Source organism: Triticum urartu, chromosome 1A (assembly GCF_056163025.1).
Source record: "Triticum urartu cultivar PI428250 chromosome 1A, HENAU_Tu73, whole genome shotgun sequence".
Taxonomy (NCBI): domain Eukaryota; kingdom Viridiplantae; phylum Streptophyta; class Magnoliopsida; order Poales; family Poaceae; genus Triticum; species Triticum urartu.
This window is the reverse complement of record NC_141873.1, coordinates 496,978,586-497,050,674: the sequence shown is the minus strand read 5'-3', so window position 1 is coordinate 497,050,674 and position 72,089 is coordinate 496,978,586. Positions and strand designations below refer to the sequence as shown.

Below are 72,089 nucleotides of genomic sequence, written 5' to 3'. Positions count from 1 at the left end.
TTTTTTTGGGGGGGGGGGGGGGGGGGGGAGTAAAATTTCAAAAACCATATTGTTGTTGCATTGAAGCATGACCAGAAGATAACAAGAGATCGTCATTTGTCCCTAGCCTAGTCACTGAATGTTCTCACTGAAATCATTTTTGACAACACCCTGAAGGTAAAATAGAACTTGACATGGTTTTCCATTGGGCTAAAGAATAAAATAAACCACATGCCTGGGAAGTAGATTGATATTGTTGAGGCCAAGAAGATCCATTGGAAACAACTGACTCAGTGGCCCAAGCTTTTGTAGTATATGGTGCGGTATTTACTGATGAGTGATGAGTATAGCAGAAATGCTTTCCTCCAATTTAGCCTTTTTATCCAATTCAACAATTTTTTCACTGCATTTCACCACATTCAGTTATATTAAAATTTCAGAAGAATACAAAGTCACAATTTGGCAATGGTGCTAAAAAATAAATTATTTCACTCATAGTGTTAGTTCTAGTGTCCTAACTGAGTAAGCTAAATCAAAGTGTCATAGCTAAGAAAGCATGCTGAAAACACACCTTACATTTTTTGTTAACACCATTACCAGACTTGATTTTGCTGTCACGAGCCAGCAACAGCAGCCAGAAGCATTGGCATTATTGATGATATAACTAAACCTTTATGTAGCAAGAGTTTCAGAGATTTATATTCACAACAACTATTATTCTGTGTGAGAGAACCTGCTGGTTCTAGTTTCAACTTAAATGGAGATGGAGAAATCAAGACTTAAGTCACACAGTCACAACTATGATATGATGAGATTGTAAAAATCAATTTACCCTTTCTCCGATATTTCATATGTCAGTGGAAAGGTACCGCTTGATATTTCACAGTTTCATCATGGTCAAGAGCACGGCCGCGCAACCGGCAGCAGCGATGCTCGTGCCTCGCACAACCATGAGGGCGGGATCCCCTACACAACGCCAATCTGTAGGCGGAGAAGCACTGGTCACGCTGTGTACTGGGGGAGAACTTGGCACACATAAACTGCAACGAGAAGCTTCCTTGTCAGGAGCACCGGAGCCCCTCGTCTATTCCCTAACTTGGAGGCCTGCCCTCCATCTTCCTTGACGTGGAGGTCGGCAACGTGGAGATCCACCCACATTCGACGCTCCTCGGCATGGCACCCTTGTGCTGATGCATGGCTACTTACCGCGGCATCCTCTCTAGGGGCAGCATGAACGGCGCGCGAGTGGGTGAGCGGGGCGCTGGACTGCGACCATCATGACGGCGGCGAGTAGGGGAGATAAAGCCCCACCATTGCGCACCTGCTGCTCCTTGCACCCCACGCCTACCTCTCCACCCCGCGATGTGTGCACTACCTAGAGCTCGGGCCTCGCTGCTTCATCCCTCCGCCGCTAGCCTAATGACCATCCCTACTCCACCCTTGCCGCGAAGACCCTGTCGCCCTGGTCTCCCACGGCGATGACATGCGTCCGATCTGAGCAAGGGGGCGACTAATGAGGAGGTGAGGAGGAAAACAAGAGGTACAAGAGGAGCCGGGATAGGAGGTGGAGATGGACGACGGCGGACGAGGGATGGAGGAGAGACGGATGTGGTGACTGTGATTGGAGGCTAGGGTTCATATGGGGTTTGGATGTAGCAGCGAGACACCCACGACGCGTGGCAATACATCGATTCGTTTGTGTTCACAGAGTTCCGTCGAGTTGTTCCGTCGATATCGTCTCGATCCTGGTGCCGCTAGTGCAAGCCGCCGGCACGTACGTCTACAGTTAGACTACAGGTGCACACGTAGTGCTAGCAAGTTACAGAATCAGTTAAGCTACTAGCTTGCTTGTTTCTTCAGCTAGCTTTACGCACGCAAGTGTTCGGTCCTGGTGATTTGATCTAGCGTTCAAAAGCCAACAATTGATATCAGAACCTCGACGATCTACGATCTACGATGACGGACAGCGACGCTGAGTCGGTCAAGTCTGGCAACGGTGGTTCCAAGGGGAACAAGTCTGGCAACGGCGGTTCCAAGGCGAACAAGAACAACGACAAGGTGAAGAAGGGCGGCAAGTCAGCAACTAGTGGTGGCGGAACGGGCGGCGCCAACGTGCAGGCGCATCGCAACATCCCCATCCAGTACCCGATGCTCACCGACGCCAACTACGGCATGTGGGCAGTGAAGATGAAGATCATTCTCCGAACCCTGCGAGTGTGGCAGGTCATTACGAACGACGACGTTGACGAGGAGTGCGACGAAGGTGCCATGGCCGCCATAGCCCAGTCTGTGCCAGATTCCCTGCTGATGACATTGGCGGAGTCCGAGACAGCAAGAGAGGCGTGGAACACACTCAAAGAGATGAGGATTGGAGAAGATCGCGTCACGAAGGCTCGGGCACAAGTGCTGAAGCGCCAATTTCACAAGTTGCAGATGGAGGAAACTGAATCGGTGAACGACTATGCCATGCGTCTGACTACTTTGGTGGGAGAGATCCGCGCTCTTGGTGCAAAGCTCGACGAGACCGAGATTGTGGAGAAGTTTTTCAGTTCGGTGACTGATAAATTCACGTACATCATCGGCACGCTCGAGCAGCTTTACGACATCGACGACATGACCATAACGGAGGCGATCGGGCGCTTGCGGACGTGGGAAGAGAATGCTCGTGGCTATCAGAAGGGCAAAGGAGGAGGTGGTGACCAACTCATGTACTCGCGCGCAGATTGGGAGTCCCCAAGTAACAAAGGAAGGCGTGACGGTGGTGAAGGCTCAAGCAACGCGAAGCGCGGCGGACAAACCGGAAAAGGCAAAGGAAAAGGCAAGCCACAAGGTCGTGGTAAGGCGGACCGATCTAAAGAGCGGAAGCCACGAAACTTGGATATGTCTGAGGTCAAGTGCTATAACTGCAACGAGATGGGTCACTTTGCGAAGGATTGTCCGGAGCCTAACAAGCGGGAGATCAAGGCAAATTTGGCGAAGCAGGAAGACAAACGTCCAGGTCTTCTGATGGTCGAAGTTTGTGATCTCGTCCAAACAGCGGTTGTGAAACCAAACCGGAAGGTGCTACTTCATGAGAAAAAGGTAACACCAAAGTTATCCGGGAGCCAGAACATGTCGTGGTATCTAGACATAGGTGCCAGTAACCACATGACAGGGTGCAAGGAGAAGTTCCTCGAGCTGGAATATGATAATGTTCAAGGCTCGGTCAAGTTCGACGATGGTTCAAATGTGGAGATTTGCGGGCAAGGTTCTGTCCTCTTCGAGGGTCTCACAGGAGAACATCGCATACTCACCGGAGTGTACTACATCCCACGGCTTCGCAACAACATCATCTCTGTCGGAAAACTTGACGAGAATGGATGCAAGGTGGATATTGAGAACGGAGTGATGACGATCTTCGACAACCTCCGAAACGTGCTAGCGCGTGTGAATCGCACGCGGAACAGGCTCTATATCCTCAACATTGATCAATCTCAACCGGAGTGTTGGGTCGCCAAGAGTGATGATGATTCGTGGTTATGGCATGCTAGATTTGGACACGTTAACTTCTACGCCTTGAAGAAGATGTCGAAGATGGAGATGGTATCTGGGATGCTATTTATCGACCATGTTGATCGAGTATGTGACGGGTGCTTGGTTGGAAAACAGCACCGCAAGCCGTTCCCTGCTCAGTCTACCTATCGTGCAAGTGATGCACTCGAGCTGCTCCATGGTGACCTATGTGGCCCTATCACCCCAGCAACTCACAGAAGAAAGAAGTACTTCTTCCTTGTGGTAGATGACTACTCCAGATACATGTGGGTCGTTCTCCTACGATCTAAAGATGAGGCGTTTGAAGCGTTCAAGAAGCTAAAGGCTGCAACGGAGATGGAACACAAGCTGAAGGTTCGCGCTCTACGGACAGATCGCGGCGGAGAGTTTACGTCAAACGAGTTCAACGACTACTGCGAGAAGATTGGCATAAAGAGGTTCCTCACGGCACCTTATACGCCGCAGCAGAACATGGTTGTTGAAAGGCGCAATCGAACCGTCGTTGACATGGCGAGAAGTTTACTCAAGAGCAAGAACTTGCCGGGGATTTTTTGGGGAGAAGCTGTCTCGACGGCGGTCTATCTTCTCAATCGAGCTCCAACGAAGGCGGTGATCGGCAAGACTCCGTATGAAGCAATTTACGGACGGAAGCCGAATGTGTCTCATCTACGGACATTTGGGTGCGTGGCGCGTGTGAAGACGACGGAGCCGCATGTCTCAAAGCTTGCCGATCGCAGCACCAAGATGGTGTTCATCGGATACGAGAGGAGTTCCGGCACCAAGGCATACCGCTTCTACGATCCACGAACCAAGCGTCTACGGATTTCACGTGACGTCGTGTTTGAAGAAAACCAAGCGTGGAATTGGAGCGCAGCAGCCAACGATGCTCCAAACGGTAACATATTCATAGTTGAATTTTCAACTGATGATGATGCAGGGGAGGACGTCCAGGTGGTTGGCAAGACGCCCAATCAAGGTGACCACAATGGTAGTGATCATCATGGGCCGACACCAACGACGACGCGTTCGCGCATGGGTCGCAAGGTGATAGCGACAACGACGCGCAAGACACAGGTAGATATCTCGGCAATGACATCGACAAGGAGGCGCATAGTGAAGATGACAATCAAGATGATGGTCATGATCACGATGACTACGCCGACGACGCAGATGCCAACGACCCGGCATCTACCACGCCCGAGACTCAACCGTCTTCCTCAAGTGCATCGACGCCAACACAATTTGTGTCGCCTCCTTGGCAAGCCACAACGGATTCTTCCGGGCCTCGTCGCTACAAGACCCTCAAGAAAGTCTACAAGTACGCAAAGCCAGTTACGATTGAGTACTCCGATTTGTGTTTACTCGGAGTTGAGGAGTCAGCGAACTTCGTAGAGGCGAGCAAAAGTTCAAGTTGGATGCACGCCATGGATGAGGAGATGAAGGCGATCGAGAGCAATGGCACGTGGACTTTGGTAACCCTTCCTCCGAACCAAAAGGCAATAGGTTTGAAGTGGGTTTACAAGTTAAAGAAGGACACAGAGGGTGCCATTGTGAAGTACAAGGCAAGACTCGTCGCAAAGGGCTACGTACAACGTCAAGGAGTTGACTATGAGGAGGTGTTTGCGCCGGTTGCTCGAATCGAGACGGTGAGAGTGCTCCTAGCTTTGGCAGCACAAGAGGATTGGAAGGTTCATCATATGGATGTGAAATCCACTTTCCTCAACGGCGACCTCAAAGAAGAAGTGTACGTGGAACAACCCCTCGGCTACGAGAAGAAAGGCAAAGAAGGGAAAGTTTACAAGCTCAAGAAGGCACTTTATGGGTTGAAGCAAGCGCCGAGAGCTTGGAACGCAAAGTTAGACTGAAGTTTGATCTCGCTCGGGTTCAAGAGATGTCCCCTCGAGCACGCGGTCTATACAAAGAACTCCAAAGGATCAAACCTGCTAGTTGGAGTTTATGTCGACGATCTGATTATCACCGGAGATAGCGCGCAAGAAATTGAACGTTTCAAGGCGCAGATGAAGAAAAAGTTTAGCATGAGCGATCTGGGATTACTCAGCTATTACTTGGGCATCGAAGTGAAGCAAAGCTCCGCGGAGATTTCCCTATGTCAATCGGCTTATGCGGTCAAGTTATCGGACAAGTGTGGCATGACAGATTGCTACGAGACACAAGCTCCAATGGACCAACGCCACAAGTTGAGCAAGCGTAGCTCAAATCCGCCAGTGGACGCCACAATGTATCGAAGTGTTGTGGGCAGCCCAAGATATTTGGTGCATACCCGACCTGACTTGGCTTATTCAGTCGGGATCGTGAGTCGTTTCATGGAGAATCCGACAACCGAACACATGAGCGCGGTCAAGCAAATCTTGCGCTATGTGAAAGGCACTATTAATCTTGGATGCACGTACAGAAAGGGAAATGAAGGATTTGATCCTTCGTGGATACTCAGATAGTGACATGGCAGGTGATGTGGATGACCGAAAAAGCACAACGGGCATGATATTCTACCTTGGCCCAAATCCTATCAGCTGGAATTCTCAGAAGCAAAAGGTGGTTGCGCTGTCTTCATGTGAGGCAGAATATATAGCGGCAAGCACGACGGCTTGTCAAGCAGTGTGGCTGAGAAAACTCCTAGCTGATCTTGCAAAGCGAGAGGTGCAGAAGGTGTCGTTAAAGATCGACAACCAAGCTGCAATCTCACTGTGCAAAAATCCGGTTCATCACGAGAGGAGCAAGCACATAGATACTCGGTTCCACCATATCCGGGAGTGCACTGAGAAAGGAATGATCGAAGTCCAGCACGTGAACACGAAGGAGCAACTTGCTGACATTCTCACGAAGTCCCTCGGCCGGCAGAAGTTCATCGAGATGAGGAACAAAGTCGGAGTACATGAGATGCAATTAAGCAACAAGGTTAAGGAGGTGAATGTAGAAGTTAACCATGTTGCCTCAGTACACGTAGGATTAGGAAAAAAAGTAAGTATGAGTTTTAGTAGTATTAGGATTCCTAGTCCTAATATATTTCCATAGTCTCTTATGGACGTGTATAAAAAGCACCCCAGGGGGCTCCTTGTAACCAAGACAACGAAAAGCAATACAACGCAAGACCAAGGCACAACAGGAGCCTTTGGCAATACATCGACTCGTTTGTGTTCACAGAGTTCCGCCGAGTTGTTCTGTCGATATCGTCTCGATCCTGGTGCCGCTAGTGCAAGCCGCCGGCACGTACGTCTACAGTTAGACTACAGGTGCACGTAGTGCTAGCAAGTTACAGAATCAGTTAAGCTACTAGCTTGCTTGTTTCTTCAGCTAGCTTTACGCACGCAAGTGTTCGGTCCTGGTGATTTGATCTAGCGTTCAAAAGCCAACATTATTGCGGGCTAGCCTCACATGCCATCGCATCTTCCTCGCAACTTTTCTGTTATCCCTCAACGGCACATCCACTATATGTCTCTTCACCATAATTGCCCAAGAAACTGAAAGAATTGCAGCGGTCTAGGATATTGATAGCCGAGCAGTCGTCTTCACTATAAAGGACTGCCTCGACTCTGTCTTCTCAACACCTGTGCGTAGTGCGCTACTGCCTGAATCAACATTGTTTGCCAGCATCATGTTTCATATTATGTTCCCACACGTTCCAGGCGCTCTTGCAGTAACCACACTATAGGCTTCTGGCATCTAGCCTTGCCGTTGTTGCAAGTTCTGTTGCTACTTGGCGGCCATCAAAAAGTTTTGGCGGTGAATCCGCTGCTTGGATCTCACGCAACAGACCACGCTGAAGGGTAACCATCAGACTGGTGCCTGATGCTCTCCTCTTTTTGGGTGTATGTGTATGTATATGTGTGTCAAGTATTTATTAGTTCGCCACATCCACATATATGATCTGACACTATGAATGAAAGATTCTGGGCTGCTTCCAGGATTATTGGCCTGTCATCGTTGCCAATAATTTTGTTTCCAGTCGATTTTTTTGCAGGATTTTTCAGCTGATATTTGAGAAAGAGCAGCTAGCTTCCAGTTATGTATATTTTTCTGAAACACCTACATGGGTAGGCACTAGAAAATTTCATTTGTTTTTTCTAGAAATATGTAACTATCAATTTGTATTTTTGTTTCATGCAGTGCAGTGAACAAACAAGTTCTACTGTCATTACTCCTATGTAGATTATACAGTACAGTTTTGTCAACTTTGATGGTCATGGTCTTGCTGCTTTTCTTTTTCAGGTTTTAAGGGTTTTTTTAGGGTTTTTTTTATTTCAGGTCAGGGGTACATCCTCCTTTTCTAAAAAAAATTGATTTCAGGTTACATGTACTATATAACAGGCAGACATCATTGCATGTATATAAAGATGATGTACACTCGAAAAATAGTTAAATAGATATAAACATGCTGTAAGATCAAATTGTCCTACATCAAACAATCTGCCATGTTTACAATGAGATGGCACTTCCCTCCCCCTACGGTGTCTGAAAAATGTCCAGATCTAATGATTTGTTGGTGAATTCGAAAATCTGTGTAACAAGAACCTCAACAATACATTCCCGTGCTTAAATTTGAATTTAGATTGTCCAATTTTTACACTAAAAAGTTGAAATCAACACCAAATCTTTATGTACATTTTAGGATCTAATATATTTGAGCATCCAACGATCCTATTATTAATTGCATTATGTGCCCTTGATACATGTATTAGTGTCACACATATATAGCTAACCATTTCCCGCCGCAACGCGCGGGGTATTATCTAGTTTCTACAGTATGAAACATGTTACTTGAGCGATCCGACGTGCCCGCACTAATTAGCGAGATGAGCTCAGCACAGTCGGACTCTACCATGAGCGGCTTGTCGGACCAATGAAGGGTCAGTCTTAGGGCCTGTTCTGATCTCCTCCAACTTCACAAAACTTCACAAATCCAGCTTCCCTAGCCAGCTTCACGCTTCAACTGGCGATTCTTGGAGCGTTCTGCATCGTGTGCAGCTTCTCCCATCGCTGCAGCCCAGCTGGGAGGTTGTGGGCCTATTTGGTGCTATTGGGCCGGCTGGAGGCAGCCCAGTATGGGCTAGTCATCGAGGGAAGCCGCCACTGTACCGATTCGATGGAGAGCGAGAGGAGCGTTATGTTTCAAGCGAGCGTACCGGTTCGCTGGCTTGGACTTGGCGGTGGCACTTTGGTTGTAATACTGGCCAACTCCAGCTTTTCCCATCGGTGGAGCTAGGCCGATGCTGCTCCAGGATTTTGCACTGCCATCGGACAAAACTTCGAGAAGCCAGCTTCTCGTAGCAAAACTATTCAGGACAAATTCATATGTGAAGTTTGTGAAATGTGGAGCTGGAGGACTTCAGAACAGGCCCTTAGCCCCTCCTCACAAGTAGCAAGCGCAGCCTCCAGTGGCCCTGGACAGTTGAAGATCCACCTGCATGTTGCCAAAATTACCTCGCCATTGTGGTCGCGAAGCATCATTCCCGTCCCCCTAGACCCATCTGCTACAACATACGACCCATCAAAGTTCAGTTTGACGTGGCCATCAGGCGAGGGTTCCCAGGAAGATTCCACGGATGGCCGGATCATCTCGCTGGAATTCTGAAGAATGCATCGATCTAACAGGGCCGGATGTTTTCCTTTGGTGGGGTCTAAACATGGGTAAATTTTAATTCATAATTGGCGACTCAGCATATCCACACAAGAAGCGTTTGGAAATTTCAACTGGAATCAATAGTTTATTACTAGTAGAACGCCCGTGCGTTGCCACGAGCTTTAAAAAATAATTAAGATACTATTTACGGAGCTAAAATAATCAAGAACAATGCCATCTCAGCTAATACACATCTTTTCTTTTGACAACCAGCTAAAAAAAATGTGTTTTTTACCTCGCATTGGTTGTGTTTTATTCATTCATCTTGGCACGACCCGAGTGCAAAAATACAACCCGGCGAACGCTTGGTTGTCTATGCCGCGAGTATGTGGTGACCGTTGTCCATGTTGGCCGGCCATGTCGCTGAGAGCCTGCTCGCAGTCGCCAATGTCGGCAACAGTCTGCTGGTCGTCCTCGCCTGCGAGCGCTTTTAAATTGATTCGGCGTGATTAACTGTCTGTCTAATTAATTAATTATTACATGCCTAATTATTTGTAGGCCTAATTACTAACCGGAAAAAATACAAATACGCCGATCAAACAGTTCTTTAAATTAAAAAATGTGTGTGAACCAATATGTAATATGATTTCTATTTATGTAGCTAACAACGAATTTCTCTTCCGCTTCGTCCTTGGCAGTTATCATCTATATCATGTTCCTGCAAGAACATCCGTCTCTTTCTCTAAAATCATCACCCGCTCAAAAATCTGTCGTCTCACCTTAACATGACAAATCTATGAAATAATTCTGAACATACTGCAAGAGATGATGGTGTAGTGGCAAACCAATCTGTGGTTGGATGGTTAGGAGGACAGTGGTATCCTCGGCCCATCAGGATTTAAACTATAAAGGGAATCTTATCAGCACGATCAAAACAATGTATGGATGCCTAAAATCTTGGTTCCCTGTAGGCATTCACAGTGTAATGTTAAAGCATACATCATTGATCCTAGCAGTCCCATGAATGTTCAGAAGGTTAAGCTATCAATGACATCAATGTACGATGAGTGATGATATTTTGCCATCTATATTCATGTAAGTTTCATTATCTAATTGTAGATCAATGGAAAAACCAACAACAAAGAGGAAAAGAACAAAAAATAGCAAATCGTATACGTGCATACTGAACATTGACTTTTGTAAGCTCGATAATAATCTACTCATTAGGGCTCTAAAGATTCAAAGGTTGCTGACTTGTTAATTTCAGTTGCTCTATTAATCAGCTGACAAAGCAAAATTATTTACTGTAATTAAAACTCAATGCACGGAAAATTAGCATATGTACAGAAGATATATACATTCAAGATGGCATCATGGACACCAAGACCAACCTGACCACGCGTCAAGAGGAACAACGATAACTGGCTGTTCTGCCCCTACATGCTCAGTGTATACATATCTTCATTGTTTGGTTGCATCTCTCTTGGTCTTTATGGAGTCATGGTGTTGATTAATTGCCGTGAGCGAATGCTGCAAGAGGCTGTGTACCATGGTATGAGCACCAACCTGGTCAACTTCATGAAGCACCATTCAACTACACAAAAGCCACAGATAGCAATACAACCGACAATGTTCAGCAAAAATGCACGACCTCAAGAATCAACATAAAATTGATTATATCATGATAACAGTAGTGTTGTTATACACATTTACCATAAAAGTGTGCAGCAAGCTGTACAGCTAAGTGCTCCTATCGTCAATCATTCCCACTGTTGATAATAATCTGCAATTGATGGAAGTGTTTGAGAAGCATGGCAATAACAGCCGACATTTCAGAGTATGATATCCTACCAAGGCACAAGCTGTTAAATCTCAAGCATGACAACAATCATCTTCAGACTGAGAGCTACTAAATCTGCAGCAAATAAAGTAATTAGCCAAGGCACAAAAACTAGAAAGCAAGCAAAAAATGGTAATAGCACATCTTCATTTAACAAAGCAATATCAACTGGTGTCTGCTAGTGTCTAAAACCTACCACAAGAAGAAAATTGCTTCTGTTGACATGGAGTATTTAACCAAAAACTACCACAATTCATGGAACCGTGACGAAAAACTACCACTTTACGATTTATGTGAAAAACTACCACTTTTTTCCTAAACCGTGGCAAAAAACTACCAAGTCTGGAAAGAGCCCGATTTGACTCTTTTAAGCGCGTTTCTGACAGGGTTGGCCCACACATAAGTGGGCTAAAAAAGCAATCGGGTCCCTGGGTTTTTTAAAGCAATCCAGTCCTTGCGAGGCCCAGTACGGCGAGCCCATCCATGGCGTGCTCCTCCACGAGGACGAGGACATCGACCCCTCCCTCTATGACATGCTTGGCCGCTGCGCCCCTCGTCGAGCCCCCATGGCGCACTTGGCCGCCGCACCCCTGGCTGGGCGCCCGTAGCCGAGCCCAGTGGCCGCGCGCCCGTGGCCGCATGCCTGGCCTTGCCGCCCTAGCCGCGCGCCCGTCGCCGCGCCCCTGGCCGAGCCCCCCTGGCGTGCCTGGCCGCCGCACCCATGGTCACCCGCCCATGGCCGCGGGCCCGGCCCCGCCGCGCTCGCCCGCGGGCGCCCTGCTACCTCTTGAGCACTGCGTTGGTTTTTCCCAAAGAGGAAGGGATGATGCAACAAATTAGCATAAGTATTTCCCTCAGTTTTTGAGAACCAAGGTATCAATCCAGTAGGAGGCTACGCGCCAGTCCCTCGTACCTGCACAAAACAAATAAATCCTCGCAACCAACGGAGAAGATAAGGGACTAGCCATAACGACAAGCAAACAAACTAACACACAAGCAAACAAAAAGCAAGCGGACAAAAAGAGGCAAATAGAGAAAGAGCGGGAGGATAGAGAGAGAGAGGGCGAATAAAACAGTAAGGGTGAAGTGGGGGAGAGGAAAACGAGAGGCAAATGGCAAATAATGTAATGTGGGAGATAATGGTATGTGATGGGTACTTGGTATATTGACTTTTGTGTAGACCTCCCCGGCAACGGCGCCAGAAATCCTTCTTCCTACCTCTTGAGCACTGTGTTGGTTTTTCCCGAAGAGGAAGGGATGATGCAGCAAAGTAGCGTAAGTATTTCCCTCAGTTTTTGAGAACCAACGTATCAATCCAGTAGGAGGCTACGCGCCAGTCCCTCGTACCTGCATAAAACAAATAAATCCTTGCAACCAACGCGATAAGGGGTTGTCAATCCCTACAAGGCCACTTACGAGAGTGAGATCTGATAGATATGATAAAATAATATTTTTGGTATTTTTGTGATAAAGGTGCAAAGTAAAATAAAAGCAAAGGGAAAGCAAAGGAAATAACTAAGTATTGAGAGATTAATATGATGAAAATGAACCCGAGGGCCATAGGTTTCACTAGTGGCTTCTCTCGAGAGCATAAGTATTCTACGGTGGGTGAACAAATTACTGTTAAGCAATTGACAGAATTGAGCATAGTTATGAGAATATCTAGGTATGATCATGTATATAGGCATCACGTCCGAGACAAGTAGACCGATTCCTGTCTACATCTACTACTATTACTACACTCATCGACTGCTATCCAGCATGCATCTAGAGTATTAAGTTAATGAAAACAGAGTAACGCCTTAATCAAGATGATATGATGTAGAGGGATAAACTCATGCAATATGATTAAAACCCCATCTTGTTATCCTCGATGGCAACAATACAATACGTGCCTTACTGCCCCTACTGTCACTGGGAAAGGACATCGCAAGATTGAACCCAAAGCTAAGCACTTCTCCCATTGCAAGAAAGATCAATCTAGTAGGCCAAACCAAACTGATAATTCGAAGAGACTTGCAAAGATAACCAATCATACATAAAAGAATTCAGAAAAGATTCAAATATTGTTCATAGATAGACTTTATCATAAACCCACAATTCATCGGTCTCAACAAACACACCGCAAAAAGAAGATTACATCGAATAGTTCTCCACAAGAGAGGGGGAGAACATTGTATTGAGATCCAAAAAGAGAGAAGAAGTCATCTAGCTACTAACTATGGACCCGTAGGTCTGAGGTAAACTACTCACACTTTATGGGAGGGGCTATGGTGTTGATGTAGAAGCCCTCCGTGATCGATGCCCCTCCGGCGAAGCTCCAGAACAGGCCTCAAGATGGGATCTCGTGGATACAGAAAGTTACGGTGGTGGAATTAGGGTTTTGACTCCGTATCTGATCGTTTGGGGGTATGTAGGTATATTTAGGTGGAAGGAGTACGTCGGTGGAGCAACAGGGGGCCCACGAGGGTGGAGGGCGCGCCTGGGGGGATAGGCGCGCCCCCTACCTCGTGGCCTCCTCTTTTGTGTCTTGACGTAGGGTCCAACTCTCCTGGGTCTTGTTCGTTGAGAAGATCACGTTCCCGAAGGTTTCGTTCCGTTTGGACTCCGTTTGATATTCCTTTTTTTCGAAACCCTAAAATAGGCAAAAAAACAGCAATTCTGGGCTGGGCCTCCGGTTAAGAGGTTAGTCCTAAAAATAATATAAAAGTGGATAATAAAGCCCAATAATTTCCAAAACAGTAGATAATATAGTATGGAGCAATCAAAAATTATAGATACGTTGGAGACGTATCAAGCATCTCCAAGCTTAATTCCTGCTCGTCCTCGAGTAGGTAAATGATAAAAACAGAATTTTTGTTGCGGAGTGCTACTTGGCATAATTTTAATGTAATTCTTCTTAATTGTGGTATGAATATTCAGATCCGAAAGATTCAAGATAAAAGTTTAATATTGACATAAAAATAATAATACTTCAAGCATACTAACAAAGCAATCATGTCTTCTCAAAATAGCATGGCCAAAGAAAGTTATCCCTACAAAATAACATAGTCTGGCTATGCTCCATCTTCACCATACAAAATATTTAAATAATGCACAACCCCGATGGCAAGCCAAGCAATTGTTTCATACTATTGGTGTTCTCAAACTTTTTTAATCTTCACGCAATACATGAGCGTGAGTCATGGATATAGCACTATAAGTGGAATAGAATGGTGGTTATGGAGAAGACAAAAAGGGAGAAGATAGTCTCACATCAACTAGGCGTATCAACGGGCTATGGATATGCCCATCAATAGATATCAATGTGAGTGAGTAGGGATTGCCATGCAACAGATGCACTAGAGCTATAAATATATGAAAGCTCAACAAAAGAAACTAAGTGGGTGTGCATCCAACTTGCTTGCTCATGAAGACCTAGCGCATTTGAGAAAACCCATCATTGAAATATACAAGCCAAGTTCTATAATGAAAAATTCCCACTAGTATATGAAAGTGATAACATAGGAGACTCTCTATCATGAATATCATGGTGCTACTTTGAAGCACAAGTGTGGTAAAAGGATAGTAACATTGTCCCTTCTCTCTTTTTCTCTTTTTTTATTTGGGCCTTTTCTTCTTTTTTGGCCTCTTTTTTTCGTCCAGAGTCTCATCCCGACTTGTGGGGGAATCATAGTCTCCATCATCCTTTCCTCACTGGGACAATGCTCTAATAATGATGATCATCACACTTTTATTTTCTTACAACTCAACAATTACAGCTCGATACTTAGAATAAATTATGACTCTATATGAATGCCTCCGGCAGTGTACCGGGATATGCAATGAATCAAGAGTGACACGTATGAAAGAATTATGAATGATGACTTTGCCACAAATACGATGTCAACTACATGATCATGCTAAGCAACATGACAATGACGGAGTGTGCCATAATAAACGGAACGGTGGAAAGTTGCATGGCAATATATCTCGGAATGGCTATGGAAATGCCATAATAGATAGGTATGGTGGATGTTTTGAGGAAGGTATATGGTGGGTGTATGATACTGCCAAAAGGTGCACGGTATTAGAGAGGCTAGCAAAGGTGAAAGGGTGAGAAAAGTGCGTATAATCCATGGACTCAACATTATTCATAAAAAAACTCCTATACTTATTGTAAAAATCTACAAGTTATCAAAGCAAAGTATTACGTGTATGCTCCTAGGAGAATAGATTGGTAGGAAAAGACCATCGCTCATCCCCGACCGCCACTCATAAGGAAGACAATCAAAAAATAAATCATGCTCCGACTTCATCACATAACGGTTCACCATACGTGCATGCTACGGGAACCACAAACTTTAACACAAGTATTTTTCAAATTCACAACTACTCAACTAGCATAACTCTAATATCACCATCTTCATATCTCAAAACAATTATCAAGCATCAAACTTCTCATAGCACTCAACACACTCATAAGGAAGTTCTTTTACTATTCTTGAATTCCAAGTATATTAGGATTATTTAAGCAAATTACCATACTATTTAAGACTCTCAAAATAATCTAAGTGAAGCATGAGAGATCAATAGTTTCTATAAAACAAATCCACCACCATGGTCTAAAAGATATAAGTGAAATACTAGAGCAGAACTATATAACTCAAATGATATAAGTGAAGCACATAGAGTATTCTAACAAATTCCAAATCATGTATGGCTCTCTCAAAAGGTGTGTACAGCAAGGATGATTGTGGTAAGCTAAAAAGGAAAGACCCAAATCATACAAGACGCTCCAAGCAAAACACATATCATGTGGCGAAGAAAAATATAGCTCCAAGTAAAGTTACCGGTAGAAGTAGACGAAAGAGGGGATGCCTTCAGGGGCATCCCTAAGCTTTGGCTTTTAGGTGTCCTTAGATTATCTTGGGGGTGCCATGGGCATCCTCAAGCTTAGGCTCTTGCCACTCCTTCTTCCATAATCCATCAAATCTTTACCCAAAACTTGAAAACTTCACAACACAAAACTCAAAGTAGAAAATCTCGTGAGCTCCGTTAGCGAAAGAAAACAAAAGACCACTTCAAGGTACTGTAATGAACTCATTCTTTATTTCTATTGGTATTAAACCTACTGTATTCGAACTTCTCTATGGTTTATAAACTATTTTACTAGCCATAGATTCATCAAAATAAGCAAAGAACACACGTAAAACAGAATCTGTCAAAAACAAAATAGTCTGTAGTAATCTGTAACTAGCGCAAGATCTGGAACCCCAAAAATTCTAAAATAAATTTCTTGACGTGAGGAATTTATCTATTAATCATCTTCAAATAAAATTAACTAAATAGAACTTTTCAAATAAAAATGGAAGCAGTTCTCGTGAGAGCTAAAGTTTCTGTTATTTACAGCAAGTGTAACAAGACTTTCCCCAAGTCTTCCCAACGGTTCTATTTGGCACAAACACTAATTAAACACAAAAAACACAACCAAAACAGATGATAGATAAATTATTTATTACTAAACTGGAGCAAAAAGCAAGGAATAAAAATAAAATTGGGTTGCCTCCCAACAAGCGCTATCGTTTAACGCCCCTAGCTGGGCATAACAATCAAGGATAGATCTAGGTGTTGCCATCTTTGGTAGGCAATTCTTCAATGAGGCATCTACCATCTTTAGGAATTTCTTTATTTTTATTGATTATCAAACTTTTAGGCAGAAGATCGAAAAATTCATTTGTAACAAATGGTTCCTTAATGATAGCAAAGAGATTGGGATGAATACTTATAGATTTGAGATCCGCAGTTTCCTCACTAGAGGATTCACCCTTATTTTTAGGAACATACATAAGCTCGGCAATTTTAGTGGGAGGTCTTGGAGTATTCTTTACGAAAGAAAAAGCGGTTCCCAAGTTGGTAATAATATCCTCAAGTTTATCGATCCTAGTGGAATCGTGATGTAATTTCTCATTAATTATGGGTTCCTTCTCTTTAATATTTTTCAAAGTGACTCCAACTTTAGATCCATATTGAGAGATTTGGTTGTGGATCTTCTTATCCAAATTTTCAATTAACTCTACGGTAGCAACCTTATTTTCAATAATTTCGAGCCTTTGCATTACATGCTCCAAAGTTAATATAGTTCCATTAACCAAAAGAGGGGGTGAGCCAAACAAATCTATCATAAAATTATAAGAATCAAAAGTATGGCTACCCAAGAAGTTCCCTCCAGTAATAGTATCAAGGACATATCTGTGCCAAGGAGTAACGCCTACATAAAAATTGCAAAGAAGAACAGAAGTAGATTGCTTCCTGGTAGATCTATTTTGAGCATTGCAAATTCTATACCAAGCGTCTTTTAGATTTCCCCCTCCCTTTGCTTAAAATTTAGAATTTCATTCTCGGGAGACAACGGAGAAGATAAGGGACTAGCCATAACGACAAGCAAACAAACTAACACACAAGCAAACAAAAAGCAAGCGGACAAAAAGAGGCAAATAGAGAAAGAGCGGGAGGATAGAGAGAGAGAGGGCGAATAAAACAGTAAGGGTGAAGTGGGGGAGAGGAAAACGAGAGGCAAATGGCAAATAATGTAATGTGGGAGATAATGGTATGTGATGGGTACTTGGTATATTGACTTTTGTGTAGACCTCCCCGGCAACGGCGCCAGAAATCCTTCTTCCTACCTCTTGAGCACTGTGTTGGTTTTTCCCGAAGAGGAAGGGATGATGCAGCAAAGTAGCGTAAGTATTTCCCTCAGTTTTTGAGAACCAACGTATCAATCCAGTAGGAGGCTACGCGCCAGTCCCTCGTACCTGCATAAAACAAATAAATCCTTGCAACCAACGCGATAAGGGGTTGTCAATCCCTACAAGGCCACTTACGAGAGTGAGATCTGATAGATATGATAAAATAATATTTTTGGTATTTTTGTGATAAAGGTGCAAAGTAAAATAAAAGCAAAGGGAAAGCAAAGGAAATAACTAAGTATTGAGAGATTAATATGATGAAAATGAACCCGAGGGCCATAGGTTTCACTAGTGGCTTCTCTCGAGAGCATAAGTATTCTACGGTGGGTGAACAAATTACTGTTAAGCAATTGACAGAATTGAGCATAGTTATGAGAATATCTAGGTATGATCATGTATATAGGCATCACGTCCGAGACAAGTAGACCGATTCCTGTCTACATCTACTACTATTACTACACTCATCGACTGCTATCCAGCATGCATCTAGAGTATTAAGTTAATGAAAACAGAGTAACGCCTTAATCAAGATGATATGATGTAGAGGGATAAACTCATGCAATATGATTAAAACCCCATCTTGTTATCCTCGATGGCAACAATACAATACGTGCCTTACTGCCCCTACTGTCACTGGGAAAGGACATCGCAAGATTGAACCCAAAGCTAAGCACTTCTCCCATTGCAAGAAAGATCAATCTAGTAGGCCAAACCAAACTGATAATTCGAAGAGACTTGCAAAGATAACCAATCATACATAAAAGAATTCAGAAAAGATTCAAATATTGTTCATAGATAGACTTTATCATAAACCCACAATTCATCGGTCTCAACAAACACACCGCAAAAAGAAGATTACATCGAATAGTTCTCCACAAGAGAGGGGGAGAACATTGTATTGAGATCCAAAAAGAGAGAAGAAGTCATCTAGCTACTAACTATGGACCCGTAGGTCTGAGGTAAACTACTCACACTTTATGGGAGGGGCTATGGTGTTGATGTAGAAGCCCTCCGTGATCGATGCCCCCTCCGGCGAAGCTCCGGAACAAGCCTCAAGATGGGATCTCGTGGATACAGAAAGTTATGGCGGTGGAATTAAGGTTTTGACTCCGTATCTGATCGTTTGGGGGTATGTAGGCATATATAGGAGGAAGGAGTACGTCGGTGGAGCAACAGGGGCCCATGAGGGTGGAGGGCGCGCCTGGGGGGTAGGCGCGCCCCTATCTCGTGGCCTCCTCTTTTGTGTCTTGACATAGGGTCCAAGTCTCCTGGGTCTTGTTCGTTGAGAAAATCACGTTCCGGAAGGTTTCGTTCCGTTTGGACTCCGTTTGATATTGTTTTTCTTCGAAACCCTAAAATAGATAAAAAAATAGCAATTCTGGGCTAGGCCTCCGGTTAATACGTTAGTCCCAAAAATAATATAAAAATGGATAATAAAGCCCAATAATGTCCAAAACAGTAGATAATATAGCATGGAGCAATAAAAAATTATAGATACGTTGGAGACGTATCACGCCCCGCTCTTTGCCCGCGCCCCGGCCGTGTCCACCCGAGCGACGCCGCCGTGGACCACGAGAAGGACTCCATCGAGCTCCTCCTCGCGCACCGCTGCATCGAGCGAAACAGCCCGTTCCTCGGCATTTGCCGCGGCTTGCAGGTGCTCAACATCGCCTGCGGCGGCTCGCTCTACCAGGACGTCGGGCACGGGCACGCCAGCACGCGGCGGCGGCGCATGCACGCAAGCCAGCCAACTGGGGGCCTCGCAAGGACTAGATTGCTTTTTAAAAAAAACAGGGACCCGATTGCTTTTTTACCCCGCTTATGTGTGGGCCAACTCTGTCAGAAACGCGCTTAAAAGAGTCAAATCAGACTCTTTTCAGATTTGATAGTTTTTTGTCACGGTTTAGGAACAAAGTGGTAGTTTTTCGCACAAAATCGTAAAGTGGTAGTTTTTCGTTACGGTTTCATGAATTATGATAGTTTTTGGTTAAATACGCGTTGACATGACTTCTCCTTGGTACACCACGTCCATTAAGCTCTTCTCCTTGGTACAACACGTTCATTAAAAGTTCAAGGACAACTCAGAGTGAGATGTCGCGTTTATGAGCATGTGACTTCACGAAGCACGCCTTGGTTGATGTACTTGCGAGCTCTTCCGTTGTGATCACACATGCTGTTGACATAAAAATATCTCTACTATGAAAGGTCAGTCCGCAGGCCAACTAAACCAGATTTAAATTGAAGCCTAGGAACATTCTCTTGCATTAGAAAAGAGTGCAAATTAACCTGATGTTCATTCCACATATATCCTGCAACTTAAATTGCCCATGACACATCAGGATGTTATATGGAAGGTCACAATGGCTATAAATTGCATCTCATGCGTACTATTTATGAGGGGCCAGCCATTAAGTACATGTAGATAAATAAATAAAACGAACGCCAGCCTTTATAACACAATAAAAATCATGGGATAATGTGTAACTCAATTATATCCATACCTTGAGGCTGGTCATAGTGGGGAGTAACTTAGACTAGTGTCATATGCATGACACTAGTCTAAGTTACCACCTTCATAATGCAAAGTAACATAATAGTAGTGTCATAGATGGCTTCATTTATTAGCTTGTAGACTCATCTTGTTTTGGGAAGCGCTATGTTATAGTAACATATTATGTTACTACCTCACATTAAATACTTGCTACATAAGCAAAAAAAATTTGGAGTGCGTTATGTTACTAGCTAAGTTACTCCCACTATGACTAACCTGAGTAACAACACAGAAGAGATGTGCATATATCAGGTCTTCCTGGAAAAATATAGGAACAAGCCGTGTATTTATGCACATCATAGATCACTATCCCCATGTGAGGCAAATTAACAGGTGGTTGGCTTAGAATCACCAGCTTTCTCACGTTCCTTGTTAGCATTTGGAATCACAATATGGGAATAGGAGAATAGCTTCATAATTTCTCTAGCTGACTATGCAGCATGCATGGATGGTTGGCAGACTGGACGGAGAGTTTGTCAGAAAAATTATTTTTGGCTTCACCCAGCTTTAGTTTGTTGTGTTTTCTCTATTCTTTCTTCAGTTGGAACTTCACTGCCAACTGGAGCACCTACTTCCATCTACACAAAAGGTAGAAGAATGGTTCAGTGTTGTATCAACTGCATCAAATCTGTAGTGTACATACTGTATCAGTGTTCAGTAGTCAATTTATCCCATGCAGTACACTGAAAAATGCCAAAAAAAGAAGAGGGACCGTATACCTTCCAGAACAGCAAGCCAGCAAACCCATGCTATCATTTTAGCAGGCAAGATCAGTTTCTTCTTCATCTAGAATCATGCACCCAAAACCGACGCTAAATAATTCAGAATGATTGAACATGCTAAGATCTAAACCTGGCTCAAGAATTGTAAGAACTGTCCGTTATTGCTAAACAGGATTCAGGAGCAAAGTTGGACTACGTTAAACTTTAGATATTTACTTTAGTAAACAATTGCAGCAAAGCCCTTGCAGCCAATCTCTTCTCTTCGAAAAATGATGCCTGAGATCTACATGGTTCAAGCCACCTTTCCTGATTTATCCACACTACAATTTTTAGCTGTGCAATGCAGTGGCGGAGCCAAGGGGGGGCGAGCAGGGGCCTGCCCCCCCCCCCCCCCCCCCTAACGATCGACAAATACTCAGAAGCACGAGTAATCAGCGACCGGATTTGGTGGATATACACGTACTTGGCCCCCCCTTAACTCCAACGGAGAGTATAATAAAATCTGAAAAGAAAAAGGCCCATCAGAGAGCCCACGCATGGTCATGGCCTGCCTCCTTCCGCTCTCCAACCCGCTAGCTCCTCTGTCGTTGCTTAAAAAAGGCCTCGACATGATTAACGTGTGACCTGAGGCCATTAACGCTGCCGGCGGCCGCCGCCTCTTGCACTTCTAACTCACGAGGTCGATTAAATCAGTGGAGATCCTCAACAAAAGAAGAAGATTAAATCAGGGGGCACCAGCTGCGCGACAGGCAAATCGTCCTACAGATACAGCCTGTCAATTCTCTAGTGGTTCAGCTCCAAGGTTAGCACTATCAAAGCCCTCTGAATTCTCGTTTAATATGAGTTGAAATTGCACATTCAATTTTAATTATTTTGATGGTGTGATTTACAATGCTAATTCATTTGTAATTTCCTTTGATTGTCTGATCTACGATGTGGTAATGAAGAGTAAAACTAGGTTATCTTCTGATGAAATTATTTATATTTCGATCTTATTGGCAATTGTAAAGGCAAATTTAAATTAATATCAATTTAGCTATGTTTTAGTAGTGTTGACACAAAACAGTACTATAGTACAGGGGAACCTTTTTTTTGCGTTGCACGATTTGTTTTTGCCAACTTGGCTTGCCCCCCCCCCCCCCATACCTAAATCCTGGCTCCGCCCCTGGTGCAATGTCTTCTTTTGTTCCATCTAATAGTTCAGTCACAATATGTTGTTTACATAAAATCATTTGCTGCTCTTGTTCTTTCAGTACACATGTACTGCATGATGAGACAGAATGCTAAATAATTCAGAATGACTGTACATGCTAAAAATCTTAACTGCTCAAGATTCAAGAATTCGTATGAACTGCCCATTCAAAGAGCACACGGCGAACTTTTAGATGGAATAAAAAACGACATTCACTGCTAATAAAAATTATTTTTAATAAACCAGGAACGATGGTTGTGAACCAAGCAAGTTTCAAACATCATATTCTGATGACAGAAAAACTGGGTTCAAGCAATGTCTACTAAAAAAATCAGACAAATCCAAGTGGTCAACTGCATATTTCTCAAGTTTATTAATCTTGTCAACATATGTATACCTCACACTGACACTAAATAATTCTGAACGACTAAGCATGCTAAAATCTAATGGTTGGCTTAATAAGAATTCCTATGAGCTGTCCACATCAATACTACAGCTGAATTGTTAGATGGGACAAAAAAGGGCTTGCAATTCTCAGGCATCTGCTGCTAGCACGTCGAGTTTGAAAAGCGTTCAGGACCCCATTCCTCCAATATATGCTCCGGAAAGCGTGCTTAGTTAAAAGCCGGCCTACCATATCGGATCGGGTACGCACGTACGAGTAGTACACACGGCACGGAGGAGGAGATGCCTTCTAATCCGAGACACGTAAACTCGGACGCGTTAGAGCTGCAGGAATCCGAGAAACGGATAAGGTCGCTACGGCCATGATATGTTCCCTCGTCGATGTGAGTCAAAGGCTACGTCTGGATAGCCTCTGCCGCCGCATGCAGTTGCTTGCATGCAAGGGACGGCCCGAGGATTTTCGTATTGAAGATGTGATCTATCCATGTATAGCATCTATTTTTTTCATGATAATACGTGTCTTATTTATATCATAAAAGTCATAGTACAAAACACGTACAAACCGACAACGGCCAAGAAATAAAATTACAATCAAGGCTGAAAAAACCTCTGAATTTAACATCAACACCTGTCACATGCCTCTGAGACCACCATAGCAGCACCATAGCAGCCATCAAAGAAAAAAATGACGGATCATCTTCACGCCCGAGCTCGAAGCGGCTCCATCGCTGATAAGCAGCTTTACGGACCTCCAAGGTGGCTCACCAAAAGTGAAAACCATTACTGTTGAACGAATCTGATTGGGGCAACACTCCGGGCACGCCATCGAACTCCAGATCTGGCACCCCCACACAACTAAGATGCTGGAGAAGAAAACCACACCTGCCATTCACGAACCACAAACCCAGCACACGATCCACCATCTTTCAGATGCCGCCGATGCAGACCACAATCTGCATCCGCTCCTGGACTACCTCCCAAACTTTGCGCCCGCTGGAGCAAATGCCGTCACAACGGCGGAGCCCGAGAACACATATACACCACGAGGATGCAGCCGCCGCCATGGCATCCTTGCTTGAACAGACTGATTTTCAAATCAATCCCCAACCATAGGACTAATCACCTCGTCGGAGTAGGATCTAAAGAAACTTTATTTAGCGCCGCCGCCGAAGTCAAGACGATGTACAACCAAAAAAAAAATCTAAACTACGAGAGTAAAAAAGACAATCCACACGCATGAATCCGTGATTTTGTAATTTTCACCCTAGCTTTGTAGCTAGCTCTCTTTCTCTCTTGTATCTCATAACTTTGTATGCACAGTTTGGTTTTAATTTATTGGTTCAGGCCGGCGTAAGCCTCTGCTGTAGTACCCTAAAAAAAGATACCAGAGGCCTGAGATGAAATTATAACTCGGAATCTCTTGATATACATTTAACTATTCTCAAAATAAAATAAAATTAGCACTACCTTTGTACAATCAATATACAACGTGATCGGTATATACTGTTTTCTCAAAAGAGAAATCTCAGTGCCGGATGCATACTTTTAATACATTGTTCAATTTAACTTGAATCATATTGATTTCTATTTCAGTCCTTCCTATCCAGCTAGACCTTCTGTTAAGCCTTTGTTCCTTGTGACCTTGTGGAGATAGTTTTTGTGTCAACCTTCTTTTTGTGCTTTTTATTCGGGAAAACCAAGGGCAAGGGAGTATTTCCCAATAACCCAAAAGCCACAAATATTCCTGCCGATATGTGGCTATCCTACTCACTCATCAATAGTTCTGAGTTAGTTCATAGTATATATCTAAAATTTAAATGATTATGCACAAAATGCTTGTTTTGGACTATTTTCTCTAACTTTCAGGCATCTGAAGCATTACTCACCTGGGTTGGATAAATTTGCCGGTAAGTTTAACAACGACCTGATAAACCTCTCCCGCAAAAAAAACTGATAAACCATTTTATTTGTGCAACTTCGACAAGCAGGCGGTCCTCGTGAAAAAAGTGGTGTTGTGCTTTTTTTTAAGGAAGTGGCGTTGTGCTGGGAGGGCCGGAGTGGGGCTGCTGCCATTTTCGCGGCCCAGGTAGGCTAGCTGGTTACTCCTGCCCGGGTTCTAATTTCGAATAGTACCACATCGGTTACCGAACAACAAAAACAGCAGCATAAATACGCACCATTCTGACGCCCAGGCAGCCGGGTGCGGTGGCGCGCGCCTGTAACTCTAGCATTGGGAGGGCAGAGGAGTCAAATCCGAAGTGCCCCGAAAGAGGCCCCAACTCACCACGAAGGTTTGAAGGAGCGCCTCGCGTGTGGGTGGCTCGAGTCGAACTCGGATTTGGCCCAGGTAACACGCCGTTAAAACTTAAATGGCCCAAAAGTCAACCTGTGGTTCTCCACGGAGAGGTGCCCCTACCCGAGGGTGCAAAGGGGCCTAGGCTTCGTGCGCTGTTGCCCTAGGGCCACACGTGTCGCGGAGCCTACTCATGTGGGGTGCTTGTTTTCAGGAACATCAAGAAAAGAAGAGCGGCCATGAAATGGGGTTTCATAATTAGAAATGAACTGGGTGATCTGACCGCTGCAGGAGCGGGAAGACTGGAGCACTCCATGCTGAAGCACTAGCCATGTTGTATGTTGTTAATGTTGCATCTAGAATTGGATGCAACCGAGTCATCTTGGAGACTGATTCTACAGTGATGAAGCAAGCCATTCCAACTGAAAATTACAATTTAGCAGAACTAGGAGAACTAAATGTTTGTTCAAGAACATGTAATGTAGCTGCGCACACCTCAACTTCTGGGTTGGCCATTTCCCTGAATTTGTAACAAACCTTAGCTGGTGACAATGCGGGCATGTTGGTTAATGGAATATTTGATGTTCCTTTCAAAAAAGAACCAAACGTCAGAGGCCGGGAGTTTAACCTCTTTTCCAAAAAAAAGTATTTGATGTGTCATACTGTTTATGCCCGAGCGGGCCGGCCTACCACGTTTGGTAGGCATGTAGGAGGAGGAGGAGGAGATACTGCCCAATCCAGGACGCGTACGTAAAGGCTCACGCGTTGATTAGATCAGTGCATTGATGCTAGCCGTAAGAATTTATGTGAACAGATCGTCATGAAGATGACTAGATGGATTATTACCCCTTCTTTTGAAGACTGGAGTGGGGTGCAACCGAGTCATCTTGGAGACTGATTCTACAGTGATGAAGCAAGCCATTCCAACTGAAAATTACAATTTAGCAGAACTAGGAGCTCTTTTCCAGGAATAAAGCACGAGTTAAGAGTTGACATTGACAATGTAAAACTAAATGTTTGTTCAAGAACATGTAATGTAGCTGCGCACACCTTAGCTGCAATGGGAACTGGGTTAGGGAATGGCAATTTCAACTTCTGGGTTGGCCATTTCCCTGAATTTGTAACAAACCTTAGCTGGTGACAATGCGGGCATGTTGGTTAATTGAATATTTGATGTTCCTTTCAAAAAAGAACCAAACGTCAGAGGCCGGGAGTTTAACCTCTTTTCCAAAAAAAAGTATTTGATGTGTCATACTGTTTATGCCCGAGCGGGCCGGCCTACCACGTTTGGTAGGCATGTAGGAGGAGGAGGAGGAGATACTGCCCAATCCAGGACGCGTACGTAAAGGCTCACGCGTTGATTAGATCAGTGCATTGATGCTAGCCGTAAGAATTTGTGTGAACAGATCGTCATGAAGATGACTAGATGGATTATTACCCCTTCTTTTGAAGACTGGAGTGGGGTGCAACCGAGTCATCTTGGAGACTGATTCTACAGTGATGAAGCAAGCCATTCCAACTGAAAATTACAATTTAGCAGAACTAGGAGCTCTTTTCCAGGAATAAAGCACGAGTTAAGAGTTGACATTGACAATGTAAAACTAAATGTTTGTTCAAGAACATGTAATGTAGCTGCGCACACCTTAGCTGCAATGGGAACTGGGTTAGGGAATGGCAATTTCAACTTCTGGGTTGGCCATTTCCCTGAATTTGTAACAAACCTTAGCTGGTGACAATGCGGGCATGTTGGTTAATTGAATATTTGATGTTCCTTTCAAAAAAGAACCAAACGTCAGAGGCCGGGAGTTTAACCTCTTTTCCAAAAAAAAGTATTTGATGTGTCATACTGTTTATGCCCGAGCGGGCCGGCCTACCACGTTTGGTAGGCATGTAGGAGGAGGAGGAGGAGATACTGCCCAATCCAGGACGCGTACGTAAAGGCTCACGCGTTGATTAGATCAGTGCATTGATGCTAGCCGTAAGAATTTGTGTGAACAGATCGTCATGAAGATGACTAGATGGATTATTACCCCTTCTTTTGAAGACTGGAGTGGGGTGCAACCGAGTCATCTTGGAGACTGATTCTACAGTGATGAAGCAAGCCATTCCAACTGAAAATTACAATTTAGCAGAACTAGGAGCTCTTTTCCAGGAATAAAGCACGAGTTAAGAGTTGACATTGACAATGTAAAACTAAATGTTTGTTCAAGAACATGTAATGTAGCTGCGCACACCTTAGCTGCAATGGGAACTGGGTTAGGGAATGGCAATTTCAACTTCTGGGTTGGCCATTTCCCTGAATTTGTAACAAACCTTAGCTGGTGACAATGCGGGCATGTTGGTTAATGGAATATTTGATGTTCCTTTCAAAAAAGAACCAAACGTCAGAGGCCGGGAGTTTAACCTCTTTTCCAAAAAAAAGTATTTGATGTGTCATACTGTTTATGCCCGAGCGGGCCGGCCTACCACGTTTGGTAGGCATGTAGGAGGAGGAGGAGGAGATACTGCCCAATCCAGGACGCGTACGTAAAGGCTCACGCGTTGATTAGATCAGTGCATTGATGCTAGCCGTAAGAATTTGTGTGAACAGATCGTCATGAAGATGACTAGATGGATTATTACCCCTTCTTTTGAAGACTGGAGTGGGGTGCAACCGAGTCATCTTGGAGACTGATTCTACAGTGATGAAGCAAGCCATTCCAACTGAAAATTACAATTTAGCAGAACTAGGAGCTCTTTTCCAGGAATAAAGCACGAGTTAAGAGTTGACATTGACAATGTAAAACTAAATGTTTGTTCAAGAACATGTAATGTAGCTGCGCACACCTTAGCTGCAATGGGAACTGGGTTAGGGAATGGCAATTTCAACTTCTGGGTTGGCCATTTCCCTGAATTTGTAACAAACCTTAGCTGGTGACAATGCGGGCATGTTGGTTAATTGAATATTTGATGTTCCTTTCAAAAAAGAACCAAACGTCAGAGGCCGGGAGTTTAACCTCTTTTCCAAAAAAAAGTATTTGATGTGTCATACTGTTTATGCCCGAGCGGGCCGGCCTACCACGTTTGGTAGGCATGTAGGAGGAGGAGGAGGAGATACTGCCCAATCCAGGACGCGTACGTAAAGGCTCACGCGTTGATTAGATCAGTGCATTGATGCTAGCCGTAAGAATTTGTGTGAACAGATCGTCATGAAGATGACTAGATGGATTATTACCCCTTCTTTTGAAGACTGGAGTGGGGTGCAACCGAGTCATCTTGGAGACTGATTCTACAGTGATGAAGCAAGCCATTCCAACTGAAAATTACAATTTAGCAGAACTAGGAGCTCTTTTCCAGGAATAAAGCACGAGTTAAGAGTTGACATTGACAATGTAAAACTAAATGTTTGTTCAAGAACATGTAATGTAGCTGCGCACACCTTAGCTGCAATGGGAACTGGGTTAGGGAATGGCAATTTCAACTTCTGGGTTGGCCATTTCCCTGAATTTGTAACAAACCTTAGCTGGTGACAATGCGGGCATGTTGGTTAATGGAATATTTGATGTTCCTTTCAAAAAAGAACCAAACGTCAGAGGCCGGGAGTTTAACCTCTTTTCCAAAAAAAAGTATTTGATGTGTCATACTGTTTATGCCCGAGCGGGCCGGCCTACCACGTTTGGTAGGCATGTAGGAGGAGGAGGAGGAGATACTGCCCAATCCAGGACGCGTACGTAAAGGCTCACGCGTTGATTAGATCAGTGCATTGATGCTAGCCGTAAGAATTTGTGTGAACAGATCGTCATGAAGATGACTAGATGGATTATTACCCCTTCTTTTGAAGACTGGAGTGGGGTGCAACCGAGTCATCTTGGAGACTGATTCTACAGTGATGAAGCAAGCCATTCCAACTGAAAATTACAATTTAGCAGAACTAGGAGCTCTTTTCCAGGAATAAAGCACGAGTTAAGAGTTGACATTGACAATGTAAAACTAAATGTTTGTTCAAGAACATGTAATGTAGCTGCGCACACCTTAGCTGCAATGGGAACTGGGTTAGGGAATGGCAATTTCAACTTCTGGGTTGGCCATTTCCCTGAATTTGTAACAAACCTTAGCTGGTGACAATGCGGGCATGTTGGTTAATTGAATATTTGATGTTCCTTTCAAAAAAGAACCAAACGTCAGAGGCCGGGAGTTTAACCTCTTTTCCAAAAAAAAGTATTTGATGTGTCATACTGTTTATGCCCGAGCGGGCCGGCCTACCACGTTTGGTAGGCATGTAGGAGGAGGAGGAGGAGATACTGCCCAATCCAGGACGCGTACGTAAAGGCTCACGCGTTGATTAGATCAGTGCATTGATGCTAGCCGTAAGAATTTGTGTGAACAGATCGTCATGAAGATGACTAGATGGATTATTACCCCTTCTTTTGAAGACTGGAGTGGGGTGCAACCGAGTCATCTTGGAGACTGATTCTACAGTGATGAAGCAAGCCATTCCAACTGAAAATTACAATTTAGCAGAACTAGGAGCTCTTTTCCAGGAATAAAGCACGAGTTAAGAGTTGACATTGACAATGTAAAACTAAATGTTTGTTCAAGAACATGTAATGTAGCTGCGCACACCTTAGCTGCAATGGGAACTGGGTTAGGGAATGGCAATTTCAACTTCTGGGTTGGCCATTTCCCTGAATTTGTAACAAACCTTAGCTGGTGACAATGCGGGCATGTTGGTTAATGGAATATTTGATGTTCCTTTCAAAAAAGAACCAAACGTCAGAGGCCGGGAGTTTAACCTCTTTTCCAAAAAAAAGTATTTGATGTGTCATACTGTTTATGCCCGAGCGGGCCGGCCTACCACGTTTGGTAGGCATGTAGGAGGAGGAGGAGGAGATACTGCCCAATCCAGGACGCGTACGTAAAGGCTCACGCGTTGATTAGATCAGTGCATTGATGCTAGCCGTAAGAATTTGTGTGAACAGATCGTCATGAAGATGACTAGATGGATTATTACCCCTTCTTTTGAAGACTGGAGTGGGGTGCAACCGAGTCATCTTGGAGACTGATTCTACAGTGATGAAGCAAGCCATTCCAACTGAAAATTACAATTTAGCAGAACTAGGAGCTCTTTTCCAGGAATAAAGCACGAGTTAAGAGTTGACATTGACAATGTAAAACTAAATGTTTGTTCAAGAACATGTAATGTAGCTGCGCACACCTTAGCTGCAATGGGAACTGGGTTAGGGAATGGCAATTTCAACTTCTGGGTTGGCCATTTCCCTGAATTTGTAACAAACCTTAGCTGGTGACAATGCGGGCATGTTGGTTAATTGAATATTTGATGTTCCTTTCAAAAAAGAACCAAACGTCAGAGGCCGGGAGTTTAACCTCTTTTCCAAAAAAAAGTATTTGATGTGTCATACTGTTTATGCCCGAGCGGGCCGGCCTACCACGTTTGGTAGGCATGTAGGAGGAGGAGGAGGAGATACTGCCCAATCCAGGACGCGTACGTAAAGGCTCACGCGTTGATTAGATCAGTGCATTGATGCTAGCCGTAAGAATTTGTGTGAACAGATCGTCATGAAGATGACTAGATGGATTATTACCCCTTCTTTTGAAGACTGGAGTGGGGTGCAACCGAGTCATCTTGGAGACTGATTCTACAGTGATGAAGCAAGCCATTCCAACTGAAAATTACAATTTAGCAGAACTAGGAGCTCTTTTCCAGGAATAAAGCACGAGTTAAGAGTTGACATTGACAATGTAAAACTAAATGTTTGTTCAAGAACATGTAATGTAGCTGCGCACACCTTAGCTGCAATGGGAACTGGGTTAGGGAATGGCAATTTCAACTTCTGGGTTGGCCATTTCCCTGAATTTGTAACAAACCTTAGCTGGTGACAATGCGGGCATGTTGGTTAATTGAATATTTGATGTTCCTTTCAAAAAAGAACCAAACGTCAGAGGCCGGGAGTTTAACCTCTTTTCCAAAAAAAAGTATTTGATGTGTCATACTGTTTATGCCCGAGCGGGCCGGCCTACCACGTTTGGTAGGCATGTAGGAGGAGGAGGAGGAGATACTGCCCAATCCAGGACGCGTACGTAAAGGCTCACGCGTTGATTAGATCAGTGCATTGATGCTAGCCGTAAGAATTTGTGTGAACAGATCGTCATGAAGATGACTAGATGGATTATTACCCCTTCTTTTGAAGGTTGATCTGCATAAAGAAAGAACATTTTATTCAATTGATATATCGAGGTGATACAACCGAATCGAAAGAATGTCCGGCCTATGCATAGCATGATACACACAACTAGCAAGTCCAACAAACCTAAAAATAAATATCGTATTATAGTAAAACTAAATCAGTCCAGCCTAGAGCGGGGTAAATCCTATCCTAAGTTTACACCACCTTCCATGTTGGAAGAAACTCTCCCTGGTTGTATGCTTCAGCCGTGTAGACGCCATCATAAAAAGGTCTTTGTCCTCCGTCCTCTGCAGGATAGACCATGTACGAAGCCATCGCGTAGACACATGAATAACCTGCACATGAGATGAAACACATTTATTGTTAAAAATCACATCATTCCTGGTAAGCCACAATATCCAACATAAAGCAGTCGCCCCCACGAGTAGATGTGCATAAAGTTGTTTATCGATACCCTGCAACCAATTGCGGAACATGTTACGTGCACTACTTGGGGGATATAGATTTGAAACTACTTGAACTATGGCCCAGACTACGCGAGCAAACTTACACTCAGAAAATAAGTGTTTGATGCACTTGTCATGTTGACAAAAGACACATGTCTTGCTATCTTGCCAATTGCGTCGTGACAGGTTATCTCTAGTTAAGATGACCCATCTGTTTAGAAACGAGAGGAATATCTTCACTCTTAATGGAATTTTGAGCTTCCATAATTTCTTATTATCAATCTAAATATCAGTGTGAACCATTGCACCATACAACGATTTGACTAAAAAGCTACCGTTCTGATGCAAATTACATCAAAACTTGTCTGGTTCGTCTAGCAGTTGAATGGCTTCTAGAAACAAGTTGGTCTTCCGTCATGTGCTTGAAGGGCTTCACACAACCATTCGTCGATGTGCGGATGATCTTATGCTTTGGTCCAATCGACGTGTCAACGAGAACCGTAGCATTCTTATTATGGGATGGAGTGCAATGTTGTTTCATCTATCTGAGATTTTGTAGTCCTCTTTCTATATCTAGCAAAGCATGTTTTAAAACTGAGGATCGGTCATCATGTTTGGTTAGGCCACTTCCGTGAACTTTAGTTCGTCCTTCTAAATATTATGACGGTTTAATAAAGCTTCGCATGATTGTCTAAAAAACTCCTTTTAATCTTATTTAATCACACACGGAGGTAGAGTAGTTATCAGCTGCAAAACACCTTTATCTGCCACTTCACAAACACGTACATTAGAGTCCACTCATTTGATGGATGGAGCCAGCCTTGCAGCCATTCGTGCATCGATGGCATCTGCTGCTATGCGGCTAAATTTCGTGTTTTGACCTTTTTGATAAACAATTTCAGGATCTGACCCTGGTTTGAAATATTTTTGGGATTTGACCCTTTTTCTACCGCCAGAGCCTCTGGCGGTATGGTTAGATAGCCTACCGTCAGGGCCCCTGGCGGTAGCGTGTGACGAAGGGGACGGTGGCCGTCACCGCGTGCTGACGTGGATAAGTACCTTACCGCCAGGGTCCTTGGCGGTAGGCTGTCTAACCTTACCGCCAGTGCCTCTGGAGGTAAGGTGTGGCAGGGTTTTGCTGTGCAGACATTCTGTAACGAAAGATGCAAGGGCCCTAGCGGTAGGTTTACCCTACCGCCAGCCCCATGGCGGTAGGTTGTCTGACCCTAACGTCAGGACCCGTGGCGGTAGGGTCTTGTGTTTTGCCATATATAGCTTCTGTAACGAAATATGAAAGGGCCCTGGCGATAGGTTGACCCTACCGCCATAGGGGTTGGCGGTAGGTTGTCTCACCCTACCGCCAGGGTGCCTGGCGGTAGGGTCCTCTGTTTTGTTTTTTCAAGTTCATTTGGTTGATTATTCTCAAATTCAATATGACAGCAATATCACAGCAAGTTTCACAAATATGACAGCAATATCATAGATTTTAAACAATTAAACTTGGGCATCACATAGATACATATTAAGATAACTTGAAGTGCATAGAACATTTCAAACACATAGATCCACAAATAGCAAACACATAGTTCCACGTAATTTCACAACCACTAGACAAGTTCAACCAAATGAAGTTCAACCAAACTAAAAGAGCCAAGTATCGAAGAGCATAATCAGTTGCTCCTTCCCCTCTTGGAGGTACGGTCCTCATTACTCTTTGAACGAGTCTCTTCGGTCTTCTTCTTAGGCCGGCGAGGAACCGGTCTCTGGAAAGGGTCTGGACTCAGCAAATCCTTCTTCTTCGGATTCCTCTTCAGCAGCTGAGATGCTTGAGATGTTTGAGTTGGTGGAGGTCCATAATCTTCATCGTACTCCTCCTCCCCGTTGCTCTCCTCCTCCTCCCCTTCTTCATGTGTGGCCTCCTCCTCCTCCTTCCCAACCAACCTAGACGACGAGGGAGCATGGCTCGATGAGCCGATGAGACCCTGTGTGGCTACAGGCTGATAAGCTTCAACTGACCCAGCTCCAGCACACCCAAGCAGCCCTACCAGCTTGCGACAACGCTTCACGAACTTCTGCACTCATAATGAAACAAGGGCATAATAAGTATCAGATCGACTGATTGCAAGTGAACAAGATGCATCTGTTCAGCTCACCAGACTGCAACGGCATAAGTCAGTCATGATGACGAATAAACTAATTTAAATACAACCGTCGGTTCAAACTTACCACTCTGTTGATGAGGGGTGCAAACTCCCTAAATCCACTGTGCATGTCTCTGATGCCGGTCTGGCAGGCCTCTTCCTCGAGGTCATCCCTCTCCAGCTCCACCATGTCTTCCACCGTCCACCGAGGCCTGAGAAGAAGACGGTGCTTCTGGCCATCATCGTACCACCTCATGTGTCGGCTCAGGTAAGCATCCCAGTCAGTCACTTTCCTCTCCACGTCTTTACGGAACCTCCGTCGGTTCCACTCCGTCACATGAGTTTTATGCTCTTCTCCCCAGTCTGTGATCGACTGATTCTTCTGCCGGCTCATCCTACAAGGCATAAGCAACAAGAATCATCATAAGCGCAATGAGATCATCATAAGCAACAAGAAACATGATAAGCGTAATGAAATCATGGGCACGGAGAACAAAGCGCTCACAGGTGGAGCGTGTGGCCGCCGGTATCGGTGGGCTGGCCCGGTGGGTATGCTGATAAATCCCAAACTGCGTGGCCACGCGGTGTGGCAAGTGCCACTCGACAGCATACACACAGATCATGGGCACGATGCACCGCCAGAGACCATGGTCCGCACCACACATCACGTTCAGATCAAAGCCCCACTGTCGGTCATGATACGGCCACCAGTTTACCTGTTACATATACATTGGTAAGTTCCCACTCTCGGTCAAAAGTGGAATCAAAGAGAAAGGTGTTGAGCGATTTCATATACCTGTGTATGCGTCAAAGCGTACAACTCGTTAGTGTAGGTCTTGTAGGAAGTCTTGTTTAGGCCCGTGTAGAGTTTGACAATGTCCCACTCGTAAGCTATGGTGGGGTGTCGAGTCTCGTTGCCGTCTTCCCTATAGGCACCCCATGGGCGTCTTGGTGCTACCTCTTGAGCACTGCGTTGGTTTTCCCCGAAGAAGAAGGGATGATGCAGCAAAGTAGCGTAAGTATTTCCCTCAGTTTTTGAGAACCAAGGTATCAATCCAGTAGGAGGCTACGCGCGAGTCTCTCGTACCTGCACAAAACAAATAAATCCTCGCAACCAGCGCGATAAGGGGTTGTCAATCCCTACACGGCCACTTACGATAGTGAGATCTGATAGATATGATAAAATAATATTTTTGGTATTTTTATGATAAAGATGCAAAGTAAAATAAAAGCAAAGTAAAAAGCAAAGGAAATTACTAAGTATTGGAAGATTAATATGATGAAGATAGACCCGGGGGCCATAGGTTTCACTAGTGGCTTCTCTCAAGAGCATAAGTATTCTATGGTGGGTGAACGAATTACTGTTGAGCAATTGACAGAATTGAGCATAGTTATGAGAATATCTAGGTATGATCATGTATATAGGCATCACGTCCGAGACAAGTAGACCGACTCCTTCCTGCATCTACTACTATTACTCCACTCATCGACCGCTATCCAGCATGCATCTAGAGTATTAAGTTAATGAAAACAGAGTAATGCCTTAAGCAAGATGACAAGATGTAGAGGGATAAACTCATGCAAGATGACATGACGTGCATGCTACGGGAATCACAAACTTTAACACAAGTATTTCTCAAATTCACAACTACTCAACTAGCATAACTCTAATATCACCATCTTCATATCTCAAAACAATTATCAAGCATCAAACTTCTCATAGCATTCAACACACTCATAAGGAAGTTCTTTTATTATTCTTGAATTCCAAGCATATTAGGATCATTTAAGCAAATTACCATGCTATTTAAGACTCTCAAAATAATCTAAGTGAAGCATGAGAGATCAATAGTTTATATAAAACAAATCCACCACCGTGCTCTAAAAGATATAAGTGAAGTACTAAAGCAAAACTATATAACTCAAATGATTTAAGTGAAGCACATAGAGTATTCTAACAAATTCCAAATCATGTATGGCTATCTCAAAAGGTGTGTACAGCAAGGATGATTGTGGTAAACTAAAAAGCAAAGACTCAAATCATACAAGACGCTCCAAGCAAAACACATATCATGTGGTGAATAAAAATATAGCTCCAAGTAAACTTACCGATAGAAGTAGACGAAAAGAGGGGATGCCTTCCGGGGCATCCCTAAGCTTTGGATTTTAGGTGTCCTTAAATTATCTTGGGGGTGTCATGGGCATCCCCAAGTTTAGGCTCTTGCCACTCCTTGTTCTATAATCCATCAAATCTTTACCCAAAACTTGAAAACTTCACAACACAAAACTTAAAGTAGAAAATCTCGTGAGCTCCGTTAGCGAAAGAAAACAAAAGACCACTTCAAGGTGCTGTAATGAACTCATTATTTATTTATATTGGTGTTAAACCTACTGTATTCCAACTTCTCTATGGTTTATAAACTATTTTACTAGCCATAGATTCATCAAAATAAGCAAACAGCACACGAAAAACAGAATCTGTCAAAAACAGAACAGTCTATAGTAATCTGTAGCTAGCACAAGATCTAGAACCCCAAAAATTCTAACATAAATTGCTGGACGTGAGGAATTTATCTATTAATCATCTGCAAAAAGAATTAACTAAATATCACTTTCCAAATAAAAATGGCAGCAGTTCTCGTGAGCGCTAAAGTTTCTGTTTTTTACAGCAAGATTAACAAGACTTTCCCCAAGTCTTCCCAACAGTTCTACTTGGCAAAAACACTAATTAAACACAAAAAACACAACCTAAACAGAGGCTAGATAAATTATTTATTACTAAACAGGAGCAAAAAGCAAGGAATAAAAATAAAATTGGGTTGCCTCCCAACAAGCGCTATCGTTTAACGCCCCTAGCTAGGCATAACAAGCAAGGATAGATCTAAGTATTGCCATCTTTGGTAGGTAATTCTTCAATGAGGCATCTACCATCCTTAGGAATTTCTTTCTTTTTATTTATTATCAAACTTTTAGGCAGAAGATCGAAAAATTCATTTGTAACAAATGGTTCCTTAATGATAGCAAAAGGATTGGGATGAATACTTATAGATTTGAGATCCGCAGTTTCCTTACTAGAGGATTCACCCTTATTTTTAGGAACATACATGAGCTTGGCAATTTTAGTGGGAGGACTAGGAGTATTCTTTACGGAAGAAAAAATGGTTCCCAAGTTGGTAATAATATCCTCAAGCTTATCGATCCTAGTGGAATCGTGATTTAATTTCTAATTAACTATGGGTTCCTTCTCTTTAATATTTTTCAAAGCGACTCCTACTTTAGATCCATATTGAGAGATTCGGTTGTGGATCTTTTTATCCAAATTTTCAATTAACTCTACGGTAGCAACCTTATTTTTAATAATTTCGAGCCTTTACATTACATGCTCCAAAGTTAATATAGTTCCGTTAACCAAAAGAGGGGGTGAGCCAAACAAATCTATCATAGCATTATAAGAATCAAAAGTATGGCTACCAAGAAGTTTCCTCCGGTAATAGTATCAAGGATATATCTGTGCCAGGGAGTTATGCCTACATAAAAATTGCAAAGAAGAACGGAAGTAGATTGCTTCCTGGTAGATCTATTTTGAGAATTGCAAATTCTATACCAAGCATCTTTTAGATTTTCTCCCTCCCTTTGCTTAAAATTTAGAATTTCATTCTCGGGAGACAATGGAGAAGATAAGGGACTAGCCATAACGACAAGCAAACAAACTAACACACAAGCAAACAAAAAGCAAGCGGGCAAAAAGAGGCAAATAGAGAAAGAGAGGGGGATAGAGAGAGAGAGGGCGAATAAAACGGCAAGGGTGAAGTGGGGGAGAGGAAAACGAGAGGCAAATGGCAAATAATGTAATGCGGGAGATAGGGATTGTGATGAGTACTTGGTATATTGACTTTTGCCTAGACTCCCCGGCAACGGCGCCAGAAATCCTTCTTGCTACCTCTTGAGCACTGCGTTGGTTTTCCCCGAAGAAGAAGGGATGATGCAGCAAAGTAGCGTAAGTATTTCCCTCAGTTTTTGAGAACCAAGGTATCAATCCAGTAGGAGGCTACACGCGAGTCCCTCATACCTGCACAAAACAAATAAATCCTCGCAACCAACGCGATAAGGGGTTGTCAATCCCTACACGGTCACTTACGAGAGTGAGATCTGATAGATATGATAAGATAATATTTTTGGTATTTTTATGATAAAGATGTAAAGTAAAATAAAAGCAAAGTAAAAAGCAAATGAAATTACTAAGTATTGGAAGATTAATATGATGAAGATAGACCCGGGGGTCATAGGTTTCACTAGTGGCTTCTCTCAAGAGCATAAGTATTCTACGGTGGGTGAACGAATTACTGTTGAGCAATTGACATAATTGAGCATAGTTATGAGATTATCTAGGTATGATCATGTATATAGGCATCACGTCCGAGACAAGTAGACCGACTCCTGCCTGCATCTACTACTATTACTCCACTCATCGACCGCTATCCAGCATGCATCTAGAGTATTAAGTTAATGAAAACAGAGTAACGCCTTAAGCAAGATGACATGATGTAGAGGGATAAACTCATGCAATATGATAAAAACCCCATCTTGTTATCCTCAATGGCAACAATACAATACGTGCCTTGCTGCCCCTACTATCACTGGGAAAGGACACCGCAAGATTGAATCCAAAGCTAAGCACTTCTCCCATTGCAAGAAAGATCAATCTATTAGGCCAAACCAAACTGATAATTCGAAGAGATTTGCAAAGATAACCAATCATACATAAAAGAATTAAGAGAAGATTCAAATATTATTCATAGATAGACTTGATCATAACCCCACAATTCATCGGTCTCAACAAACACACCGCAAAAAGAAGATTACATTGAATAGATCTCCACAATAGAGGGGGAGAACATTGTATTGAGATCCAAAAAGAGAGAAGAAGCCATCTAGCTAATAACTATGGACCCGTAGGTCTGAGGTGAACTACTTACACTTCATCGGAGGGGCTATGGTGATGATGTAGAAGCCCTCCGTGATCGATGCCCCCTCCGGCGGAGCTTCGAAACAGGCCCCAAGATGGGATCTCGTGGATACAGAAAGTTGCGGCGGTGGAATTAGGGTTTTGGCTCCGTATATGATCGTTTGGGGGTACGTAGGTATATATAGGAGGAAGGAGTACGTTGGTGGAGCAACAGGGGGCCCACGAGGGTGGAGGGCGCGCCTGTGGGGGTAGGCGCGCCCCCCTACCTCGTGGCCTCCTCTTTTGTGTCTTGACGTAGGGTCCAAGTCTACTGGGTCTTGTTCGTTGAGAAAATCACGTCCCCGAAGGTTTCATTCCGTTTGGACTCCGTTTGATATTCCTTTTCTTCGAAACCCTAAAATAGGCAAAAATAGCAATTCTGGGCTGGGCCTCTGGTTAGTAGGTTAGTCCCAAAAATAATATAAAAGTGGATAATAAAGCCCAATAATGTCCAAAACAGTAGATAATATAGCATGGAGCAATCAAAAATTATAGATACGTTGGAGACGTATCACTTGGCAACTTCTCCGGACGCACCACCGGCAGCCGCTTCCACATCCAAATGGAGAAGGCCCAGACAAAGCCACCCATATTAGACTTGTCTCCCATCCTCTGCGTTGCATCGTCAAGCTGCAAAACATCGAATGAGGATCAGATATATGAAAATGTTATGGACACACTTTCGTAAGTAGGTAGACAATTAGATCCTCTCTTACCGAACGGTATAGGTAGGCGATAGATGCGGTCCCCTAACTGTACCCTGCCTCCCAGTCCGCTAGGAAGAAGAGATACGACCAGTTGGCAGAGTTCCCGGAGCTGTCTGGAAACACGACCTCCGTGAGAAGATACCACAGGTAGGCCCTCGCGTACCACTCCACGGTCATCTCGTCGGCGCCTTCGGGGCATTTCTGACGGTGCTCCGAGAGCCAGGTCAACGGCATAACGGATGTACGGTTACCCTTGACAGCGGGGCAGTCGCCGATGAGGGCTGCAACCCTCTGCTGCCAGTTGGTCCTCTCCACTCGCCCGGTGAGTGCATGACCCTCGATCGGCATGGCAGTAATCATCAACCAATCCTCGAGGGTCACCGTCATCTCCGCGCATGGCAGATGGAAAGAATGGGTCTCCGGTCGCCACCGGTCAATCAACGCCGTCAGAGCTGCGTGGACAAGCGTCGGCGGCTGACGCTTGAACTGCAACACAAAACCCAACAGACGGGCTCTCTTGAAGAACGGCGCGTAGCGCTCGTCGTAGTCCATATGCCCATGAACCCCGTGACCCCTCATGCGCAGTGGCTGGAGCATCTGTCAAAAAGTGAACGCCAAAAGTTAGGAAATTATTTTCATCAATCCGAAAACTTTCATCAAAATTTCATTCACATCACTTACCTCTCCGTTCTCTATGAACCGGGCATGATGACCCTTGTCGAATGCCCAGTCCAGCATGGAGTACCGTGGGCCGATGTTGTCCGCAAGAGGTGGCCGCCTTAATAAAATTTTATAAACAAAACCACCATAAGCATAAAGCATACATAAACAAAAAATGAACTCAAATCATATCAACATGCATCATATCAAAATAAAATTTTAAGCATGTTCCTCCAACAACAACTACTACACATGATGGATCAAATCATATCGACATGCATCATATAAAAAAAATCCTGCAACATACATCATATCATCATATTTTTAAATAAAATTTTCCAAACAACATCTTCATATCATCATATCAACATGCATCATCAAACTAGGGTTCATCTTCACACTAGATCATATCATCATATCAACATGCATCATCAAACTAGGGTTCATCCTCATATCAACATTACATCATAATTTTTTTAACAAAAAAATTATGAACTAGGGTTCATCTTCACACTAACATATGAACTATTGATTAGAGTTCATATCCAATACCACTAGTTACTAAAGAACTAAGAACTACAACTACAATCAATCTTAGGTGGAAAAAATCCAATCTAAGTTCAAAAATATGAGGGATTTCAAGCAAATAATGCGTCGAATCGGAAGCAAGTTTGCAAAAATTAATTGGAGGGATTGGAGGAGCTTACGTTTCTTTCTTCGGGGCCATCTCGATCCGCAAAAACGATCAACAAACGGTGAAGATCCGAGGGGGGGAGTGGAGGAGATGAGAGAGGGAGAGAGGGACGACTTGGGGGAGAAAAATAAGAACTGCCGACAGAGGGGAGGGGGAGGGGTGGGGAGATGGGCAGGGGCGCGAGGGTTTCGGCGGAAATAACTGCCCCGGACCCTACCGCCAGGGTCTCTGGCGGAAGGGCTAGACAGGCTACCGCCAAGTGTCCTGGCGGTAGGGTGCAACGGAGGGGGACGGCGGCCGTTTCCGCATGCTGACGTGGATAAGTACCCTACCGCCAGAGGCCCTGGCGGTAGGCTGTCTAACCCTATCGCCAGAGGCCCCGGCGGTAAGAAAAAGGGTTAAATCCTGAAAAAAAATCAAACCAGGGTTAGATCCTGAAATTGTTTGTCAAAAGGGTCAAAACACGAAATTTTGCCCTGCTATGCTAGGACGTCGAGTTTGAAAAGCGTTCAGGACCTCATTCCTTCAATATATGCTCCAGAACAGAAAGCGTGCTTAGTTAAAAGCCGGCCTACCACAACGGATCGGGTACGCACGGCACGGAGGCGGAGATGCTTTCTAATCCGAGACACGTAAACTGGGACGCGTTAGAGCCGCAGGAATCCGAGAAACGGATGAGGTCGGTACGGCGATGACTAGACGGCCGGATTCCTTCTCCTCGCCATTGATATGTTCCCTCGTCGATGTGAGTCAAAGGCCACGTCTGGATAGCCTCTGCCGGCTGCCGCCGCATGCATTTGCTTGCATGCAAGAGGTGGATAGATTGCTTAAACAAGCCCGATGATCTTCGGATTGAAGATGTGATCTATCCATGCATAGCATCTATCTTTTCTATCCGGCCGCAAAGTCAAAGGCAAGTGAATACGTTACAATACTACAAAACAATACGAATGTGGGGTGCTCTACTTTTCTTGTTAGTCTACTGCTGGTTGTGATGTGAAACCGCAGGGGAATCTTTGCGTCGTGGTCGGGCAGTACCGCTGACTGCTGCCTCGCCGCCCCTCGACAGCGCCGGTTTTGTATGTTTCCGGCTCCGTCTCCCGTGCGCCACGTCAGTACTATAGCACGCAATAATACGCGCCTGTCTCATCACTGATGATCCTAGCTAGGCCCACCGAGGTCTTCACTCATCCATTTCCAACTGAGAAACGCAATGTATTGTCCATCCACTTGTAAGTTGTAGCATCATCGCGCTTAGTTCGTCCGGATATAACGCAGACTGCAACCTCCGGTGACTCCATCAGAGGCCGGATAAGGCGATAGAGAGGTCGTGGAAAAACGCCAGCATTTGTTGATTTGATCCATGCAATGCAGAAATAAGTACCAGCCACGTACGGATGTCCAAGCGCGCTTAGTAACAGCTAGCTAAGGAGCGCGTCTCCAATGGAAGGATCAGAGAAGCGGCAGACAAGAGACAAGTGAGCGATTTCTGAAGGCTTCTCGCCCCCTCCCTCCCCTTCCCCAGCTCCAAACGTCAATGCGTCGTGGTTGCATACGAAGACGTACGTAGTTCAGCTAAGCTCGACACGTACGTTGCGCTCAGAGGGCATCTACAGCCGACCCTCTCGTACCCGTATTAAACGTCCGAATAGGTTGTTTGGTCACTGATCGTTAAAAAAATCCAATCAGACCTTTCTAACCGCAGACAAATGTCCAGTCTGACCGACACCTCTTATATTCAGCATAAATCTAGGTCAGATATGGGCCGCCCCGGGCATGCTCGTGCGCGCCCATCTGACAGGCCCAGCTCATCACGACCCCATGGTTGTCCCACAAAAATCACAATCCAGACGCCTCACTCCGAACCCTAACTCATTCTCTCTCGCTCCGTCCTCTTCTCTCCCTCTTCAATTCCGATCCCATCCACTCCGATGTCTAGCTCCGGCAGCGACTCCGGCTCAAACCTCGACTACGAGGAGGAGATGACCCTTCGCATTGCGTTGGAGCGGTCCAAGGTGGACATCAACGACAGCTCCGGATCTGGAGCGTCGCTGCAACTCCCACGTCGGCGCAACGCGGAGGTCATCGCCGCAACATGGCTATTGAGCAGTCGAAACGCGAGGCGGAGGCAACGACGGAGGCGGCTCGAGTCGCCAATTTAAAGCGGGAGCAAGACATGGTGGTCCGTCGGACGACCAAGACCCTTCACCAGCCGCGGACGCCTACAGCTGCACTGGTGACTGGAAGGGCAAAGGCCCGGCGAGAAAGTGATGATCCCTTCCCTCCTCATATGTTTATATCGTTTTTAGTTGTAGAAATTTGAACTTGTCCGGTGACAAAAATTAAGATGATCTTTTGGATGTTGCAAAATTTGTTAATGTCCATTTGCGATCGATTTTGTATTCATTTGCAGCCGATTTTTGTTATCCGCTGTTCGCTCACGTAGAGTAGCTCAACGTTGCATGTGTGGTGTGGATATAAGACACCGGATATGAGATACGCGGATACAAAGTAACAAATATGAGGCGTGCTCAATCAATGCCCTACGCGGGTATTTGAAAAACCGAATTTGTCAATCGCAGCTGTAGATGCTCTAAGCCGCTGTTAACTCTAGCTCAAGAATCTGATGCGTCGTACTGTCTATGCCGGCCGGCCTACCACTACCACGCCTGGGTAGGCATGGACGAGGAAGGAGGAGACACGGCCCAATCCAGGACGCGTAAAGGCTCACACGTTGATTAGATCAGTGCCGAGATGCTAGCCGTAGGAATTTGTGTGAACAGATCGTCACGAAGATGACTAGATGCATCATTATTCCTTCTTCTCAGTTCTCACGATTGATCTGTTCGATCCCTTCTCGACGTGATCGATCATCAGCTAGCTAGAGACGAATCTAACCAACCGACCGAAACCAGCTTTATCGACGGTGGACGCGGAGCCCCGTACGTAGGCCTGAATGACTGTGGATAGCATCGCATTTTCTTGCATGGAAGGCGTAGATAATTAATGGATGAAGATCTCGTGTGATCTATGCATCGTATCCTGGAGTACTAGTTGGCAATACAAAATGGATGATGGCGTGGATACACAATGGCAATGCGAACGTGGGAATCTACTGGTTGTGATGTGATGTGATGTGATGTGAAGCCGCGGGAGGAATCTTTGCGTGGAGGTCGATCGGGCGGGCAGCGCTGTTCGCCGGCCATAGACGGACAGCGCCGGTTTTGTATGTTTCCAGCTCGGCCGTCCGTGCACCACGTAGTTAATCCTACAACACACGCCTCTAATGATCGATGTAGGGTTCCATGGAAATCCATTCTTCTTTCCGGGATGGATAACACGCGGTGAATAATTCCGTACGTAGCGTTCATCCGGTTGACAGCGTCGATCGCCTGCATGCATGTTGTGAATGGTTCTTCATTCAGGATAAAGTTAGTTTGACCACATGCAAGTATGAATCGGGTGGATCTCAAATCTCCAAGGAAAGGAAAGGATCAGAGACGCGCGAGAGGGAGGAGCCCACTGATCCACAGCGAGTGACGGAGTGAGCAACTGCGGAGAAGTCCTCGCCTCCTCCAACCCCAAAACGTCAATGCGTCGTATTCTCCCGATCTCCACCGGCTAGCGACGCACACTCAACAAAAAGAAAGGAGCATCTTCGTCCACGTACAAAGTCAAAGCACAAAAAACGTGTTCTGCTTAGAGCATATCTACCGCGGGACTTTTTAAATCGGGCTCCGCAAACGCTCGCGGATGCGACTAGACGCACCCGCGGACAATGACCGGTCACACCTTAAATTAGCCATTTCTCATATTTTAACCTCTAGATCCATATAAAGCATGCAGAAGAAATCCTACGTGCTACTCTAACTACTTTTTGTCGTCGAATATGTCCATAACAACGATGCCGGACGCCGACTCGACGGGCGGGTAAGAGGGCTCCAGCTCATCCTTCTCCTATTTGACCTCATTCATGTAGGCGAGCATCTTCACCTCCTCCGCAGCAATGTTGCGTCTCCATCTCCTGCCGGTGACGACGTGTGGCCTCCACAGCCGACTCCGACCGGAGGGAATCAAGGATGGCCTATTGCTCCGCCTGCAGATCCGCGTCGCCAGCGTCCCCCACATCCTCCTTCTCCTGCTCATTCTCCTCCTCCTCAACCTCATACTCCTCCAACTCCTCCTCCGGATCCACTGCATCCGGACGTAGCTCCATTGCGATTCGAGCTTCGCGCCTAGCCGGGATATGGTCAAGGAGCTCAAGTCGATGCTCCGGCGTCAGAAATGGCTCGCTCCTCACCCGGCAGCGTGGGGGCATGGCTACTAGGCAGGCGGGTGGAGTGAAAAGTGGCGGCGGACATGCGAAGGAAAATATGGATGGATGGTAGGGTTTCGATGCCGCCGGTCAACTTAAATAGTCAGACTAGGCAGTACGCGGCCCGCCGGAACGGCGCCGATGGAGAAGACGAGTTTCGAACCGCCGGGTTTTCGAACGTTTTACGTGAGACCAACCATCAGTCCGACGTGGCAATCGCGCCCAGACTCATTCCATATTTACGCTAGATATGAGGGGATGTCGATCAATTCGGACGTTTGAAACCTGTTTAAGATATCTATCTGGATCGAAAAATCGTGACCGATCGAACGGGCCGGCTGGGCGTTTGAGAGGGGCGCCCGGCTGTAGACGCTCTTATCGCGCAAGGCGGTGCGCGCAGAACGAATGAGGCCGAGCGATCACGTACATACACAAATCTTATCAAGGATCCGATACACGTTACACAAGTCTTATCAAGGATCAGATACACGCGTCTGTCCCTCTGCCTGAAGCTTTTGTATGGCACATAGGTAGGTTCCGTTGGGATCACTCAGACAGAAGTCACGGGACAGCATCTAGGCATCTCACGTCACGATGGAGTCCGTGCACCGTCCATCCATCTGTCGAGCAGCAGCAGCACAGGAGTTGTTTTCGGAGCAGAGGTAGCTCGCATGTCGCGAGCGAGCCTTTTCCCTCCCTCTCACCGCAACCGTGCACCGACGCGTCACGAGCGAGCACAACAGGACCCACGCAAGAGGGGGGGCATGTCGGGTTACGCCCAGAAGCAACAGATCGGACGAGATCTAGCATCACGGTCAAGCGAGCAATGATGCCCCCGCTGCTGATTGCTGAATTTCTTTCTTAAACCTACGGCATGCAGCAGTGCGTTAACTGATTGGAGCAGGCGAACCCGTGGGCGCCCTAAACCGACTGATTAGACGGAACGATTGATCGAGAGAGGCCAAGAGAGAGTATCTCTGGTCGGCATTAAGTAATCTGAAACTCTGGTGGCATCTGGAACACGATGGAGTACATGACAGTTGACAGATACAGTACTAGGAAGAGAGGAGAGGAGAGACCCGGCCGAGCAAAACATCGCTTGATCTTTTTTCCTTAGTTTATGCATGCATGGTGTGAAGCACAGTAATAACAGTAGTAATGGCTGTAGCTACGGACAGAGCGGCGCCAGCAGCAGCAGGCCTGACCAGCTGGTGCCGGTGGCGGTGAGCTCGGTTCACCCTCTTCCGGGGCCCTTGGGAGGGTCATGGCGGTTGTTGGCGCCGGACCCGGGGTAGTCGTTCACCTCCACGACCATCCTCGCCGCCGCCCGGCCCCGCGGCTTCCCGGCCGCCGCCGTCGTCATCTCCTGCCGAGAGGAAAGCTTCAGAGACGGCGGGCGCTGCTGGCTCCTCAGGCGCATGCTCCCTGCAAGACCACCACACGAATGATCAGCGACAGCAACTGAATCTATATATGGCGCATGTATCATGGATCAAGAACGGAAGAATCAGGAGCCGAGTGTCGGAGCAAGAAGGGAGAAAGCTTACTTGACGTGGGCACGGCGGACGCCGGCTGCAGGGGAAGGACGGCCAGGAGGAGGAGGACGACGAGGCAGAGGGAGGCGAGGAGAGGCCTCGGCCTGCTGGAGCGGCCGGGGGACTCCATTGCTGTTGCTAGAAACGAAAACAACTGTCACTGCTCACGGGTGGTGGTGGTGGTGGTAGGCAATGGTGTGTGGGTGGTGAGGTGTTGCCTGCTAGTGCTTGGGGTTTTATAGTTGGACCAGGGCTGGCTGGATGGCCGATGGCTGGCTTTCTCCTCTTGTCCCACTACAAAAGGTCAACTTCGCATTGCTTGCTCGGTTTAGCAGGCGGGGGTTTCTCTGCGGAAGTCCTCCCCTGTGCACGTCCTTGTGGCACTACTAGTAGTAGTAGTACTATTTTGATGGCTACCATTGTTAGTATTTTTTTGAGTTGGGAATGGCTACCATTTATTGTGTAATTTGTGAGTGGACTTATCCCGTCCCAAATATAGACCCACTCTAATGACATGATTAATTTTTAGTATTTTATGGCTACCATTGTTAGTATTTTCTGAGTTGGAAATGTCTACCATTTCATGGTAGCTGGATCGGCGCCGGGGGGGGGGGGGGGGGGGGGGAGTACAGAGGTTTCGTTCCCGGCCCGGCTTGCGAAGGACAAAACCCCCCGCATCTTAGAAGAAAAACAGGTTTCACATACACATGCTTCGTCTCACAGCCAAGATGTGTGCATTTCTTTTCGGTTTTTCTTGAAGAGGATCAGGAGCGACTCAGTCGTTCCAAAGACATGGCATGGGGGCAAAATGCTCCAAGATATGATACAGCTTAGAAAATTGTGCTAGTCAAAACAATGGTCTAGAGAAATACGATTGATCTTTTTATTCGCTTTTATGTGCGAGTCCCTTTTTTTCTTTTTGTACGCTTGTAGCCCGGAGAATTCGTTTCCCAGGGCAGAACGGCACTTGAGCCAACGCTGATGAACTCACTCTGCACCTTTGCAGTCACTCCAAAAGTTACTCCTCCTGGTAGCGTGTCGTGTGAGGTGTGAAGGCAATATCGCGGCATGGTTTTCGTCCGGACGCAGAAGATCCCGTGGCGATTCGGACCACCACGAGTCACGAGTAGTCGTCAACAGTGGGTCTCGACTGTTCACGGCCGGAAGCGAGCACTGTGGGGTGGCCACGCACCGAGGGCAACAGTGGGTGGTCTCTTGCGACTTGCGACGATGACACGGTAATCGGGCTATGCCGTAGCTGTAGGTCGCCCGCCGGCGTACGCTGCTACTACAGTCTAAAAGCATCTCCAGCCGTTAGCCTCTAGGCATTTTTTTCGTCTCCTGATGGGCTCCTCCGACAAGACAGGGATCATCCATTCTCCCATCCCTCCTCTCCTCCATTCCTTCAAGCAAGAAACAAACAAACAGAGCTCCATCGCCAAGAAACCATCACCGAGTTGCTTGCCGGTACCAATGGCGACCACCAAGAAGAGGGAGATGGTGTTCTTCGACATGTAGGCTGTGCAGTCCCCGTCGTATTAGGAGGCATTTAGAAACGCCTCCTAACACTCGCGAGGGGAAATACCTGTGTGGGCGCTTTGGAAGAACGCCCGCGATGCACAGATCATTGACGGCAATTTCTGAAATTGCCTCCGAAGCTTCAGCGTGCAAAATTTGCGATGACTGAACATCTACTGTGGGCCTCCCTCTCCCTCTCTCACCAACACACTAGTTGCTGGGCTGCATGTGACAATCGGCCAAGCCCAGCTCAAATACACTATGACACACGAGTTATATATAATATAACCCAAGCCTAATCTGAATCTCACCAGTCAACACACAAGTGTCTCTCTGCTTCTATCTGACAACTTCGTGCAAAGTATTACACAGCGCTGCTTTTAAACAGGCAATCATTCTGTTCGGTAGGCGATATGGGACTAAATAAACTGCCCCGAGCGTGAACGGTTGACGCTAAAAAGAAAAACGTTTACTACGATTCGATCCAGCGACCTCCCTTCTGCGATGTCCCAAAGGTGGAAGCTTGTAATACGAAATATTCCATACATTAGGGTCTCTTCTGAAAATATTACAGAGATTTGGAGGGGAAACAAGAACGCCTTCAAATGTGTGGTAGCAGTTTGCAGAACGCCCCCTATGCTTATACATATTACGGCACTTTCTAAAAACGCCGCTGAATGCCCTGTATTTAAAGGCGTTTCTTCAGTACGCCGTTACCTGAGCATATTTGAAGGCGTTTTCTCCAGAACGCCTTTAACAGAGCTAATCTAAGGCGTCTTTGAGAACGCCTTGAAGAAAATGCCTCCGTTAGTCTGCCGTGTTGTAGTGCTCTCCGCCTCCTCCGGCGCACCCTCGTTCGAGGACGTCTTCCCGGACATCTTCGAGCTGCTGGACGGCCGCGTGTGGGCGGGCCACGGCATCCGGCGCGCCGGCTGCCCGCGCATGCGCGAGGCCTTCGCCGCTTTCGGCTTGCCCGCGCCGGAGCCCGTGGGCGTCGTCGACTCGCTCGACGTGCTTCTCGCGCAGAGCGCGCAGGGGGTGCTTCGGGCAGGCCGCCGCCGGGGACGACGGCCAGGAGGAGGACGAGGAGGCGGCGGCGGCGGCCCTGGCGGAGCACTTCAGGATCGGCGCGCGGCGGGCGCGGGGGCTTCGGTGCCTGGACGGCGCGCGCGTGAGCCGCGAGGTGCTGGGACACCACGAAGGAATCAAATTTTTTTCACGGCGGCGGCGGCCCCTCGCGCCCGCGCGGGGACAACGGCGGCGGCGGCGAGGGCCAAGCGCGAGGAGGATGCGGGGCGGCAAACTCGGCGGATCCGGCGCAGCTGGACGTCGTCGTCGAGGCGTTCTGTGCGGGCGAGAGTTGGTGGGGGAGAGAAAGAGAAAAGAGATCACGTGGGTGGGCCTGAAGGAAAAGCGAGGAGAGAGAGGGAGTGGGAGGCTGACAATGGGCCCAAAGCAACTAAAGTAGTCTCTCTCCTCCCCCAGCTGCCCCCCGGGATCCTGGGAATGGGATGAGAGCGCCGGCCGTAGTTTTGGCCAAATCAGGCGATATTTGTACTCCTGGGGGCGCGAGTGGAAACTTTTTTGACCGCCGGCGCTGGAAAAGTGCTCTTGGGGGTCTTCCTGGGAAGACAGGTGGAGATGCTCTAACCAGCCGGGACTGCACTGAATCGACTTTCCGGCGTTTTCTTTTTCACGGCTCTAGTATAAGGGTATCTCTAAAGCAGATCCGTAGCTAGCCGGATCATCAAGGCGGATGTGTATCGATCAACTGGGTGGTGCGGGCGTGTTTTCTTTCGTAAACTGAAGACAAATGTTGAGAGATTTGCAGGAGTTCAGACACGTATACGTTGGACTCCGACACCCCCGGTTTACTCAAAACCCTTCTCGGACCCCATGCCTCCATCCTCCCTATTTTCTCTTCTTCCTATTTTCTCTCTTGCCTTCGCCGCCGCTCCACAACCCCGGCCGCCACGCCACACCCCTGCCGCAACTCTGCGTCTCCGTCACCTCCAGCGCTCCAACAGGGCTCCACCCTGCTTCTTCGTCGTCGTTTAGCCCCTGCCCTCCGACCGCCCCGCCAAGTACCATCCGCTACTGCTATACTCACCATGCCTAGCAAGTGAATCGTCGGAGCTAAAAACAGTTTTACCTTCTTCTTTCTGGCAATGGATTCCGATTTGGAGTACATATACGAGCACTATGTTGAGTTGTCCGACGGCTCGTCAGACGAGGAGTACTCCGATGAGACGGTGATGATGTAGGCGGTCGTTGAAGACGCGGAGCTTGCATAGGAACATGTTCTCAATTTCAAGGGCTCGATCAAGGGTCATCGAGTGCTCAACCGCAACAGGGCACGCGACCATTTGACGCGAGTAAAATGCACTCGTGGTCATTGGACTTACCGTATAAGCTCACTTTGATCACTGTACTCAGAAATACAGTTAATACAGTCACTATATACGTGTTGAGATGATTATACGGTCACTGTAGATCGTATAGCTCCGTATTTCATCTATTTGACTGGTCAAACTATCCACGTGCTGCCTCATCGGCTCATTTTCTCCGCGGGTCCTACCTGTCAGTGGGTGGAGAAAGAAGTAGAGCCAAAAAGTAAAATGATGCACAAGCGTGGATTGCAACCGGAGAACAGATGCTCGAGTGCCAGTAGTCTAACCAGCTGCGCCAGTGTCGCCTTGTTGTTGCATAGCTTTAAGTTCCCTTTCAGCGATGTATGCTCGCATCGATCAATAGACGACCGGCCGGACCGGCGGAGCTTAGTTAGATGCCGATCCACCGATGGCAGCTATCTAGCATGGACGACGATTTACAGTTTGGATGGATCGGCTCGCGCCTCACGCAGGTGCCTAAACAAGTGAAGTACAGTACTTATGAACTGATTAACAGCTAGCTCTTCTTATTAAGTAGCAGTATCTCTGAATCTGAGATGGAGCGCGTCCGTCCACCTCCACCCCCATTGATCTATCTCGTTCGTCACATGCCATGCGCATAGCTGCTTCCCAATGCCTCGCCTGTTTGTTGAAATGGAATCTTGTCAAGTACGTGTAGCAGCTAACTAGCTGCATCGCTGCACGACTGATCCACGCATGCATCACGCACTTAACCGCGGCACTTAGTTCACTACTCAACTACTTGAACAGAAGCCGGAAGTTGTCATGTGAGTAGTGAACTACTGGGAGCATTTAACTTGACACGTATTATTAAAAAAAACTCAACACCTATATACTGGAAGCTTTTAACTCAACACGTATATATTTCAACTACTGGAAGCTTTTAACTCACGTGACAGTTTCCATGCAACAGGTAAAAGTTTCCACTAGCTAGAGCACATACGCGAGAGCTTTGGGTTCGAATCTCTGTTCGCGCGTAATTTTATTTCCGCTCTGCTTATTTCTCCCACCCACTGACAGGTAGGACCGACATGGGCAGAGAGAAAAAATGAGCTGACGAGATTGTTTGACCGGTCAAATAGATGAAATACGGAGCTATATGATTTGTCAGTGACCATATAATCACCTCAACACGTATATAATGATCGTATTGACCGTATTCCTAAGTACAGTGACCAAAGTGAGCGTACACGATAAATCCAATGACCACGAGTGCATTTTACTCATTTGACACTGATGGCCAACTACTTTGCCCCAGATGCACTCTTCGCTGACCATTTTTGCCGCGTTTTGGTACGCGCAAAACTGTCTTCGATCGATTGTACCATGGCGTCCGGTCCTATGATGACTACTTCTTCTTGAAGAAGGACGCTGTGGGAACGGTTTGCTTCTCTGGTTACCAGAAGTGCATGGCCGCACTCTAGATGCTTGCATATGGCACGACCACTGATTCGTGGGACGAGTACCCATGGCTGTCTGAGAGCACATGCGGAGATGCCACGGTCAGGTTTGCAACTACCATGGTCGAGGTGTTCGGGCCTCAGTTCCTGAGAGAACCAGCTGTGGCAGACACTGAGAGGCTCTTGGCAATCTCAGAAGCAAGAGGGTGGCCATATTTGTTTGGATCTCTCAATTGAATGCATTGGAAGTGGAAAAACTGCCAGAAGGCTTTACACGGACAATATTAGGGTCATGTTAAGAAGCCCACCATCATTCTTGAAGTAGTGCCATATGATCTTTGGATTTGGCATGCCCTCTTTTGCATGTCCGGGTCTCATAATGACCTCAAAATGTGCTGCAGCTATCGCTGTTGTTTGCGAGGCTAACCGAAGAAAAAGGTCCTCCTTTCACTATACTGGCAATGGACATGAGTACAACGTGGGCGACTATGTGGTTGACAGTATCTACCTTTCGTGGGCTACCTTTGTTAGCACCACCTCTAACCCAGTTGGCTAGAAAAATGCTCACTTTGCCCAAAGACAAGAGACAACTAGAAATGATGTCGAGAGGGCATTTGGAGTTCTGCAGGCCCATTTTGCAATTGTTCGTGGATCTGCTAAATAATGGCATCCGAAGACCTTGTGGAAGGTGATGACATGTTGTTTGATCATGCACAACATGATCGTCGAGGATGAGGGTGACGATGCTGCCGCAACTCTAGAATTTGAGAACATGGGTGATCATATTTTCAAAAATATTCTCGGTACATGTTTTCCAAAATCCAAATTATGTCTAAAAAGAAAGAAAAACACGAATTGAAAATATGCTAACACATTTCAGCGTTTTTGTCCGTGTAATTTAAAAACATGTTGATAGCATTAAAAATATGTACACATTTTAAAAATGTTCATACATTTCAAAAAAAAATGTACGTGGCATTTTCCAAAAATGCTTATACAATGTAAAAATGTTTCTTGACACAGAGCCAATTTTTTTTGTAACATTCAAAAAATGTACGTGACATTTAAAAAAAATCTTCACATGTTTCAAAAGAGTGGCCTTATTATAAAATGTCTACACAATTTAAGCAAATGTTCACGTAGTATGAAAATGTTTAAGTACCACTCGTAAAAATGTATGTGATAATTAACAAAAATATTCATATGTTTCAAGAAAAATGTTTGTAACAATTAAAAAGTATACAATGCAAAAAAATGTCCGTGTGGTATAAAAAATATGTTTCATGGCATTCAAAAAAAGTTCAATGTGTATTTGATAAATATTTAACATGTATTCAAAAAGATAATCAAAACAAGTATCTGAAATAAAAAACTATATCATGTATTTGAAAAATGCTCAACGTTTATCAAAAATAGTTCCCACATGTATATAAAAAATGCACAATGTGTATTTTTATAGACACGTGTTGAAAAAAAAAACCCAAAGAAACTAGTGAAGAGACACAGAAAGACCAAATAACCAAAGAAAACCAGTGATGATACGAAGAAACACAAAGCCGGATAAGAAAACATAGAGAAAAAAGAAGAAGAAACGAGCCAGAGGCGCGACAGTACTAGGTTAGCCCACTCCTTCATGCCTAGAGGTGACACCGAGTTACGTCTTGCAGCGGGCGAGAAATAGCCCTGGAGTCCTCTCTATATATTGACATGATCGAACACAGAAATGACACAAACAAAGTTGATGTGATACAAAATATGCTTGACTTTTAGTTTTTTAAATCAAGTCATGCACCAAGATGGCAAAGATGCAATTCCCCACTAGAAGCCTCTGCATGCAGCACTCCATTGCTGAACTGCTTTTTGCTGGCTCTGTCCTCTCGTTCAATTGTTCCATCCATTGTCCAGTACTGGACCATAGTCGATTTCGTTTTTCCCAGTGCAGTACCACATATACAGATTCAAACGTATGTGTACATCACGAGGACGTACAAAACACATAGGAAAGTTATCAGCAGCTACATATACTAGAAATCAAATTCACAAAGAAGTTACCCATGGCACTTAGAGCGCACGTTTGCTTCCATCTTTGCTTTGCAAGAATGAACAATTTCCGGATATCAAATCCAAACAAGTGACGAATACACAGACTGGCTTCTCTTAATCAGAGCATTAGGCAAATCGGCATATGATCCGGAAATAAGATGCTGCACGAGTAAGCCAGGAATGCCAGCATACAAATTACAGTTAAGTAGCTGAACAACAAAATAGGCACTTGCTACGGCTACGCAACACTGAATACCAGACAACAAGTTCATTCTCCAAGCTCCATGAAAGGGATATGCGGACTTGGTGAGTAAGGCTCTATATACCCCATCATCAAGATAGGCAGCTGGTCATCAATAAGGAGGGACCAAGCAACAGTAATCTCCAATTTACAGTCACCAAGGTTAAATTCTTTTTGACTTACGTTGCTGGATTCCGGTGTGAAGGCAAAATAATGACTTGTGCAACCAGATTGTTCCAAGATATCCATGAGAATTTCTAGCCTTCCTTCTCTTTTTACCGAAGCAACTTGCCTTGACAGATCCAGATAGCCCCCTTCACCCACGGGAATTGTTCCACCTTTTGAACCAAACAACAAAACATGCTCAGATGGGCTCTCACAAGGTAGTGAGGAACAAACAACCCGGATGCCATTTTCAGAAGGCAGTGAGCCCTCTTGAACACGGATACTAAGGATGGTGGCTTGGAGTGATCGTTCAAGATGCGCACAGCACAACTCTATTGTGCAAAAGTGGCCACTGAGGTGACGCGTAGAAAAAGTATCACCAACATCACCATTATAAAAGAAGGCTTTACTGATCAGTGCTCTATTTTCAGACTTTGTTGTGCCCTTTAGTTTTAGTTGGATTTCAATGTTGACGGTGTCCATAGAGATAATTGCACGAGACGGGCTAGTCAAGTGCAAAAACGGATCCTGCAAACATCACCATTCAACATGAACTAATCAACAAGGATGCTGTTATGACCAGCATATTAGGGGCTTAGCCAAGTGAGTTATGGCCCAAGTATCTTAATCATTATTAGGGGCTTAGCCCAATTATCTTATCGTATTAGGATAGTTTGCTTAGGAATCAAGTAAACCTCTCTATATAAGGAGAGGAGATGTATCAATCTAATCAAGTAAGAAGCAATCAATATTTGCTCGGCTTCCCTTAGGGAGCCGGGAGACCTAAACCCTAGCCGCCTCTTGCGTCCGCCGCCGTCGCACCAGCCGCAAGGACGGCGCGCAGCCGCCGGCCGCCGCGCAATCTCCTCCTCCCTCCTCCCTCCTTCCCTTACAAGCTACGTCCTAGACCGGATAGAACCCTAATTTCTAACAATTTGGTATCAGTTAGCTTCGGTTCGATCATGTCTTCACCGCTGCCCAACCCGTCTCTTCCGCTGCCGGTCACGACCGTCGCCCCGCTCCTGCCCGCGCCGGGATCCTCCGTCGCGCCCGCCCCTGTCGTCCTCACCTCGAAGGTGTCCGGGGCGCTGCGGGACCTAACACAGGCGGTCCAGGAGATCCACCTGTTCTTGGCCGGGTCCTATGGGCCGCACCCGGCTGCGCCGCCCATCACCGCCACCGCGCCGCCGTGGCTGCCGTGGCAGCCGCTGCACCAAGCGGCCCCCGCAGCGCTCGCCGGGCTGCTGCAGCAGCCGCTGCAGCTGCCATCCATCGCCCCGTCCTGGCTGTCGTGGCAGCCGCCGCATCAGGCGGCCTTCGCTGCGCTCGCCGGGCCACTGCAGCTGCCATCCATCGCCACCACCGCCCAGCCCTGGCTGCACTGGAAGCTGCCGCTCCTGCCGGCCTCCGCCGCGCCCGGCGCTCCGCCGCAGCAGCCGTTGCCGCTGCCCGATGCGCCACCGCCGCAGTCGCTGCCGCAGCCACTGCCGGTTAGCTCCGGCCCCGCATCGACCGCGCCGGCGGGAGTCCCGCTCCACCAAGTCCAGTCCCCGCCGTCGCCGTCACCGCTTCCGTCTTGGATCGCTACCCGCCACCTGTCGGCGGCGGTGAGGCTGCAGGCTACTGCGCGCGGCCTCCTAGCGCGTCGGCGTGTGCAGGAGATGCGTGGTCTGCAGCTGCCGCTCCTCCAAGTTGCCCTTCGCTGCGCAAAGGACCTCGATCTCATCCGCTGCGCCGGGGATCTTGGGCATGCGGTTTCCCCCACGGGCAGCGGGCATGCTATTTTCCCCACGGGCAGCGACCGCTGCAACTCCAGGCACCACCTCTGCCCAGCTCTGGACTGCCGTCACCGGCCGGCCTGCCGATACACCAAGTCCGGTTCCCGCCCTCCCCGTCGCCACTACCAGCTTGGGCGGCTGGGTCTTCTCCATCGCCAGTCTACACCACGGTTCCAGAGCAGCCGACCCCGTTTCCGCAGTTCGGCGGGCCATCCGGCTCCGCGGGTCCCTACCCGGAGTACTCCGACCAGGCGCCACCCGCCTCGCTGCTCCGCACCTCCGAGCCAGCTCAACATGGCACTCCGACCCAGACACCGCCGCGGTTCGCCAAGATCGACTTCGCCACCTATGACGGCACGAAGGACCCCCTCAACTGGCTCAACCAGTGCGACCAGTTCTTTCGCGGGCAGCGCACCCTCGCCTCGGAGCGCACCTGGCTCGCCTCTTACCACCTCCGTGGCGCGGCACAGACCTGGTACTACGCCCTTGAGCAGGACGAGGGCAGCATGCCCCCTTGGGAGCGCTTCCGCGAGCTCTGCCTCCTTCATTTTGGGCCCCCGATCCGCGGGAGCCGCCTGGCAGAGCTAGGCCGCCTTCCCTTCACCTCCACGGTTCAGGACTTCGCCGAACGTTTCCAGGCCCTGGCATGCCACGCGTTCGGCGTGACGGCGCAGCAGCGGGCCGACCTCTTTGTCGGTGGACTTCCGGATCACATTCGCGTGGACGTGGAGCTTCGGGGACCCCAGGATCTCCAAACGGCCATGTACTACGCCCGTGCGTTCGAGCGCCGCGCGGTGGCCGTCCAGCAGGAGTCACCGTCCCGGGCCACTGGGTCGCTACCCTGGCCAGATCCCGCTCAGGTTCGGCCTGCTCAGGCTTCCGCGGCACCCCTCGCCGCGACCGCGGCGTGCCCGTTCCGCCGGCTCACCTCGGTCGAGCTACTCGAGCGTCGCCGCCAAGGGTTGTGCTTCAACTGCGACGAGCCCTACACGCCCGGCCACGCCTGCCCACGACTCTTCTACCTGGAGGTTGCAGACTACATTCCGGAGGACGTCGTCGCCGCCGACCTTGCCGCCCCAGCTGTCACGAAGGTGTTTGACGCTGGTTGATCACCTCGAGGAGTTCAGCAAGCGCTTCCCCACCTTACAGCTCGAGGACGAGCTGTTTGTGCAGGCGGGGAGAAGTGTTATGACCAGCATATTAGGGGCTTAGCCAAGTGGGTTATGGCCCAAGTATCTTAATCATTATTAGGGGCTTAGCCCAATTATCTTATCGTATTAGGATCGTTTGCTTAGGAGTCAAGTAAACCTCTCTATATAAGGAGAGGAGATGTATCAATCTAATCAAGTAAGAAGCAATCAATATTTGCTCGGCTTCCCTTAGGGAGCCGGGAGACCTAAACCCTAGCCGCCTCTTGTGTCAGCCGCCGTCGCACCAGCCGCAAGGACGGCCCCCAGCCGCCGGCCGCCGCGCAATCTCCTCCTCCCTCCTTCCCTTACAGGCTATGCCCTAGACCGGATAGAACCCTAGTTTCTACCAGATGCAGATGCACACAATAAGAAAAAAGAAGAAAAGGAAGCTACCCACTTACATGCTCCGTGAGGAGTTGGTAGTCATCCCTAGTGCGAAAGAAGAGAATGTTGCGACGATTGTCCACAACATCTCGGGCGGCAACCACGCCGTACACCTTCAGTGGCCAGTTGTGGCATTTCACTTTTGCAACTTTAATGGAGTACATTTGCATGGTCCTCCGGCAACCAGCATCCAATGGGACGTGGCCTGGTATGCAGTGTGTAAAGAGCATGGGGCTCAACAATGCTGCATGCAGGCGAGTGAAGTATGTTGTTAATCTAACATGAACTAACTAAATAATCCATTCAAGCAGATGTACACATTAATATGTATAAGCACACATATCCATACATGTTTGCTCACTCGTGTCTTCGAAGCTGCAGCCGTTACTGCACGTGCGTTCCCAGCGACTAATGTAGTTAGCGAAGTTGCTCTCCTCAATCATCTCCATCTCCTTCTCCTCATCCTCATCCTCCTCCCACTCCATGTCCTCATCTTCGCGTATGGATAGCAATTTTATAGTAAAATTCGGTACCCATCTACCGAGCCAGTCGAAAACTGCCATGATCAACTGCAATGTGGAGATATAGTGCACGAAGGGCTCACGAGTAAATATGCATGTTGCTAGGAATTTCGTCTCTGTGGAGACTAGTTGGCGCATGTCATCCCACAGCTCATCGATCAGCCACAAGAGCGAGTTCAGTTTTAAGCCGAACCTCGGCGCCATGGTGTCTGCCTCCACCGCAGACATGTTTCTGGCTGACCCGGCTATGGATATGGAGATAGTAACCAGCAGCTCCTTGAAATGCTCCTCCGTTTCCTTGTCACCATCATCTCCAATCTGGCGCTGGGTCGCAGGGAGGCTCATCTCACTTTCATCGCTGATCGGGGGCTGGATCGCATGGAAGCTCCACCGGAGCAGAGAATCGGCCCGACTTAAGATCCTTCGCGACACCTGGATCATATCATCTTGCAACTGTAGCAGATCCTTGTGACTTGCGGACCCGCGGCGTCCCACCTTAATCATCTTCTTCTCCAGGACCTGGATCTGGCTGATACTTTCCTCCGTGAGCTTCGCGGCAGCGCACACTTCCTGGCTCAACATGAACATGCTTCCCTTCCCCCCTTACCTCCGTCGCCATCTCACCGTCGGCCCAGATCTTTCCATCCAGGATTCCCCAGAACCAACCGGCGGCCAGGCAGGGCCAAGCGAAGGCGAGGTAGGGAGGGATGGGGCGGTGTCGGCGTATGCAGGCGGCAGGACCCGGCGGCGAGCGGGGAGGGGAGCGGTCGGAGATACCGTGCGGTGGCGTCCGCGGGCCGTGCCCTCGAACCTAGGTTGACCAAAACGACTCGCACAACTCGTTGCCGCGTGCCGGATCAGACACGTCCCGGGTCAAGCACACGTCCCGGTTAACACTGGCGAGGACGTTGAGATGGAGAATTCATCCTTGGCATACTGTCGAAGTTCCAAGAAGACGTCGGCGACGTCGCTTCGGTGCTCGAAGCAGAAAGGACGAGCAAGGAGGCAGCGGTAGCGCTAAGCTTTGCCTTCAGGTTAGAGCTGTGCTGCAAGCGGATCGACGAGCTGTGGCTCGAGATGCGCGAAATACTGAGATCGTTCTCGGCGGAGAAGAAGGATCTAGTTAAGACCATGACCATGTTTACTTCTGAGCCGTACGTGCACCGCATCGCCAAGCTGAAACGGGTCTCTGAGTGTATCACCATGCTCCGGCGGTTGGACCCAGGTCTTGACTCCAAAGTGAAATCAACGCTCGTCGAGTTGAAATCGGAATCCTTCTTATCCGCCATGGAGGGGGAGAGGGAAGGTGTCGCGGGAGGAGACGGAGCGAAATCTTCCGCGGAGATGGACAAGTCATTCGCTGCTTACCGTCTCTTCTGGGAACGGACATGGGGCACTGACTACAGGATGGGTTTCTTCTTCATCTACAGCATGGGCACTGACTACAGCGTTACGAACATCTGAGTGAGTAACAATCTTAGCTAGGTTTCTTCTTCATTTACTGCATGCCTAAAGCAGGCCGATTCCTCCTATAAGAGCAGGAATTTACTCTGAAGTATGTTGCCAGATTGTTACTGTTTTATTTTTCTTGAATGGATCGCAAAAGGAGTCTTAGTTACTTCATGGTAGATCTATAACGCATGCTTCGATTGGATCTGTGCAGCATTATTGAGCCCCATGCAATATACACATTGCACGCCAGGCCGCATCCCTGTTGACGCTGTTGTAGGGAGCACCTTGCAGATTAACTCCATCAAAGTCTCTGCAGAGAAGAACTTGGGCATTCACTGGAGGTGTATGGAGTGGTAGCAGTCCGAGACGCTGCAGACCGTCATCGCAACCCTCTCCTCCTTCGTACATGGAATGACTGCCAAATCCTCACAAGTACACATGTTGCTTTATTGTCTTATATACTCTCTTGTTTGTTGCCTGCGTCATTGTTAATAATCAGTTAATGGCAAATGATGATTCTCGCAGGATCCTTTTTTGCAATTGACTGGGCCGGTACGTGCAATTGTGTCGACGGATACTGTTTACATTGAAATCCAACTAAAAGTAAAGGACAAAACAAAATCTGAGGATAGAGCACTGATCAGTACATTCTACCTTTATATTGCCGAGCAACATGGAAGTTTCCTTGTCAGCAGCCCCTTATGCACAGTGGAGCTATGCTGTGAGAGACTTCAAGAGTCAGTCCAGGCCACTATCCTGAGTGCAGTAATTAAAGCCCACGAAGGGTCATCTCCTTTTCCACATGGCGGAAGAATTGTCTGCTCTTCACTACCTTGTCATGGTTATGAAGATATCACTGGGCTCCCATGCATCTACGGAAGTTGTGCTGCTTGAGTCACGAGATGGAAGAATGCCAATGGCTAGAAATGGTCACCTTGATCTAATACGGTGTGTGGTTTCTGTGGAATTAAGAGGAAAGTTGAAATTTATCATAAAGACCTATTCACCTTCACACCCTGCTGAGATGGCTACTTATGATGTCCTCTTCACACCCCAAAAATGCAACATAAGTAAAAAAAACAGGTAACCTTGATGGTGGCTCTAAGGTGGAGATTACTGTTGCTTGGTCCTTCCTTCCCGCATCGAAGATGCTATCTTTTTGAATAGATACATGGACCTTGTGTATGTGAGTTTTCCATGTCGCTCTGTCATCTATTGTATAGTCTTGTCAAGCTATGTCGGCCTTTTGATTATTGTCAAGCTATATGAAATGTTTAAATACAGAGGTACTCCCTCCGTAAAATTAGTGATCTAAACGCTCTTATATTAGTTTACAGAGGGAGTATATGTGAATTAATTGTAAATTGTTGTGTTATGCTTGATAACCAATCATGTTAAGGAAAATATCTTTGACATATTGCTTGATAACCGCAATATGAGTTGTTCATAGTGGTAACCTATTCATTGTGATCGGAGATCCCGTGAATTAGATGTGGAAGACAAGCTGTTGGTCAACTGAGAGGAGAGTATCCTTAAAATTAACAATATCACTCCATGAAGATGCAATACTCTTCTAATCTGCATGGCAGGTTGATGTATATCTTAATGTGTTCTAAGTGGCTCTTTTAAGCAAAAATGTTGTCCTGCAGAACATCTTTTGAAGAACACACCTATATGAGTCTGATTGTCAAAACGTCGCAATCTATGAGAGTAGGGTTCTCTCTAGTAAACTCATGAAAGGTCTCGGAGTGTGACGCATAAGCTCCACCCACGGGGAAGACCCACGGTAGCCACGTATCGGTCAAGGCTTTATGTGAAGCTAGATTCGCAGAAAACTTGCAGTTCAAGGCCTAGTCCACTGTTCAAGTTGCTTACTAGTGTAGCATAGAGTTCTAGGTGGAAGTTCAACTTAACAGTCTCCACTGTAGTACCAGTATATAAAACAATATTTTGGAACCAAAGGCAAATTTTGTGTGCCTTTGGGATTTGGTGGGGGATTGCTGGAATTTTGTCTATTTTGGGCCTAGCCCAATAGCAGTTTTAGAAATTCCTAATAAACCCTAGAGGCCCACGCAGCCCATTCGTGCAAGGCAAGAGGTGGAACAAAAGTTTAGTCCCACATTGCTAGTTTAGAGGGAGTTGGACCTCTTTATAAGGGAGGTTCTTTCCCCACTTGTATGAGCATGAGGACAAGAGGGATATCCATGCGTGCTCCTCCTCCGCCGCCCGCCGCACCGCGCCACGGGTTGCGGGAATGAGTGATACGTCTCCGTCGTATCTACTTTTCCAAATACTTTTGCCCTTATTTTGGACTCTAACTTGCATGATTTGAATGGAACTAACCCGTACTGACGTTGTTTTCAGCAGAATTACCATGGTGTTATTTATGTGCAGAAACAAACGTTCTCGGAATGACCTGATACTTCACGGAGCAACTTTTCAGAAAATATAAAAAATACCTGCAAAAGATGAAGGCCAGGGGCCCACCACCTCTCCATGAGGGTGGGGGGCGTGCCCCCCTACTTCGTGGGCCCCCTGTTGCCTCTCCGACTCCAACTCCAACTCCATATATTGTGTTTCGGGGAGAAAAAAATCAGAGAGAAGAAATCATTGCATTTTACGATACGGAGCCGCCGCCAAGCCCTAAAACCCCTCGGGAGGGCTGATCTGGAGTCCGTTCGGGGCTCCGGAGAGGGGAATCCGTCGCCATCGTCATCATCAACCATCCTCCATCACCAATTTCATGATCCTCACCGTCATGCGTGAGTAATTCCATCGTAGGCTTGCTGGACGGTGATGGGTTGGATGGGATCTATCATGTAATCGAGTTAGTTTTGTTAGGGTTTGATCCCTAGCGTCCACTATGTTCTGTCATTGATGTTGCTATGACTTTGCTATGCTTAATGCTTGTCACTAGGGCCCGAGTGCCATGATTTCTGATCTGAACCTATTATGTTTTCATCAATATATGAGTGTTCTTGATCCTATCTTGCAAGTCTATAGTTACCTATTATGTGTTATGATCCGTTAACCCCGAAGTGACAATAATCGGGATACTTATCGGTGATGACCGTAGTTTGAGGAGTTCATGTATTCACTATGTGTTAATGCTTTGTTCTGGTTCTCTATTAAAAGGAGGTCTTAATATCCCTTAGTTTCCGTAAGGACCCCGCTCCCACGGGAGGGTAGGACAAAAGATGTTATGCAAGTTCTTTTCCATAAGCACGTATGACTATATTCGGAATACATGCCTACATTACATTGACGAACTGGAGCTAGTTCTGTGTCACCCTAGGTTATGACTATTACATGATGAACTGCATCCGTCATAATTCTCCATCACCGATCCATTGCCTACGAGCTTTCCATATATTGTTCTCCACTTATTTACTTTTCCGTTGCTATTGTTATCATCACTACAAAATACCAAAAACATTACTTTTACTACTATTACCTTTTGTTACCGTTATCACTACATCATATTACTTTGCTACTAAACACTTTGCTGCAGATATTAAGTTTCTAGGTGTGGTTGAATTGACAACTCAGCTGCTAATACTTGAGAATATTCTTTGGCTCCCCTTGTGTCAATAAATTTGGGTTGAATACTCTACCCTCAAAAACTAATGCGATCCCCTATACTTGTGGGTTATCAATGAGCCGAGCCGATGTCTAAATTTTTGCCACGCACTACAGGTATACGAAAGGTCACTCGGGAGCTGGAAAGTTTTTGCTGCAGTGGATATTGAATACAAACGCGGCACCCTTCGGCTGCTGTCTATTCATTTCGTCTCCCGCGTTCCCTTCAGCTCCCGGCGTAGCCTCTCGCCTCCTTCTCTTGCGCCTATAAAAGGGAGGTCGCTCCTCTCAGAGAGATGCACCAGAACTTCTCCTTCCTCTCTTCACCGGTTCCAATCTCCGAGCTACTGTTGTCTTCCTCATCCCGGCTTGCAGCGTGCACCGCGAGTCGGGACAGTAGGCCTCCGAAACCTCACCTCTTTGAGTCATGTACGGGAGAAGGGTGATAAGGTTTTTGGGGAGCGCCCAGCGCGACTACTGACTTCTTCGTCACGGACACCCCGGACTCCGACGACTACTTCCCCGACGTCGACAACCTCCTCGAGGACATGGCTGGCGAGGACATCGACCCCAAGTCCAGTACTACTGCTGCTTCTGTCACGTATGTGTTCTTCTTCTTTCTGTTAGATGTCCTGTCACAGTTTCTCATACTAGTACTTGCCCTAGATGTGTTAGGTTTTACTCCATACATGCAACTAGCTCTACAGTCTGCTCTAGATATGCTAGGCTACAGTTCATATATGCAGATGTTATTTACCTTCTCTCTGTCAAAATGCATGACTTGTTTTATCTCTACTATATTAGTCATGCTTTATCTAGTATTTTTGTTAATAAAATCATTTGGTAAATTGCTCAAATTTCCAACAATCCAAAAACCTTATTATAGGCAATTTACCCCAAGTGGTTTTGCTGCTTCCATGAGACCTCCTATGTTTGACGGTATCTACTATAAGAGGTGGCGCGTGAGAGCAGTCTTATGGTTTCAAACCATGAGTTGCTATGACACCATGCTTGGCAAGCCTGAAGGGGAACTTGATGCCCAACAGGAACAAGCTTTTCAGAAAATGGATACTCTGTTTAAGGCTACTCTCTTGTGTGTTCTTGGTGAGAACATAGTTGATGCTTATGCGTCAATTGATAATGGAAAAGATATGTGGGATGCACTCGGGGCCAAGTTTGGGGTCTCGGATGCAGGCACTGAGTTGTACATCATGAAGCAATTCTATGATTACAAGATGACTGAAGAGCGCTCCGTGGTTTAGCAAGCTCATGAGATACAGTCATTTGCTAGAGAACTTGAGCACTTCAATTGTATGCTACCGGACAAGTTTGTTGCCGGAGGTATCATCACTAAGCTTCCTCCTTCATGGAGGAACTTTGCTACCTTACTAAAGCATAAGAGGTAGGAGTTTTCCGTTTCGAATCTCATTGGCACTCTTGATGTGGAAGAAAAGGCGAGAGCAAAGGACACACGTGCTCGAGGTATTGAGGGAGGATCTAGTGCCAATTTGGTATAGAAGAAGAACTTCTAGCCCCACAAGTTCAAGAACAAGGGCAAGCTTGATGGTAAAGCAAAGTTTGATGGGAAGAACAAGGCTGTGCAACAGACGAACTTCAAGAAGAAGAATGACAAGAAGAAAGGTGTTTGTCATGTGTGTGGGGATCCTGATCATTGGGCTCCTAGTTGCCCTAATCGCTATGACAAGCGTCATCCTGGGAAAGGCGGCAAGACCGCTAATGTTGTCATTGGAGAATTGACATGAAGGATGTTGGGTATGGTATATTTCTCACTATTCTTTCAGTATATCATTCTCCTAATTGGTTGATTGACACGGGTGCTAATGTGCATGTATGCAGTGATATTTTCATGTTTTTGTCTTATCAGACCACAGGGACTTCAACTGTGCTGATGGGCAATGGTTCAAGTGCTTCTGTTCGTGGTGTTGGCACGGTCGATCTGAAGTTTACTTCAGGGAAGATCGTGCGGCTAAAGAACGTGCATTATGTCCCCTCCGTCAATAAAAATCTTGTTAGCGGATCTCTTCTATGTAGAGATGGATACAAGCTTGCCTTTGAGTCGAATAAATTTGTAATATCCAAGTATGAAACCTTTGTTGGTAAAGGCTATGAGTCAGGAGGCCTGTTTCATTTATCCTTATCAGACGTTTGCAATAAAGTTGTTAATCATATTTGCAATAATAGTGAATCAGATGTGTGGCATTCACGTCTTTGTCATGTTAAATTTGGTTGCATGTCGCGACTAGCGAAGTTGAACTTAATCCCTAATTTCACCACTGTCAAGGGATCCAAGTGTCAAGTGTGTGTGCAAGCTAAGCAACCTCGTAAGTCTCATGTGACTGCAGAAACGAGAAATCTTGCACCACTAGAACTCATACATTCAGATCTATGTGAAATGAATGGTGTTTTGACAAAAGGTGGAAAGAAATATTTCATGACGTTAATTGACGACTCCACTAGATACTGCCGTGTGTATCTTCTGAAATCTAAGGATGAGGCTTTGAACTTTTTCAAGATCTATAAAGCTGAAGTGGAAAACCAACTTGATCAAAAAATCAAGAGGCTTAGGTCCGACCGTGGTGGAGAGTATTTTTCCAATGAATTCGATGCGTTTTGTGCGGAACATGGTATAATCCATGAGAGGACGCCTCCCTATTCACCTCAGTCAAATTGGGTGGCCGAAAGAAAGAACCGTACTCTAACAGATTTGGTTAACGCCATGTTAGACACATCGGGTCTCTCCAAGTCATGGTGGGGGGAGGCGATATTGACTGCATGTCATGTCCTAAACTGAGTTCCCACAAAGAATAAAGAGATAACTCCATTCGAGGAATGGGAGAAGAAAAGATTAAAACTCTCTTATCTATGAACCTGGGGTTGTTTGTGTTGGAAATATGCCCTAGAGGCAATAATAAATTTGTTATTATTATATTTCCTTGTTCATGATAATCGTTTATTATCCATGCTATAATTGTATTGATAGGAAACTCAGATACATGTGTGGATACATAGACAACACCATGTCCCTAGTAAGCCTCTAGTTGACTAGCTCGTTGATCAATAGATGGTTACGGTTTCCTGACCATGGACATTGGATGTCGTTGATAACGGGATCACATCATTAGGAGAATGATGTGATGGATAAGACCCAATCCTAAGCTTAGCTCAAAGATCGTGTAGTTCGTATGCTAAAGCTTTTCTAATGTCAAGTATCATTTCCTTAGACCATGAGATTGTGCAACTCCCGGATACCGTAGGAGTGCTTTGGGTGTGCCAAACGTCACAACGTAACTGGGTGGCTATAAAGGTACACTACAGGTATCTCCGAAAGTGTCTGTTGGGTTGGCACGAATCGAGACTGGGATTTGTCACTCCGTGTAAACGGAGAGGTGTCTCTGGGCCCACTCGGTAGGACATCATCATAATGTGCACAATGTGATCAAGGAGTTGATCACGGGATGATGTGTTACGGAACGAGTAAAGAGACTTGCCGGTAACGAGATTGAACAAGGTATCAGGATACCGACGATCGAATCTCGGGCAAGTATCGTACCGCTAGACAAAGGGAATTGTATACGGGATTGATTAAGTCCTTGACATCGTGGTTCATCCGATGAGATAATCGTGGAACATGTGGGAGCCAACATGGGTATCCAGATCCCGCTGATGGTTATTGACCGAAGAGTCATCTCGGTCATGTCTGCATGTCTCCCGAACCCGTAGGGTCTACACACTTAAGGTTCGGTGACGCTAGGGTTATAGAGATATTAGTATGCGGTAACCCGAAAGTTGTTCGGAGTCCCGGATGAGATCCCGGATGTCACGAGGAGTTCCGGAATGGTCCGGAGGTAAAGAATTATATATAGGAAGTGCTATTTCGGCCATCGGGACAAGTTTCGGGGTCACCGGTATCGTACTAGGACCACCGGAAGGGTCCCGGGGGTCCACCGGGTGGGGCCACCTGCCCCGGGGGCCACATGGGCTGTAGGGGGTGCGCCTTGGCCTATATGGGCCAAGGGCACCAGCCCCAAGAGGCCCATGCGCCAAGAATCAAGGGAAAGGAAGAGTCCTAAAGGGGGAAGGCACCTCTAAGGTGCCTTGGGGAGGAGGGACTCCTCCCTGGCCGCACCCTTCCTTGGAGGAAGGGCCAAGGCTGCGCCTCCCCCCTCTCCCTTGGCCCTATATATAGTGGGGGGAAGGGAGGGCAACCATACCTAAGCCCTGGCGCCTCCCTCTCCCTCCCATGACACATCTCCCTCCTCCCACAGCGCTTGGCGAAGCCCTGTTGGAATCCCGCTACTTCCACCACCACGCCGTCGTGCTGCTGGATCTCCATCAACCTCTCCTCCCCCTTTGCTGGATCAAGAAGGAGGAGACGTCGCTGCTCCGTACGTGTGTTGAACGCGGAGGTGCCATCCGTTCGGCGCTAGGATCATCGGTGATTTGGATCACGACGAGTACGACTCCATCAACCCCGTTCTCTTGAACGCTTCCGCGCGCGATCTACAAGGGTATGTAGATCCACTCCTCCCTCGTTGCTAGATGACTCCATAGATAGATCTTGGTGACACGTAGGAAAATTTTGAATTTCTGCTATGTTCCCCAACAGTTTGGCGAAAGTCAATGTGTCAATTCCAAAGAAGCGCAAGCTTGGACCAAAGACCGTGGATTGTGTTTTCCTGGGATATGCTTTTCATAGCATTGGTTATAGATTCTTGGTTGTAAAATCTGAGGTACCTGACATGCATGTCGGTACGATCATGGAGTCGAATGATGTGACTTTCTTTGATGATATCTTTCCCATGAAGTATATGGCTACCTCATCTAATCAGGAGATGCCTAGTTCATCGATTCAGGAACCAGTTACAATTACCGAACCTGCCATTTCGATGGAACACTTTGAAAGTCCTATGGAGGAGAATAATGAAGTTCCTACTAGGAGCAAGAGACAGAGGACTGCAAAGTCCTTTGGTGATGATTTTCTTGTGTATCTCATAGATGACACTCCCAGTTCTATTTCAGAGGCCTATGCATCTGAAGATGCTGACTACTGGAAGGAAGCGGTTCGTAACGAGATGGATTCCATCTTGGCAAATGAAACTTGGGAGATAACTGATCGTCCTTATGGGTGCAAACCTATAGGATGCAAATGGGTATTCAAGAAGAAGTTTAGTCCTGATGGTACTATTGAAAAGTACAAGGCTCGGCTCATGGCTAAGGGTTATACCCAAAAGGAAGGTGAAGACTTCTTTGATACTTACTCACCTGTGGCTCGACCGACCACTATTCGAGTTCTACTTTCACTAGCTGCCTCGCATGGGCTTCTTGTTCATCAAATGGATGTTAAGACTGCTTTCCTAAATGGAGAGTTAGACGAGGAAATTTATATGGAACAACCAGATGGGTTTGTACTAGATGGTCAGGAAAGAAAAGTGTGCAAGTTGCTGAAGCCTTTGTATGGACTCAAGCAAGCACCCAAATAGTGGCATGAGAAGTTTGAAAGAACTTTAACAGCTGCAGGCTTTGTTGTAAACGAAGCTGACAAATGTGTGTACTATCGCCATGGTGGGGGCGAGGGAGTTATCCTTTGCTTGTATGTTGACGACATACTGATTTTCGGAACAAATCTGAATGTTATTAAGGAGGTCAAGGACTTTCTATCTCGCTGTTTTGAGATGAAAGATTTAGGAGTGGCTGATGTCATTTTGAGCATCAAGTTGTTGAGGGACGATGATGGTGGGATCACATTGCTTCAATCTCACTATGTGAAAAAGATCTTGAGTCGCTTTGGCTATAGTGACTGCAAGCCCTCTCCAACACCATATGATGCTAGTTTATTGCTTCAAAAGAATCAAAGAATTGCTAGAGACCAGTTGAAGTATTCTCAGATTATTGGCCCGCTTATGTACTTAGCCAGTGCTATAAGACCTGACATCTCTTTTGCTGTTAGCAAACTGAGTCGGTTTGTTTCAAAACCAGGAGATGTGCATTGGAAAGCTCTAGAGAGAGTTTTGTGTTATTTGAAAGGCACTGCGAATTATGGAATTCACTACACTGGGCACCCAAAGGTGCTTGAAGGGTATAGTGACTCAAACTGGATCTCAGATGCTGATGAGATAAAGACCACGAGTGGTTATGTATTTGCTACCTCTTGAGCACTGCATTGGATTTCCTTGAAGAGGAAAGGATGATGCAGCAAAGTAGCGTAAGTATTTCCCTCAGTTTTTGAGAACCAAGGTATCAATCTAGTAGGAGGCTACGCGCGAGTCCCTCGTACCTGCACAAAACAAATAACTCCTCGCAACCAACGCGATAAGGGGTTGTCAATCCCTTCACGGTCACTTACGAGAGTGAGATCTGATAGATATGATAAGATAATATTTTCGGTATTTTTATGATAGAGATGCAAAGTAAAATAAAAGGAAAGTAAAGCAAAGGAAATAACTAAGTATTGGAAGATTAATATGATGAAGATAGACCCGGGGGCCATAGGTTTCACTAGTGGCTTCTCTCAAGAGCATAAGTATTTTACGGTGGGTGAACGAATTACTGTTGAGCAATTGACAGAATTGAGCATAGTTATGAGAATATCTAGGTATGATCATGTATATAGGCATCACGTCCGAGACAAGTAGACCGACTCCTGCCTGCATCTACTACTATTACTCCACTCATCGACCGCTATCCATCATGCATCTAGAGTATTAAGTTCATGAAAACAGAGTAACGCCTTAAGCAAGATGACATGATGTAGAGGGATAAATTCATGCAATATGATAAAAACCCCATCTTGTTATCCTCGATGGCAACAATACAATACGTGCCTTGCTGCCCCTACTGTCACTGGGAAAGGACACCGCAAGATTGAACCCAAAGCTAAGCACTTCTCCCATTTCAAGAAAGATCAATCTAGTAGGCCAAACCAAACTGATAATTCGAAGCGACTTGCAAAGATAACCAATCATACATAAAAGAATTCAGAGGAGATTCAAATATTGTTCATAGATAATCTTGATCATAAACCCACAATTCATCGGTCTCAACAAACACACCGCAAAAAGAAGATTACATCGAATAGATCTCCACAAGAGGAGGGAGAACATTGTATTGAGATCCAAAAAGAGAGAAGAAGCCATCTAGCTACGAACTATGGACCCGAAGGTCTAAGGTGAACTACTCACACTTCATCAGAGAGGCTATGGTGTTGATGTAGAAGCCCTCTGTGATGGCTGCCCCCTCCGGCGGAGCTCTGGAACAGGCCCCAAGATGGGATCTCGTGGATACAGAAAGTTACGGCGGTGGAATTAGGGTTTTGGCTCCATATCTGGTCGTTTGGGGGTACGTAGGTATATATAGGAGGAAGGAGTACGTCGGTGGAGCAATAGGGGGCCCACGAGGGTGGAGGGCGCGCCTGGGGGGGGGGGGGGTAGGCGCGCCCCCTACCTCGTGGCCTCCTCCTTTATTTCTTGACGTAGGGTCCAAATCTCCTGGATCATGTTCGGTAAGAAAATCACGTTCCCGAAGGTTTCATTCCGTTTGGACTTCATTTGATATTCCTTTTCTTCGAAACCCTAAAATAGGCAAAAACAGCAATTCTGGGCTGGGCCTCCGGTTAGTAGGTTAGTCCCAAAAATAATATAAAAGTGGATAATAAAGCCGAGTAATGTCCAAAACAGTAGATAATATAGCATGGAGCAATCAAAAATTATAAATACGTTGGAGACGTATCAGTATTCACTCATGGAGGTGGCGCTGTTTCTTGGAAGTCTTGCAAGCAGACCATCTTAACAAGGTCAACAATGGAAGCAGAACTCACAGCACTAGATACAGCTACGGTCGAAGCAGATTGGCTTTGTCGGCTCTTGAATGACTTGCCGGTTGTTGAGAAACCTGTACCGGGTATCCTTATGAACTGCGACAATCAAACTGTGATCAGGAAAGTGAGCAGCTCAAAGGATAACATGAAGTCATCAAGACACGTTCAGAAAAGGTTAAAGTCTGTCAGGAAAATGAAAAACTCTGGAGTTATTGCATTGGATTATATACAAACGTCTAAAAATCTGGCAGATCCTTTTACTAAGGGTCTATCACGTAATGTGATAGATAATGCATCGAGGGAGATGGGTATGAGACCCACAATATGAGTTGTTCACAGTGGTAACCTATTCTTTGTGATCGGAGATCCCGTGAATTAGATATGGAAGACAAGCTGTTGGTCAACTGAGAGGAGAGTATCCTTAAAATTAACAATACCACTCCATGAAGATGCAATACTCTTCTAATCTGCATGGTAGGTTGATGTATATCTTAATATGTTCTAAGTGGCTCTTTTAAGCAGAGATGTTGTCCTGTAGAACATCTTTTGAAGAACACACCTATATGAGTCTGATTGTCAAAACGTCGCAATCTATGAGAGTAGAGTTCTCTCTAGTAAACTCATGAAAGGTCTCGGAGTATGACGCATAAGCTCCACCGGCGGGGAAGACCCAGGGTAGCCACATATCGGTCAAGGCTTTATGTGAACCTAGATTCGCAGAAAACTTGCAGTTCAAGGCCCAGTCCACTGTTCAAGTTGCTTACTAGTGTAGTATAGAGTTCTAGGTGGAAGTTCAACTTAACAGTCTCCACTGCAGTACCGGTATATAAAATAGTGTTTTGGAATCAAAGACAAATTTTGTGTGCCTCTGGGATCTGGTGGGGGATTGCTGGAATTTTGTCTATTTTGGGCCTAGCCCAATAGCAGTTTTAGAAAATCCAAATAAATCCTAGAGGCCCATGCATCCCATTCGTGCAAGGCAAGAGGTGGAACAAAAGTTTAGTCCCACATTGCTAGTTTAGAGGGAGTTTGACCTCTTTATAAGGGAGGTTCTTTCCCCACTTGT

At 46.2% G+C, this 72,089-nt stretch overlaps 3 protein-coding genes and 1 pseudogene across 3 annotated transcripts; 2 read left to right on the top strand and 2 right to left on the bottom strand.

The window, feature by feature from the left end:
- Window positions 1-45,964: 45,964 nt before the first annotated feature.
- On the bottom strand, window positions 45,965-46,735 carry LOC125536483 (uncharacterized). The gene is made up of 2 exons (XM_048699714.2): window positions 46,520-46,735; window positions 45,965-46,397 (listed from the first exon to the last, which is right to left on the bottom strand). Exons 1-2 carry the CDS (start codon window positions 46,635-46,637, stop codon window positions 46,207-46,209), a joined length of 309 nt encoding a protein of 102 aa, XP_048555671.1. The 5' UTR covers window positions 46,638-46,735; the 3' UTR covers window positions 45,965-46,206.
- Window positions 46,736-54,147: 7,412 nt separating this feature from the next.
- On the bottom strand, window positions 54,148-58,746 carry LOC147991943 (uncharacterized). The gene is made up of 3 exons (XM_087538879.1): window positions 57,999-58,746; window positions 57,655-57,881; window positions 54,148-54,813 (listed from the first exon to the last, which is right to left on the bottom strand). Exons 1-3 carry the CDS (start codon window positions 58,744-58,746, stop codon window positions 54,148-54,150), a joined length of 1,641 nt encoding a protein of 546 aa, XP_087395005.1.
- Window positions 56,259-57,397, top strand: LOC147991944 (uncharacterized). Its single transcript, XM_087539303.1, has one exon. It carries the CDS (start codon window positions 56,570-56,572, stop codon window positions 57,170-57,172), a length of 603 nt encoding a protein of 200 aa, XP_087395429.1. The 5' UTR covers window positions 56,259-56,569; the 3' UTR covers window positions 57,173-57,397.
- A 489-nt stretch (window positions 58,747-59,235) lies between the features above and the next one.
- On the top strand, window positions 59,236-60,697 carry LOC125532969 (uncharacterized; annotated as a pseudogene).
- Window positions 60,698-72,089: the final 11,392 nt, after the last annotated feature.

Excerpts from the sequence above, each read along its gene's own strand:
- LOC125536483 (XM_048699714.2), bottom strand. The coding sequence starts at position 46,637 with ATGGAGTCCCCCGGCCGCTCCAGCAGGCCGAGGCCTCTCCTCGCCTCC. Across the intron at positions 46,398-46,519 it reads GTCCGCCGTGCCCACGTCAA|GGAGCATGCGCCTGAGGAGC; the intron begins GTAAGCTTTCTC and ends GTGGTCTTGCAG.
- LOC147991944 (XM_087539303.1), top strand. The coding sequence starts at position 56,570 with ATGCCCCCTTGGGAGCGCTTCCGCGAGCTCTGCCTCCTTCATTTTGGG.
- LOC147991943 (XM_087538879.1), bottom strand. The coding sequence starts at position 58,746 with ATGTTCATGTTGAGCCAGGAAGTGTGCGCTGCCGCGAAGCTCACGGAG. Across the intron at positions 57,882-57,998 it reads CTGCAGCTTCGAAGACACGA|CATTGTTGAGCCCCATGCTC; the intron begins GTGAGCAAACAT and ends GCCTGCATGCAG. Across the intron at positions 54,814-57,654 it reads ACCAACTCCTCACGGAGCAT|GATCCGTTTTTGCACTTGAC; the intron begins GTAAGTGGGTAG and ends TGATGTTTGCAG.